At 28.6% G+C, this 65,974-nt stretch overlaps 3 protein-coding genes and 1 non-coding gene across 4 annotated transcripts; 2 read left to right on the top strand and 2 right to left on the bottom strand.

Annotated features, from left to right (window-relative positions):
* Positions 1-8,423: 8,423 nt before the first annotated feature.
* On the bottom strand, positions 8,424-10,357 carry LOC113851632. The gene is made up of 2 exons (XM_027482175.1): positions 10,222-10,357; positions 8,424-8,905 (listed from the first exon to the last, which is right to left on the bottom strand). The coding sequence occupies exons 1-2, from the start codon at positions 10,355-10,357 to the stop codon at positions 8,424-8,426; spliced, it is 618 nt and encodes a 205-aa protein (XP_027337976.1).
* Positions 10,358-16,950: 6,593 nt separating this feature from the next.
* LOC113850404 (probable pectate lyase P59) lies at positions 16,951-19,549 on the top strand. Its single transcript, XM_027480945.1, has 4 exons — positions 16,951-17,144; positions 17,823-18,498; positions 18,956-19,198; positions 19,334-19,549. Exons 1-4 carry the CDS (start codon positions 16,951-16,953, stop codon positions 19,547-19,549), a joined length of 1,329 nt encoding a protein of 442 aa, XP_027336746.1.
* Positions 19,550-53,117: 33,568 nt separating this feature from the next.
* Positions 53,118-59,196, top strand: LOC113851641 (probable WRKY transcription factor 61). The gene is made up of 5 exons (XM_027482186.1): positions 53,118-53,234; positions 54,514-54,588; positions 56,686-57,225; positions 57,514-57,627; positions 58,300-59,196. The coding sequence occupies exons 1-5, from the start codon at positions 53,118-53,120 to the stop codon at positions 59,194-59,196; spliced, it is 1,743 nt and encodes a 580-aa protein (XP_027337987.1).
* A 4,032-nt stretch (positions 59,197-63,228) lies between these two features.
* On the bottom strand, positions 63,229-63,335 carry LOC113853358. Its single transcript, XR_003502531.1, has one exon. It is a non-coding gene; the product is annotated as a small nucleolar RNA R71 (small nucleolar RNA).
* Between the last annotated feature and the right edge of the window lie 2,639 nt (positions 63,336-65,974).

Here is a 65,974-nt window from a genome sequence, read left to right on the forward strand (position 1 = left end):
GATTTACAATAACTAGAAAATAATTTTAAATTTCTGTAGAATCAATTCTGTGCTCACACAAATGGGCCTTATGTTTAATGAATACTTTCAAACTTAACATGGTACCATGCACCAACAATTTCAATTCATCAAGGGAAATATAATTTTGTGGTGTGGCGGTGGGTAAGCTCTGAAACGAGTGTTAGGGAATATAACCAACACACACTCACACACACAAGAAAAAAATGAGAGAGGAAACTAATTTTTCTATCCACAAATAGAAGAAAATTAATTTTATTTTCCACAATGATGTCCTGACAACTTATATACATACACATTTATACACATAATCAAGTTTCACATAACCTCGAAGATTTTACTTTCATTTTCATATATCTTTCAATAAAGTTTTTATTTTTATACCTTTCTAAAAAAAAATTTCACTGAGAATTATGTAGTTTTGATTTCCCATTGCATTATGAATACATAGAAGCAAGGATCAAAGCATGTTAGGCTTAATTATTTTAAAAGTATGTTTTCCCCACTATTTTAATAAATAAATAAAATAGCAACATTTAGAAATGAAATGAAACTTTTGCACAATTTAGGATAATCGTTTTTATAAGCGTCGTCATGTGCTAATACTTTCTCCACGTGTAATTGGACTTCTTAAATAGACAATTTTCAAAGTTGTATAGAGTTCTTAAAAAATTTGGGCGGCTACTCCTTCAATCTTAGTTTTCCTCTTGCTATTTTTTATTCACCATTTTTATTTTTTCTCATTGTGGCCCCAGTTGACTGTGATTTCAACCCAATTTTCGAAAGTAAGAAAATAATTTAAGTAGCTATGGTATGTGTCAATATGGGAAGCAAATTGAGTTGCCACTTTCTCAAGCAAGTTGAAGAGCTTCACGGAAAATGTAGTTGATTCACATAGACCTTGGACGACCTCAACTTGAATTATTTTTAAAAGAGAGTAGATATTATATTTCCTTTATTGATAATTTTACAAGAATGTGTTAGATTTATTTTTTGAAATTCAAGTTTGAAGTTGAATGAGTGTTATAGAGATTCCAGGCTTGAATTGAAAATCAATTTGATTGTGAAATTTATTTTCTAAGGGTTGATAATGAAAAAGAGTACACCCCAGAGCATTTAATACATTTTGTGAATAGGTTAAGATTGAGCACCAACTTATGACTCCTTACACTCCGTAGCAAAATAGAGTGAGTGAAAGGAAGAATAGAACAATAATGGAGATGAATATATGTATGATGCATTAGAAAAGACCTCAAAAAAATTTATAGGTTGAAGTTACAAATACAACAATGTTTCTATTAAACAAGTTTCCTACAAAAGTAGTGCAAAGAAAAACTCCTTATGAAGCATGGTATGTCTGTAAACCTTTTATTCAAAAATTCAAAGTTTTTGGATGTATTTGTTTTACTTATATGCCAAAAGTGAAAGGAGATAAGTTGGATAAAAAAAGAAAAACACAAATTTTCATTAGCTATAGCACAACTTTGAAAGCTCGTAGAATCTTCCAATCACAAACTAGTAAGATTCTAATAAGCTGAGATGTTCATTTTGTTGAAGATAAAGAATGGACCTAGGAGAAAGATGAATGAAAGTAGGTTCCTAATTTTTTTTTTAAAGTAGATGAAGATGAAAATGTTGATGATCCATTTGTTAGAGGAACCAAATTACTTTATGATATTTATGAAAAGTGTAATGTTATTGTGTTAGAACATGCAAATTTTCTTGAAGTAGAAAAATATCCAAAGTGGATTATTGCAATGCACGAAAAGCTTAACAAGATTAAGAAGAACCAGACATAGGTATCAGTTCTTTGACCCCAACACAAAAATGTTAATGGTGTTAAATGGGTATTTAGGACCAAACACAATGCAGATAGTTCCACTAATAAGCACAAGACCAAATATGTAGTGAATGAATATACTTAATTATTTGGATTTGATTTCTCTGAAACAATTTTTCTAGTTTCTCGGCTTGATACAATCAAATTTGTTATTGCTTTGGCAACACAAAAATGATGGAAGGTGTTTCAGCTGAATGCGAAATATACTTTTCTCAATTGTTATTTATAGGAGGAGATATATGTTAAGCAACCTAAAGGCTTTGCACTTAAAGAATAATAAGGAAATGTAAATTGATACCCACATATTTATACACATATCCAAGTGTCGCATTAACTTATGTACAAAGAGTTTGAACTATGTTAATTGATATCTAACTATAACTTTGAATTACACTGCAACGACGGGGTGATCGATTAAATTTACTATAAGGAAATGTAAAAAAATGGTTAACTAAGTGAAATTAACATTTTGACAAAAAATAAAAATTAAAAAATAGGTGGGATTAACATTTTTCAAATAACATTTTTTTCTCTATATTAATTTTCCACCAATTGTGTTAAATATTTCACAGCAGTTCAAAATTTTTTAGAACTAATACTTACTATAAAGTTAACATCAATAACAAAAATAGTTAATTTATTTTTATGTATCTTATTTAATTTCAATTCAAGAAATTATCCAAGTCAAGAATGTAAAACTGACAAAATTAAATACAAATTGTCCTCACAGTTATCGTAATAAATAAATATATATATACATAGAAAGAACCATACACTTAAATATAAACAATAGTTATTCTTAGAGGTCACCTTCAGTAATTTCACTTTGATTTGTTGCACCTTGTTCAGCCTCTTCAAGAAGCTTCAATATTTCTTCTTTCTTAGCCACCAATGCTTTTATCTTGGACTCCAATTTTTCAAGCTTTTGCTTTAGTTTTATAGGATCCTTTTTATCTTCTGGGTTTTTCTTTTTCTTCTCTTCTTCACCCTCTTCTGTATTTTCCTTCTCTTTGTCATTCTTATCTTTCTTCTTCTTCTTTTTCTCTTTGGATTCTTCTTCTTTTCCATCAACATCCTCGACCTCCTCTTTCTTATCCTCATTCTCAACTTCATCCTCATGTTTGTCGTTTTCTTTAGTTACTCCCATACTTAAATCAAAGACTAATTGCAATTGATTATGATTTTTTCCTCTGAAACCAATCAAAATAATTGTTAAAAATAATTATAATCTGTCCCAAATATTAGATATAATTAAATAATATATTTCAATTTTTAAATTATCAAATATTTATGTATTTAATTAATAAATACTTCTCAATCTATTGGTAACTTAAAATAAAAAAATAATTATGTTGACTATACCATTTATAATCTTACATGGTATAATTTTTAAGTCCATATTCCAGCTAAATAAGTTAGTCTCTATTGTGAAATTGAATCAAATCAGCTAAATAAGTTAGTCTCTATTGCTGCTTTTAAACATTTTACCCTCCAAAATAGGGTGTCAAACAATCATTTTCTTTTCAAATACACTGGTGTTTTTCAATTGGACCAAAATCTGACACAAAAAAAATACTTCTATTTTTTAAATAAAAAATAATGTGAAAATAAGAAAAAAGGGTGAGATCTGGTTGAATCAAACAAACGAAAGAACCTATCACCTGGAGGATGGAGTCTCAAACCCCTTGGGATGCTCTAAGGTCTTCACAGATTTGCAAACTCTAAATTGCGTAAGGAAGTATAAGGAAAGCCTCTATTTGTATGGCATTGGCAGAGACGAACAACCAAATTTTATTCCCTAATTGTCAAGGGAAGCACCACCATAGGCGCATAAACACCAACAATATCCACACATTTGAAATTCCATGCTTTTAAATATTACCATTATCTTCGCTTTCCATTCATAGCCTCAAGATCCTAGTTTTTTTTAGCTCAACTCAGGATTCTAGCTTTTTTACTTTATTTAACTTTGCTAACTCATAATTGGTTTAGTAATAATATACCGTTATGACGTTCACTCATATCCAAATATTAAGAGAAGAAAATGAATGCCCTCCTAGTCACCAAAATTACCTACCAACGTATTCCTATTATTCATTATTCTCTGTATCTATAAGTACTAATTTTTAAATAATACATTTTTTAAAATAAGAGCATTTTTAAGGAGTTAATTTTTCTTTTTAAATCATTTTAAATTAATTTTATTTTGTAAATTATATATTTATTACTTAGTTTACATCATTTGTGATAAATTCAGACATTTCATATTACGTCAATTTTCGTATGTTCTTAATCAGAATGTATATTCTCATTAAGGAAAATAATTTTATAAAATCTTACAAGAAATTGACACATTGTATTATATTATAGTCTTTTGGAAGAAATAAAAACTGTTAAAAAATGATAAATCTTACCTAATAATTTCTAGATTTATTTGGACAAACGTTGTAAAAATATTGTTCAAGCACTCCCTCTTTATCTTTCTTTTTTTCCAATTTTTCTTGGCACATGCACTACCTCTTTTTTACTTCTTGTTTAATTATTTCAAATTTTCATATTTGAATCACCTGATGACCGGTAACATGCTAATACTTAATTATTAGCATAAGTTTTGGAGGTGTATAACATTTTTGTATTCTCTTCCAACGAAGAGCATTAATGAGTAAATCATTTAATTTCTTTTTAAAAATCGTATTAAATGAATTTATCTAACTTTAATCTCTCCTTAACAGTTTTAGTCTCATCATTTACGGCATTTTTGTCATGAAACAAGAATAATTGTAATTTAATTTACTTTAAATAAACCTGAAAATGTAAACTAGTCTTAATAAGTAATCTGTTTCAATTGTATGGTTAATTTTAAATTTAAATAAAATTTATAAATTAATTAAAAAAATAATTTTTTTTGTTATTCTTAATATTTTTTGTGAATAAAGAATTAATAAAATTTTAATTTTAAATATAAAGAAGAATCTGTGTAATAAACTTTAGAAAACGATACACTTATTTATCCGTATGCTATGTCAAAACTTAAAAATTTGCATTCAAAATAGAATTGATTTAGAGTACAATAAAATTAAAATTCAGTTCATCTAAAAGAATGTATTTAATTTCACAGTGTATGAAGATTTAAATTTTAAATCAATTTAAAATCAAGAAATTATATTAAAAGAGAATTATAAATAAAATTAAATATTTAGTTAGTGGAAGAAAAATTACATGACCTAATAAAAATGAAAATAGGTTAAATTTTTTATTAAAAAAACAATTACTCCAAAATTAAGAAAAAGATGTTAGCACATATGTTATATAAGTAATACGACTCTAAATTAATTTCCAAATTATATAAAATTATTACTCCAATACTTATTTAAGTTATAACCAATAAAAAAGTTGAACAAAAATAATTTTGAAGAAAAAAATAGCTTAAGATTATATAATTATTTTTATTTTATCTTTTTATTATTATCTCTCATATCAATTAAATGGTTAACCTCATTGGTATATCATTTCTCATTTTATTCTATTTCTTTATTTCTCTTCAAAAGAGTAGGTGTTGTTATAGTTTTTTTTTTTTTTTGCCAAACTAATTCAAAATATAAGACATCCCTCTTTATAATAGGTCCTTCTCAATTGTCATCCTAATTTCATGGTGAGTAAAAGTTGAATTAAAGTATTTTTCAACATATTATCACAAATAAATACACACCAGCATAAATATATATTAACATAACTTATCCATAAAAGCATTATATCCATATTTCCTGAATAGTTATTATAAACCACATAAGTATTTCTTAAATTATTTAAATATTATACATAATAAAAGAAAGTAGCTAGAGAAAATATCAACACATTAATAGATAAGCAAACAAGGCTTCTCCTCTCCATATGATTCTTTCCTCAATCATTCAATCTATTTAGAGGAGGATCATCATCAAGTCCTAAATAAACAACTGCAAAGTAAAGAGAAAAAGACACCTTCACTTTAGCTTCTCTTTGTATAAGCACTAGGTTGATATAGAGGTTATTAATAACAATTATAGCTAAAATAATAAAACCTATAAATATGATGGTTTCGCCGGAGTTATGAGAACTTCATTTTCTCACTCCCATACTAAAGGTCAAGGTTTGCGTAGGATGTTTGGTGCATCTCCATTCATTATGCATCCATAGACATATATTGAACATATCACAAAAACAGAAAAGGGTGGGCATGAACATTCATAAACAATTATACTAGGCAATACTTATCCTTGAATAAAACAAATCAAAATCAAATAATCTCAAAAATCAATCAATCAATTCAAGGTTTTTGTTGTAAATTATCCATCGAGTTGAGATTAGGAGTTCTGTGTCTATAATTCGGCTAGTGTCATAGGTACATCTTTTTTCTTTATTGAAGATAGAACAAAAGTGCACAGTTTTATTTTATGATCACTAATACAGTAGCCCACACTCAAACCAATCTTGATATACTCTAGTGTTTGTCAAGATAAACAAACAAAGTTTCTACTGTTTATGACACAAGTTAGGCATGCTTGGTTCTCTGTAAGTCTTGAGTATTCTCTTATCCCCTATGGTCAAATCATGGCGTATTCAACCTTTTTCACATTCACAAATCACAAATATAACAAAATCATAGTCGTCATTTGTCCAACAAGTATATTATCACATTCCTATGTCAAGAGAACAATCAATCACATAGACATGACTAAAATTAGAGTTTTCCAAATTTCATGTACTAACTTGTAAAATTCATAACTAAATTAATACAAGTCTAAAAATTATGAAATCACTAGAGTTTTCTTTCTTTAAGTGTCTAATATAATAAAAAGATACAAACAAAATTCAAACACTTCTAGAGAGTTACAATAAGTCTTAGTTTCTCTTTTCTATTCACAAATTATCTTGCTTAACATCCAACATATTGAAAATAACAAATTCATTTCTGATCCAAAATACATGAAACCAGTGAAATTATTCTCCTTAGTGTGTCTATTTTCAAATAAAAATGCTTTCAAACTACAAATACTCACACAAATCATTTTGAGATTTATGTTTTAACTATATGTCATAGACTATCACGTTTCAGTAACAACATAATGGGAAAATCATACATCATGCAATTAAATATCAAAATTCATGACATCAGTGGCATTATTTCTCTTCAAACATCTAGTTCCACAATAAACCCCACACAACACAAATAAAATTATATACCCAACATATGGAGAGAATAAATTTCAAAAATAAAAACATACCTTATAGCCTTGATATATATTTAATTTTACTTCAAATTTCTAAACTTTTGCCAAACAAACCGTTTATAGTATGAAACTTTTTACTTTATAAATAGATTTTTTGCTTTCAATATCTCAAATTCCCTCCAAAACATAGTCATGGTTTCTCTCTCTTAAATGTGTTTCAAGTAATTACTATCTTCACGTGTGACAATGACTTTCAATTCAAGTCTTCTATTTTTAGAGTCCATGTAGGATTAATAAATGATGTTAAGGTCATTTCAGTGTCACATAGGACATCTATGTTAAGTTATGTAACAGAGCTAACGAAAAGGATTAACATAAGAAAAAAAAACTTCAAAGATGACATTGAACCAAAAAAAAGTTAAAGAACTAGAACGAATTTTACTCTTAAGTTAAGGGATGAAAAAACTAATTTTACCTATATAATATAAATTTATTAAATAAATATTTATTTATAAAATTTACTTAAATAAATAAATTTTTTGGAAATCAATTTGTAAAAGTATTTGCACAAAGTATTTAGTTGTAAATTTACTTACATTTTTTTTCCTGCGAAACATCTGCAAACAGGCTAACTAGAGATTTACGTATGGTTTTATTTTATTTTATTTTCTTGCCTATTTTCCATAAGAACATTACCTGCAGATTTTCCCCATCAAAATTCGTAGGGAAGTTTTAATTAAAAAAATTTGCTGCCAAAAGAACAAGTATTTTGTTGCAAAATAAATTGCAAAAATAATTTCCTACGAATTAAAATTTTTGCAGCAAAAGTTATTCATGAAGCTTTTTCCTTCAACACGAATTCCTTAGAAAATCTATCGGAAATGTGTTTTCGTGCTGATTTTTTTTTTCAGTTTTTTGTAGAAAATCCTGCAGGTAATAAATAAAATTCTAGTAGAAGATTAAATATACTTTTAGTCCATTAAATTATAAAAATCATATGCTTTGAATTCCTAACGAGGAAAAAAATCATAACAACTATAAAATTACAGAATAAAAATATATTTAAACTTAATTTAGTATTAACAATTAGTGTTTACGTATTTTTAATGGCATAAATTAATTACCCATTTTCTGACGCCAAACTAAATGATATTTTATATAAATATTTTACGAATTAATAAAATAAAATAATCCTGGGAGATTATTGGAAATAAAAATGGATATATAAAGTACAGATTATTATATACAATATGAACATGGACGTTCACACATTATTACTTGTATTGTATATACATAGGCGGAGACCTAAAGGCAGGGTATATATTACAGTGATGGAAGCATGTGAAAGGACTTACTCATATATGGAACATTTGAGACATATAAATTCCTAAGGAAAATGCTAAAGCAGCCGTCATAACAACTCCCCTGTTTCTCCTCAAAATGTCCATTGCAGTGTTTGACGCGTCAGAATAATATTCTTGGTCCCAGTTCCTTGTTAATTCATTGCATAAACGCCCTATGTACTGTGCATTTTCATTTTCTGTTCCTCCATTCTCTCTATCCCTGTCGTGTTGACCACGAGGCCTCATCTCATTATCAGCATTCCCATTTGAAGCTTTCTCTATGTGATTTCCTTGTGAAATTCGCTTTGGGACATCCACGTAAAGGATTTGGTTATCAAACTTTCCGGTTATCTTGTCCACATCTGAATCTGTTGGCACTGCAAAGGTTTCCTCGAACTGAACACGCTTTTGTTCATTTAATTGCCTTTCTCCTCGTACCTTTATACGGCCAGCGGAGCCATCAACCTGAAGCTTCACGTCTTCCTTCTTGAACTCTTAAGTAAGATGACAAAGAGCTCCATCAGTTATTCTTGTTTTCTTGCCTCTTTCAATTTTTTGTTAGAATAATATGTATAACAAGTCTTTGGGACATAGTTCTGAGCTAGGTATATAAATGGAGCATTCATAAATTGCTTCAATTAGACGATAAAGGATAACTAAACAAAAAAGAAATGCTTTTTTGGTATTCACATTTTTTTTTCTTTTCATTTTAGTGTTCACAAGTTGTTCAGGTGCATGATTTTATATAATTTTGCTAATTTCAATTTTTAAATTGAATTTAAACCTATAATTTTAGAAATTATTACTTTCAAATACTTAAATTCAATATTAAAAGTTAAAAATAATTTAATTATTTTTAAATTGTAGTGCATAACCATAATTGTGGATATTATTACTCTTTTTGATATATATACAAGACTATTAACGTATTTAGATTCATGTTTAAAATTATGTAAACTTTTCCTTTAGTAGCGATTGGTTCAGAAACAGAGATACTTGGACAGAGACATGAAGGCACGAACTTGCATTGTTAGCTTGGAAGGCACGTTGATTCATCATTATGATTTAACATCTCTAATTCAAAGCCAAATGTGAAACTTTTGTTTCATTCGGCTCCTTTATGGAAGAAATTAAGAGGTGAAAGACATGAAAAAAAAAATTAACCCAAATAATGTTTGGCTAGTGTACCTTTTAGAAGAAGAGACACGAAGGACACAAATTTATTAAAGAGATAGAGACATGAAAAGACACGAAGGACACAAATTCGAAAGACATTAGTGTACCTCCTAGAAGAAGAGACACTAGTGTCCTAGGACACGAAGTTATACATTTGAAAATCAAAATACTCTTGATAATCATACAAAATTACATACCCTATTCTTAACTCTCATTTTTTGTATTGTCTCTTACATTTAAACATAATACAAGACGCAATACCATAATATTCTATTCTTGCTTCCAAACACAATACATAGATATAAACATTAGTGTTTCTGTCCTTCATTTCTTTAAACCAAATGCTATCATAATCTTAAATGTAACTTTATGTTTATTTGGACGAGAGGAAAGGAAATAGAGAAAACAAAATGAACGATAATGTATATTTTTTTTATTTAGTTGAAAAGAAAATAAACTAACTTTTAAATCTATAATCCAAAATTTTCTTTCCTCCAATTTTTTCCATGTTTCAATTTTTTTGTCTCTCATTTTCTTTCCTAAACGACAGAGTGCATGCAATTTCTGTAATCAGTATTAGCTATAACCTTGATCATAACGACTATTTAAAACCATAAGGTGTTTGATGCAATACCTGGAAGATCTATAAGAAGACAGTGCCTTACGGTGTCCTCAATCCATCCAGAATTAGGTACCATATGTTCAACCATTGGTGCTGGTGATAAACTTGTTAACGGTTTTGTTCCAACCCATCTTTTACTAGTGGCCATTGAAAATGAATTGAATTAGCAAGTAACAAATAATATATATCTCCAAAGTCCAAACAAGTTTGTTCGTATATATGGATTAGCCTTATTTATGAGCTATTATATATACAATTGCAAGCTCTGATTTCCATATTCCCTTATATGATGAATTTGGATGGTTTGCTTTCCATGCTTCAACATTCTTATTCCATACTTGTACAACAAGACCGTGTAAGTTTGGATGGTGGAGGGACCAAACGAAGTAGGTAGTTTTCTAACATATGGAAAAGTAATTCCTTGCTTTGCTTATTTCTAGGCCCTCGAACTCTTTGGTTGCACTTTGCTGAATATTGGGTTATTCTTAACCAAAGGGTTGCCTGCGTAAAATTTGATTTAATTTGTAAATAAAATACCCTCTAAGAGTGGATGTTTTCGTTTAAGCTAAACCTTTTGCAAGGATAATTATGCAATATTAAATTTAAACATAAGTAAACATTATTAAATCTTATGTGACTTTCTTTTTGGTGAAATCTCACATGACTGTTTTATATTTCTTTATGTATTTACACAATTGTTTATATATATATATATATATATATATATAAACACCTCTCGTACTTTTTTTTCTTCCTTCTTTTTCTCATAAAATTAAAAAAGATGAAGTGGGTGATGTAAAGTGAATATAAAACATAAAACACGACACTAAACAAAATAACAGTGATGAAATTTTACAAAACATACTCAACACGACACTAAAAGCACATCATTCCTTCCTTAGGCATCTTCAATTGGAGATGCTTAAATAATTTTTTTCACATAAACAACTGCAAATTATTTAAATTTATCTCTAAAACGATGTGACTGTCATTTTAAATAAAGAATCGTTTCTTATTTAAGTAATAGTTGTTTAAATAAAGAATCGTTTCTATACCTACCAGAATGTGTCCTAATGTTCGCATTATTAATCAAGACCCAAATTTTTGTGTGCTAAGTATAACAATTTTGACAAGTAATGTTGTTCTCTTATTAGAGTACTTCTGGTACTCTTCAAACAAAGCTCTTTTGTTTTGTATGATGATAAAATAATAATAATAAAAGAAACTAACGAATACGTGAATCTAAATATTTGATTTATCAAATATCTTCTCTAATAACAGTTGGTAAATTTGGAATGTGGAAGCAACCACCATTTGTGCCATCCAGTGATTTTAACAAGAGAAATATGGTGTGACTTACACTCTTTTAGGGTTACACTCCATTTATATCCAGTAAACAATTTGTATTTTCAAGTTCAACTTAAGTTTTGGAGTTACAGTTCTTTTGTCTTTTTGTCTACTTTTCAAATTTTTTTCATCACATCTCTTATATATTTATAATTTATCTTCCTTCTTATTTACTGTTCTTATTTGAAGTGTAAATACTCAAAATATGTCATAATAATGAAATAAAGAAATAAAGAAATTAATAGACTAACTTCTAAGTGACAAACAATTTGATATTACTTAAATAAAGTCTCAATTTAAGTTTTTATATATAAAAAAAAATATTAATAATAAATTTTATGTGCGTGACCTAGATCGAATCTAGATTAAATCAAATAAAAAAAAATACAATACCATTAAAAAAGCTACTTACACCGTTTAGACAATACTAATATATAAGTAACTAATGCTCTCACGTTTTAAAGGAGTACTGTTACAGCCACTACCAATCTGTATTGGAAGCAGTGGATGGAGAGAAACTCAAGACTTAGGAGGAACGCTTAACAATTATTGGTTCCCCTCCGATCACACCATAACCTTCTATGAGCTATCGTCATCACATATATAAATAGAAAAAACTCTGGAAAGAATTCAAGTCATATATAATCCAATCCTAATAGAAAAAAGTAAGTGACACATAATTCTAAAATTCTTAAACAGATTTAAATCTTATTACCACCATCATAAGAATTATAATTACTTTCATCTTCAGTTTTCATGATTAAATTATTTTTTAAACATAAGATGTAATTCCAATGCTCCGCACGGAAAACAAAACCAAAAACGATCTAATTCCAATGCAAATAATAATAATAATAATTATAATTTATACACACAAACAAATAAAAAATGGAGAATTATGAATGACAGGAACAAAATACAGCAAACATCAATGCCGGAGACAGGGTTTATTATATATAAATTAATGTAAAATATTACGTGTATGAATGTATGGCTCGCATGGATGTTGTAAAGGTAAATCAATACGCGGGATGGAGAATTTGGTATGTGATGAAGGATATGCAGAAAAGCTATTAAAACTATTATTTTAATAAACCCTAAACCCTAATGCGAAGCAAGGTGGGATTCAGATCCTCTCATGTTGTGGCGGGAACATGACTCTCATATTCAAATTCGCTTAAGCGAATTTTGAATGGCTTAACGAATTCAAAATAGCTTAAGCGAATTCAAAATGGTTTAAGCGAATTATGTAAAAAAAAGATAAATTATGTAGAAACTAACAATATGTTATTAAAGGATAAAATTTATACAAAATTTATTATCAAAGTTAATTCTACTCATCCAGAAACATTTAACTGTAACAGCAAAACATGAATAAAAGTTTCATTTTATTTCATTTCATTAATGGTACACAATTATTCACAATGAAATTTACAAAAAAAAAAAATTCATTAATACATAGACAAGTCAAAAATAAAAGAAGCCGAGGCATTTTATTTCATTTCATTCATATCAAATATCATCCGAGAATAAATGAGAGAGAATGAAAATAACGAAGAAGTTGAGACATTCTATTCCTCTCTCATTTATTCCCAGATGATATTTGATATGAATGGAATAGAATAGAATGCCTCAACTTTTTTTATTTTTTACTTGTCTATGTATTGATGAATTTTTTTTGATAAATTTCATTGTGAATAATTGTGTACCATTAATGGAATGGAATAAAATGAAGTTTTTATTCATGTTTTGCTGTTACAATTAAATGTTTCTAGATGAGTAAAATTAATTTTGATAATAAATTTTGTAAAATTTTATCCTTCGATAATATGCTATTAGTTTCTACATATTTTTTTTTTTTGCATAATTCGCTTAAGCCATTTTAAATTCACTTAAACTATTTTAAATTTACTTAAGCCATTTAAAATTCGCTTAAGTGAATTTGAACATGAGGGTCATGTTCCAGCCACAACATGAGAGGATCCGAATCTCAAATATTCTAGTTTGACTTCTACTAGCAAGTGGATCTTTCATTGACAAGTTATAAAAACAGTAAATCATTGTTATGATTTGTTGCATATTCCGATCTTAAAATAAGGCAATTACATCAACCCTTTTCCTTTTTTATTTGAAAAAGAAAATGCAATTGACGACTTCTGCTTTTGATTAATAAGAAATGCATGTTATCTATACTTTTGTGTCTTGTCTTACTACTTTTGATTAATTGCTGAGATACCCTGCTCGTAAACTATTACTATTGTATCTATTATGTATTTAATTCTAAAATTTACTTATTATTATTATTATTATTATTATTATTATTATTATTATTATATATTTATAATTATTAAAATTTAAAATATTACTCATATATAATATTTTGTGACGTGAACAACGCAATATATATATAAAATAATAAACATGAGCTCATATTAAAAATAGAAATAATAAATTGACTATAAAATTATATTTAATAAAACTTTATTGAAATTAATTATTATATTCTATATAATTTACAAATTTAAATCATATCACTACTAATTAAATTGGGAAGGGAGAAGGAGAGAACGAAGATAATGGAGAAGGAAAGATGGTTTGATTAAAAATGAAGTTTTTAAGAAGAAAGTTTTATAAATATCTCTCAAACTCGTGACTTTCTCGCTATAACGAAAAACCTAGACATAATTTTACATTTATTGTCTGTCATTCTAGCTACAATGAGAGATTCTCGCTACAACGAAAAATTCTAACTACAACGAGAATGTTGTTGAGTTATTCTTATCCACTTCCAGCGAATATAACGAAATATCATGCACAAACAACTACAGGGATAAAAATTCTAACTACAATGAGATATCATGCAGTTCACATCAATTAAACATTGTTAATTTCAAATAACATGCACAAATAACTAAAATAAATTGCAATAATAATAAATAATAAAATGAGGGTGTTACAAATATAACGAAAGTGCATCATAAAACTTTGGTATTTGTGTGATGTGTGTTAAAACCAAAATAGGAAGAGGATGATAGATGAAGTTTAATTCCCATTTTTATCCTAGTACTTTAATTTTACATTTTATTATCTTGCCTTTTAATTTCAATGAGCTCATATATCAAAAAACCCAAATTTCATTTAATTGTACAATTGTGAATATTTAGGAATTTTTTAATTTTAAATTGGGTAGTTGAAATTGTTTAAATGTTCCCATTTCTTATGGATATAATAACCATTTATATTACATCAAAAGTTTGGACACTTATCAAATCCTTAAGAAATAGTTGTAAGACATTTTAAATATATATTAAAACATAGTTAATTAATAGTGATATGATACTTATTGATGAAAAGGTATTAATATTTTTATTTTTTTTATTAAATTTTATTATTTTAACAAATCCTAGTTATATTGTCTTTTAAATGTTATGATATACTAATTAACGTCTAATTGGTTTATTTTTAAATTTTTAATTATTTTTTTATTTTTAAAGAAATTATATATGTTTTTAATAGGAAAGAGTATTGCTCGTTAGTTTAAAGTATATTAAAGGAAAAAAAATATAGACTATAAAAAATATTTCAATGTCAAATAATAAAGATAAATTTGGTATGATTAAAAAATAATCCTTTAATATTATAATTTTATGTTATAGTTATTATGAAGGAACTAGGCAATGATAATAATATGATTTCTTATTATATTTTTTAGATTGTACACTTTGAACATTTGAAAAATTCTTGTAAAAATAATGTTTTAATGTTCATAGGTAAGTGTATATGTTAAAAAGTAATAAAAATGATTCTCAAATTGAATTTTTAGAATATTGTTCTATAAAGATTATTTTCAATTATTAAAACTATTATGATTTAATTATTTAAACCTAAATAGTATGTAAGAGAAATTTATAAAAATGTAAACCAAGAAGAATAATTAAATGAAAAGAAAACATCACAACTTTTAATATGAAACTATTCTGTAATGAAATTAGGCCTTGTGATTTATCTTTACACTTCTTTATGTTTATTTTTTTTAATTCTAATTTTAATTTTTCTATGATTGCCAACCACTCATACTAATACTACTAACACCATTGGTCATGCAATTTTAGCAATTTTTTTTCTAAGTTATTATTCTTCAATAGTCATGTAAGACAAAAAGATAAGGAAAACATAGAGATGAAACGTGGTTGAAAGAGATAAAAAAATGGAGAAATCATAATAAAGTGTAAAATTATTTTTTAAACGTTACTTTCTATGTCGATATAAATTATAGTTGTCAAAATCTATATTTAATCATGTTGAATTGTATTATTGTATTGTTTAAAGTAACATCAATAAAAAAAATATTATTCATGAGGAGAATGAAAAATATATAGAATATAAAAAATATTCTATATAAAAAAATATTTTATAATCCTTTTTAATGCAATTATATTTGATATTATTTAATATAAGAAAAAATTATTATCATTATTTTTTTATATTTAAATTGTAATTTTTTTTATTTTAAAATAAAATAATTTAATAAATAAATAAATAAACCCGTGCGATGCATATTTACTAGTATAATAAGTATGTTAAGCAACATTCTGTACATATACATAAATAACGTAAAATTTAATTTCCTAGACAAATAATTAAGTGCTTTTCACAAGTGCTGAGTGTGTTTGGATTAGTTAAAAAAATACACTATTTTAACAATTAATCATTATCTATAATCTTTCAATATAACAATGATTATATAACATAAGTTTTGTGATCGAATATATTAGATGAAAATTGATTTTAAAACAATCTATTATGTAGAAGTTAGTTTTGTATTTAAAATAATTAATTATTAAAAATAAAGTGAACTAAACGATAAGATAACAATTTTTAGTCAAAAACACTAAAATTTTGCTTATCTGAATTAAGTTATTTCCTTCGTAAAAAAATTAAAGATTATACACTATATTTTGTACATTTATTAAACAAGAATGAATAATATTTTTTTTAAAACATTTTTCTCATAATCATCAATAATAATATCTTTCAAACACACCAAAATATTCCAAAGTTGGAGAAAGAAACACATCAATAATAATACCTTTTTTTCTATAGGATTTGAAGTTTTAAATATTCCTACGGTATTGTCTAAGAGGCTTCAAATTAATCACAAGCGAATATATAGCGGATAGCGAAATCAACGCAGATTCGCTTGGCAATTGGTATGTTCATGCAAACAAAGATATAGCAACGAGAGAATCTCAGTACCATATACATTTGGCTTAGCACAAACTACGGGAGTGCTTAAAATGCTAACAAGCTAAATATATAGGTGAAAAAACACAATAAAAACGTAAGTTTATAGGCACTCAATTAAAGATCTTCAAAGAGAAAGAAACGACATTAATGGAAGCTAACAAGTTCAGTTTGCTCTTTTTTTATATATTTTATTTTGCCATATTCCCTACCCTTAAGGCCAACATAGGCCACTTCGACAAAGTGTGGTATAAGCGATCTCAGGAAGCGAAGAAGACCGCTCAACATGCTTTCAAGTCTAACCCTGAGAAAGTTACGGTTGATTTTAATATGCACGTCAGCAAGTATGTACTTTGTTTGATTCCTTCTTAATTGGTTGTAGAAATATAGTTTTAATCTACAAATACATAGTTTTTCTTTTCCTCGTGCATGAATTCAAGCTTGGTCTGTCTTTTGTATTGTTCTGCAAAGCCAATAATTTTCCTTTTGTATATTCATTGATGAGGACAGATTTAATCACCTCTTCCCTCTTGTCCAATAGAAAAATGACATATCATTGAAAAATAACATTCTCTCTCCTATTGTCATAATTTTGTTTGAGGCCAAGAAAGGAATTGAGATATGTGATTTGGAATTGATTGATGGAATAAATATGAAAAAATAAAATTTTGTTGAATAAGTGTTTCAATAACATTTTTTACATCAATGTTTTAAATTTGTGTTCCACACTTGCAATGTTAAGGTTTTATTCTTTTTTTTTTTAGTTTTCAGTAATTGCATCGCAAGTGTAATATAATTAATTGTTTGCTCCCAACTTTAAAGAGCATAATATAACTGCAATTGCAGGTATAATTAAAACAATGTACACAAAATTAAAGTTTTTCTCTATTATATTTCTCTGATAATCTGATCTTTCTGGCACTTCTCTTCTAATCTCGTTCCTTGAAGTAGAAATTATTGTGAAAAGAAAAATGTTGAAATAACGGTACTCATTTTTGTCATATTTAATTGTGACTGAATAGTGCTCTGAAAGGCACCAACAACACAAGAAGGGGCTTAGCGAAATACAATGGTCCATGCAAGGTCACAAACCCCATTGACGGATGCTGGAGATGCGATCCAAATTGGGCAAACAATCGCAAGAAGCTAGCAAGTTGCGCCATTGGGTTTGGCCACGGCACAACCGGAGGCAAAGATGGCAAATTCTATGTGGTTACGGACCCATCTGACAATGACCTCGTGAACCCAAAACGTGGGACCTTAAGACATGCTGCGATTCAAGAAGAGCCATTGTGGATCATTTTTGCACGAAGCATGAACATTAAACTCAACGGGGAACTTCTATTGACGGATAACAAGACCATAGATGCACGTGGTGCCAATGTTCACATTAGCAATGGTGCCCAAATCACATTGCAATTTGTGAAAAATATTATAATTCATGGGTTACACATCCATGACATTAAGAAAGGTGGTGGTGGCCTCATTAGAGACTCCGTGAAACACTTTGGATTACGCACCGTGAGTGACGGTGATGGGATTTCCTTGTTTGGAGCCACACATGTTTGGTTAGATCATCTTTCTATGACGCATTGTGATGATGGCCTAATTGACGTCATCATGGGATCAACAGCTATTACCATCTCCAATAGCCATTTTACCAATCACAACGATGTAATCGTTTCTACTTTCTACTTCTCACCTCTATACACATATCTTAATGGGTTTTATTAATGTCCATACAAAAATTATAACTTTTAATAACTTAAAATCAATTTTAAAAATTTGTGTATATGATGGATGGATACTTCTAATTACTATGATGTCATTATATCATGTCTAATATCTATCTGTGGTAGACATATAGTTTTAATTAAATTTTATAATTTTCTTACCTTTAAAATGTTTTTATACAAATATAAATTAAAATGTTATAATAATTAAAAATTTGTATTATATTAAATTTATAATGACGCAGACTCAGTTTTAATAATATGAATTCTGTTTTATGATTTAAAATTTTTATTGTGTTAATTTTATTTGTTGCATTATTACAACGTCACTTCCAATTATTCTTAAATTTTTGCTTACCCCCTTATCTTATGTGTTTCATGTTGTGGTATTATTAACACTAATCATTGATTTTGCCATCCAGGTTATGTTATTTGGTGCCAATGATGGCTTCTCGGGTGATAAAGTTATGCAAGTGACTCTAGCTTTCAACCATTTTGGGAAAGGGTTGGTTCAGAGGATGCCAAGGTGCAGATGGGGCTTCTTTCATATTGTTAATAATGACTACACTCATTGGCTCATGTATGCCATTGGTGGTAGCCAACAACCCACTATCATAAGCCAGGGAAACCGATTTGTTGCACCTCAAAACCCAGCAGCAAAAGAAGTATGCAGTGAAAAAAAAAATTGCTTCATTTAATTAGCCTATCAATGTCTAGAAAATAGGTTCTTGTACGCTTCTGGTTCAAATTGGAAATGAAGAAAAGCTAATAAACCTTGCATATTCTTATGTATTATGTAGGTGACAAAAAGGGACCGTGCACCTGAAAGTGTGTGGAAGACATGGAATTGGAGATCAGAGGGTGATTTAATGATGAATGGAGCCTTCTTTATTCAGTCTGGGAAAAAGGTTGCAAACCTTCCCAAGATAGGCATCCAAGCAAAGCCTGCTAAATTTGTATCCAGTCTCACTCGCTTTGCAGGTTCTCTAAAATGTGAAGTAAAGAAGCCATGTTAAACCAAGCACAGAGCTATGCACATTAAAATAGAAAGAGGTTGTAAAATAAGTCAAGTATGTATCAGACCCGAAGCAAATGCTTCTGTGGTTTTTAAATTTCTCTTTTCTGCCCTTTTCCCTTGGATTATAACTTGAGGGATTGGAGGCGTACAGAATAGAACTTAGATGTGCATAGAAAGTAAAACCAAGCAGTTTTTGGCAGGGCATGTGTGCCGTTAACAGTCCTATTGATTCATAGTAAATTGACCATTCCTCTTCTAAAGAGTTCCACTTTATAAATTGCGAGGCTAACTATCATATATGCTGATATAATCAATTAAGCTAATTATCAAGGTTCAAATCTTTGAAATTTAAGCTCTTCTCCTAATTCTTTTTAACTTGTTAACTTATTTCCTTGATCAAACTAGTAATTGATTTGTTATTTCATTTAGCCAAAGGTTGATCATTTAGAATGTGAGATCAAATCCGTCATTTTCAAGAAGTACTAGTTTATTTTCTTTTTCTTCTTTCTCCTATTCAATGAAGAAATATTGAAATCAAAATCACTAAAAACTAAATTTCTAATTATCTTCGTCAAAACTAATGTTAAAGACTCTTTGGAATATCATTTTCTGCACTCTTTTTCATTGAACCTTAAGTTTCAACCTACTACGATTTTTTGATGAGTCATGAAGTTAGTGTGAATGCCCAATAAAAATCTTTTTGTGCTCCTATGATTGGAGATTTTGCAAATTATGAGTTGTTACGACGAGAGAACTAGTAGGACCATATTTATGAGTTGTTACTTATGAGTTTTTAAATTTTTTTTTGTGCTTCTAACAAAATAAAAACAAGGAAACCACAAAAAAACTCTTTCATAAGAGCTTATTTGACAACTTGAAGCACTATAACTAATACAAAGTATGGAAGATAAGCTCTAGGGTTAAGGATTGATGTAGGACCATATTTCTTCCTTCTCTTCTATTTTATTATAATCACAAACCTTATTTTAATAGGATAAAATGCAACCAATAATGATTTGAAATGAATAAGAAAATAATCTTGCTTTGAAAACTCGAATGGTAGTAAACACAAATGAGCTAATTGATCATGTAAAGTTGATTACCTTCCTCTATTTTGATGGGACGCATCTAATTGACTATTAGCCCTCTTTGTTTTGCTTAGAAACACTTTATAGAGAGGATTTATCAATTTGGTTAAGGCTCTAATTAATTAAGTTCATTAAGTTTACCAAAATCCAAGTGATAAGTTTGTAATTAGACTCTCTTTTACTGTCCATATATTTATATTTGTCCTTTATTTTATTTGAATTTTACATTAATTTCTATATTAATTATGCAATTTAGTATAAAGAGACCACAAGTGGATTTTGGGTCCGTTTTTTACCCAAACTAATAGAAAATTAGGACTTCGCAGTAGTCAACAACATATGAGTGTAGTTTAGTATAAAGAGGCCACAAGTAAATTTTGAGTGCATTTTAGGCCCAAACTGATAGAAAATTAGGACTTCGTAGCAGTCAGCAAATACATGAGTGCTTCGAGCCCAATTAATAAAGAACTTTTAGGGTTTGAAAACCCTATTAAAGAGAGACTTCAGACACCAAGTTGAACATCTTGGCTTTTATTCTTTGATACATCTCTCGTTTCTCTTGCATGAGATTTTTGGCATATCTTGGTAGGACTTGGAGCTTCAAGCAATCACACTTGAAGACCGAGAACTCATCTCATTCTAGTTTGTTTTTCTCTATGACTTTGTTTACCAATTGTTTTAGTTCTTCTATTTAGCATGAGTAACTAAGTCCATAGCTAGAGCTATGAGAACTATTGTTCATGAATTTATAAAATTTTGAAGTTTAAATCTATATTTGGTTTCCATTTGTGATTAGCTTTTATCTTATTGCACATAATTATAATCTTAATTAATTATATCATTAGGAGATCTTACCTCAATTAGTTAATGGATCTATAGGATAAAACGAGACAAAGGAGGTAGACCAAACCAATCTTTCTCTTTCAGTCGTTATTAAATTAACAAGTTCATAAGTGTTTTATACTTTCTTTAATTGATGTCTTGCATGATCATTGAGGATATTAATTTAGAGAAAAGAATATTAGTATTGCATGATCATTAGGTATTAATAGTATTTGTATGAATGATTGGTAATCACAAAGAAATTAAATTTAGAGTTAAACGAAAAAATAACATAAAGAATTGAATGAAAAAACCCATACGTCCTAGATTTCTCTCCTATATGTTCAACCAACATGTGTGTTGTGTTATTTGCTTTTATGTATAATTAATTTTATAACTAAATTCTAGTTCTTACTTAATTTCATATCTCTTAGGCTCAAACAATTAAATTAAAAAATTCTTAGTAATTGGAAATCAATTATTATGGGATGATATTTCGAGAACTTATTTTAGAACCATTTATTACTTTTCGGCAGGTATACTTGCCCTTCAAACACCAAAATTTAAAAATATTTTATTATATTATAAAGCACTTCCTAATATTTTATATTAGATTTGTAATTAAAGGTGCCAAACCAAAATAAGCCTAATAAATTAGACGCATTCAGTTTATAGATAAGCACCAATTTTTTTTTGTTTTCCAAATACATCCATTTGCTAATAGAGTAGTGAGGTTCTGAAAAAATATATTTTCAAAAGCGTAAACATCTAATAGATGAGGCCAAGTACTTAGCAGATTGAGCGAGCTAATTTGTTTTTTGTTTTTCTCTTTTAAGTCCTTTTAAATTCAATAAATTATTTAGAACTATCAAAAAGTTCAACTTGTCAGCCCTAACTAACCCATGTGAGTGATGGTAAAAAAAACCTTATAGAACAAAAGCTTCAAGAAATCAAAAGCTCACAGGACTAAATAGTCCATAAGATTAAGGCCTTATGGACTAAATAATTTTGTCTATAAGTAAAATGATTAACCTAGAAGCCTCTACTCTACATTAGATGATTTCTACAAATTTTTAAAATATAACACAAAAAAAATATTCAAATAGAATCATGCTCACTTTCTTTACTAATCTAAACTCAATTTCAAGGGAAGATTTTCGCACCCAGAATTTGGTTCCCTAGGAACCGAATTCTGAGTTGCTATTTCTTTTTTTTTTTTTAATTTTATTTTTATTATATGTTTTAATATAATAAAATAAATATTATTATTTAAATTATATTTATATATTTATATTTTATTAAAATAAATATTTATAAATATTTTATTAGTTATATATAATAAAATAAGTTTTATTATTTGAATTATGTTTATATTTTTTATATTTAAAAATAAATAAAAATAAAAATAATATTAATTTTAAATATTTATTAAAATTTATTTGACATATTTAAGATAATAAATAATATTTTTGTTTTTATTATTATATTATTTAATATAATTTTGATTTTTTGAAAATGATATTAATATTATATTCTAAAATTATATTTTTAGTTATTTAATATTATATTTATAAAAAAATTAAAATTATAATAATAATTTATTTAATTTTATATATTTATAAATAATAACTAGTTTATTTATTTATTTTGAGATATTAATCTTTATTAAAATTTATACATAATTATTTATTTAAAAAATATGTTATTAATATTAATAAACATAATTAAATAGTATTATGTGGATATATTATATATATAATTATATATTTAACATAAATTACAAATACTAAATATTTAAAAGTTGCAATGACATTCATAAAATTTAAAATGACATTAAGAAAATTTTAAAATAATAACAACAACATAAATTAATGGCGGGAACTAGAAACTTAAGCGATGTTTGGACATGTCTTCCTTGTGTGACCAGGGGTATGACAATAAGAACAATTTTTTGCCCGACTTTGTTATTCTCTAATGTCCATCTCTGTTCTTATTCTACTGGACTTGAGTCGACCTTTTGAATTTCTTTTTAATTCTGGATTTGGAGACAAAGTTGGGCCCGTGTAAGTTGGCCAATAGTCTTCGTGTCTCAGTTCTCCAAACTGACCTTCATATACCTTAGAAACTTGTTGTAAGGTATATACAGGAGATATGTAGATGTCAAAGTTGTTGTGTGTGTGTAAGCATGAAGCAAGTACATGCGAGCATGGGATGTGAACTTTTTGAAACTTGTCACAATCACACCACATTTTATCTAACCGTACTGTAAATCTTCCTACGGGTCAAATTTCTGTCGGATGTTGCATTTCTTCGACTAAAAATCTAGTGCTTGTTCTGTTAAAGGTGATGACTCTATGAGTGTTCGCCTTTGACTGTGCATCTTGAATTGCTTTAGTTGCAACCTCTGAGTATATATGTCTAGCATTAATCATTGCATCTACTTCCTTGCTTCTGTCAATGAAGAACTTATTGTAACGGGTGTATGTTGCCATAACCATGGAACAAATTGGTAGGATTCTGGTTTTCTTCAAGACCTAATTGATTGATTCTGCTAGGTTTGTTGTCATATGTTCTCAACGTCGTCTGTTATCCTATGCCAATGTCTATTTTTCCCTTGGGATGTTGTTCAACCATTGTGCAACTTTAGGATTATTATCTTTTACTATGTTGTAATAGTAAAAGAATCTCGGTTTAGTCATCCCATATGCTGGAAACAAGATTACAAATTAAATTAATATAACTAGTTAAGCAATTGTATAAAATATTAATGATAATATAGAGTACTAAAAAAAATAAAATTACTCATATTGACGACATCTTTTTTCAGTGTAGCATTTTTGAATCGTCGCATGAAGTTTTGTGCAATGTGTCTAATGTAATAGACATGGACATAATTGTTTTCTGTCCAACCACTTTCACTTCTGGAGTATGCACTTTTTATGGTCTCGTAACGATCTGAAATGAGGCACAACCCCTCTTGCGGGGTTACGTACCTCCTTAAGTTTTTTTTAAAAAAAGAACCATGCATCGGTGATTTCACCTTCAACCACAGCAAAGGCAATGAGAATTATGTTGTTGCAGTCGTCTTGCGCAACTGCCACTAATAAAGTCCCTTTGTATTTGCCATTCAAAAATGTTTCATCCACTTGAACAATTAGTTCGCTGAAGGCAAAACCATCAATGCATAGCTTGAAGGTCCAAAACAACCTCTTGAATAACACATTCCCCTCATCAAGCAAGCCCTTGTATGCCGGTTGTGTACTCAATTTCCAGATAAAGCCTGGAAGATACAAATCAATGTTTGATCACATCCAAGCTAATCAGGTAACTCTTCATATTTATTTTCTTATCTTTTATACATCATCTTAAGTAACAAAGTTAAATATATTTGCAGTTTTTATGGGTGCCATATCAAGACTTGCAAACATCAATACCCATGGAAGCATATAGAGATGTCCAACTATGGACTTCATGTACCGCCATTCTTTGTTTTGCAATTGTTGAATGGCACCAAACTGATAGAGTCAAATTACAATTTCGTCTCTTCCAAGAAATCCCTTCTCCACCGAATAATTTGAATAACCTCCACAAAATTGACATGAAAGGAAGACAGGATGAAAATTGGGTTACAAGACATGCTCAATGGATCGAGATATGGAACAACAAACATGAGCTGACAATAACGGGTCATCTAATGCAAGGCCCATTGTATCACACACAAGAATACATGGAATGGTACATTGCCAATTCCATCTATTTCTTATCTGTGCCACCACTACTACAAGGTCCAAGGGGGAGCGACCAACAGCTAAGGACTACCAACACATTTGAAATCGGTACGACTTCCATACCGTCGTACCACGAGACTGTATCAATTCCTCTGAATATTACGCCAGAAGCAAACATAATTAACACAAGACATTCGTTTACAACAATATCGGAGAATTTTTTTTACAAACTTATTTGGAGTTGATTTTACAACTCTATTTTCAGCACAAACTTATATGCAGTCTCTTTACTAATTATATTTTGCTAATGAACCTGGTAATTCATCAAATGCATTCCAACAACTAGACCTTTATGATGATCCAAATTCTCCACAAGTTTATCCTAAAATCTTAGAGCAACAACCACAATGACAAAACCCACCACGTCACAGACGTCGCTATCGTTGTGGAACTGGCTACCATTACGGAGATAGTTAATTATTAATGTTGTTATAAATTTGTTATCATCTTTATTAATGAACTTTGTCTTCATCAATGTTACCTAATAACATGAAAACATTTTGTTCAAAATATTTATCTCAACTATATATAATTAACTTACAATTTAATATATTATTTACTTTTAAAAAAATATTTTTTATTCTCAAATAAAATTTATTCAAAATTATAATAGAAAATTTTTAGGGTTTAGGGTATTAAAAATTATAACATTAAATAATGTCATTTTTAAAAAACTAATTTAATTAAAATAAATTTTTCATTAAAAATATCATTTTATCATACTAATATTTAAAAATATTAAGTCAAAATTACATATTTAAATAAATAAATAAATAGAACAATATTTAATATATTTATTTAATTTAAAAAAATATATTTATTATTTTTTAAGTATAAATAATCTAACCATTAACATTATTATCTAAAATAATATACTTATTATTTAAATATTTTAATTAATTTTTCAAAATTATCTAAAATAATTTACTTATTAATTAATTATTTTAATTAGTTTTTAAAAATTTAATTATTAATAAGAGAAACAAAAATATTATTTATTATCTTAAATATGTCAAATAAATTTTAATAAAAATTTAAAATTAATATTATTTTTATTTTTATTCATTTTTAAATAATATAAAAATATAAACATAATTCAAATAATAAAACTTATGTTATTATATATAACTAATAAAATATTTAAAAAGGTTTATTTGAATAATATATAAATATAATTTAAATAATAATATTTATTTTATTATATTAAAACATAAAATAAAATTAAAAAAAAATAGCAGCTTAGAATTCGATTCTCTGGGAATCGAATTCTAGGTGCCAAATCTTCCACTCAGATTGGGTTTAAATTGGTAAATAAAGTGGGCATGATTCTATTTCAGTATTTTTATTTTTATTTTTTACAATATTCTTGTAAAAAACTTGATTAAGAATAGCTCTAAAAGCTAATACCATGCTATATTTTTTCTAATGTTTGTCAAAAAAAAAAAAATCATCCTCATAGACATTTCTTTTATCACCTCATCATCATTAACTAAGTTTTCATCTAACATACACTCAATCTTCCACACTTGCAAAAAATATAAATTGGAGATTGGGTAAAAAGATCCTAATATCATATTAGTTGTCTCATAAAATGGTTCTAGAAATTTATACATCTTTTCTCCCCTTCTCTATTTTTCTTCTGATAGACAATATTTATAATTTGTGTCAGTCACTCTAAGAATATCAAATGCTTTTTCGTATTTGATTGCACTTTCAAGTATTAAATATGTTAAATTCTACCTAGTAAGGACATCTAATTGTAAACCAACACTTATGTCAATACTAGATTCTTGCATTCAGTTTTTAAATTTAATTATCCTTCTATCTGATTCTCTCACATACTTAACATTCTCTCTAATTTTGTAAAGTGCTTCACCAACTACTTTCAAAACCTCTTGGACAATCAAGTTAAGTATATGAGCAGAACAACAAACATGAAAATATTCATCATCACACAATAAACTATTTTGTAACGAAGATGAACTTTCAAAGTATCTTGCATACTATCATTAGCAGAAGTATTGTCTAAAGTGATAGAAAAAAACTTTTTGTCTATTCCTAAATATTCCAAGTAATCAAATAAGATAACTTCAAATTTAGATATAATGTGTGGAAGTTTCATTCGACAAAAATTAAGAATTTTACTAACTAATTTCCATTTATCATCCACAAAGTGTGTTGTCAAACAAATATATCTCTCAGTGGTATAAGTTGTCCATACATCAAAATTTGCTTGCGCTTATCTCTCTGTAGTGTAAACCTTTTTAATACCTAACAAAACAATGTTCCTAGAATGCATCATAACACTTAGATTCAAATACTTTATCCATTTCCTAATACTTATATTCCACAAAATTAAAGAGAAGATCATACTGAATTATAGCTTTTGCAAGCAACTCAAGGTGGATCTTTTAATTAATTTGTGTAAAGTTAGACTTTGGGTTAGATAACATATCATCCACATTTAGATTCGAGTTTAAAATATTTTTACAAACAGAAATATAACAACTTGAATGTGAAGTCCTTTTATTTATTTTTGACTTGGGAATTTTACCCATTGCATAATCAACTTCACAAAAATTACACACGACCCTTTTCATACCATCCTTATCTTTACCAATTTTTGAAAAAAATTTCACACATTTAAAGTCTCTTTCTTTGCTACTTAGCATTTTAACAAAAAAGTGATTGGGATTTTACAAACAACTTTATCTTCCACATTCACATTTTGATTTGCAGACTCCATAATAAAATTCCATATTTTAAAAAATTAGTTTAATTAATATCTCATCCATTTTACATACAAAAAGACTTGTGTAAAAAAGACACATATTTAATGATGATATAATATGCACCTAGTCATATAAAAAACACATATACTTAAGTTTTTAAGATAAAATTAAATTTTGTAAATTACACTACTTCAAATACAATATAGAAAAGAATGTCTAGTCAAAATTGAATCCATAAAATTAAGAAATAAACAAAATTTGGAAAATTAACATAATTATACCCATGCATTGCACAAATAAATTTGTAATAATGATTATTTTTCAGCCAACATACAAAATACCCATAAATATACGTAATATATAGACATAATTATACCCTAAAAGAAAAAATACTATTCCAAGAAGGAAGTAGAAAAAAAAAACCTTATAAGAGAAAATACTATAGAAAACCTTTTAGGAAACCTGGTGATAACATACACCCAGTCCACCGGTTAGCATGATATTGTCCGCTTTGGGGGTTAACCCTCACGATTTTGTTTCTCTCAGATATGACACACTAGGAAAAGGTCTCATGCTAGAAGGAAGGACGCCACAGCTATTTAAAGACTGATAAGTCACTCCCCCCAACCGATGTGGGACTCATCATCCCCTCCCTCTTCAAGAGAGTCCGCCACGGACGCACCGATAAGGCACTTAAGCCGCCACGGATACGCCGATAAGGTCCATCGGCTCCGGCCCAGGCTCTGATACCAATTGATAACATACACCCAGTCCACCGGTTAGCATGATATTATCCGCTTTGAGGGTTAACCCTCAAAGCGGATAATATCATGCTAACCGGTGGACTGGGTGTATGTCATCAATTGGTATCAAGAGCTTTGGTTAGAATTGGATTGAAAAGTACTATTCATCGCACGTTGCTCATTGAAAAAAAAAAAAGAAAAAAAATATACTACAAAAAAAAAAATTGCAACATACAAAAGTGTGTTTTTGATATATTTCTTCCAATCTTTCACTTATTTTGCTTGATTCCATACAAAAAAAAAAAATAGTAGTTGTTTAACGTTATATAATCCTCTTTAAATTCTTCAATTTTGTCTTATTTGCAATCTATTTTTGAGTGTGCTTATTTCTTATTTAGTTTTTTTTTTTCTATTGTCTTGTTGGCTTCCTTAGTTTTGTCTTAGAGTTTTCTTTTGTTGGCTTCACTTGAGTCTCGTTGATTGATTGTCTCTTGGTTTTGGTTAATTATGTGGATTGGATGTTGACTTCCTTAAGAACTCTTAAGAGTATTTGAGGGGAAAAAGGCAAGAGAGAAATCCTTACACAAAAGCTAATTTAGAGTGAAACACGAGTGAATATCTACTGAGTGAAAATACTTAGTGAGTGGAGAGAACCTTTTCTTTTTGCATTAACTTTTATTGTTTTGTAGAATGTCTCAAGAAGGAGGATCAAGTAGAGAGAGCACTCCTGCCTCGCAAATTGAAAGACTTGCTCAAAGATTTGAAAACATGTTTGAAAGGCAAAATGAAGCAATAAGGAATGTTCAAGAGACGTTGGCAAATAATCCAAGAAGGCGGTCACGTGATCGTTCTCCACATGCCCATAGAGACTCTAGTAATTCTTCAAGAGAAAGAAGAAGAAATAGGAGAGATGATGAAGAAAGGAGGTATGATAGGTGGAGAGATAATAGAGAGAGGAAGAATCAAAGAAGAAGAAGAGAAGATGTAAGAATAAGAGAAAATGAGAGAATTGGTGGAGTTAAAATAAAAATTCCCAGTTTTCATGGAAGGAATGATGTTGAAGCATACTTAGAGTGGGAATTGAAGATAGAGCAAGTATTCTCATGCCATGATTATAGTGAAGAAAAGAAAGTAAAGGTGGCCTCCCTAGAGTTTTACGACTACGAGTTGGTGTGGTGGGATCAAATTCAAAGGGACCGAAGGAGATATGATGAGGAGCCTGTAGATACATGGACTGAAATGAAGAACCTAATGCGTAGGAGATTTGTTCCTACATACTACAATAGAGAGCTTCATACAAAGCTTCAAGGTTTGAGGCAAGGTGGCAAAAGTGTTGATGACTATTATAAAGAAATGGAAGTTGTCATGATACGAGCTAATGTATTTGAAGAAAGAGAAGCAACAATGGCTCGTTTCTTAAATGGGTTGAACCATGACATCCGTGACATAGTGGAACTTCATCCCTATGTGGAACTTGAAGATTTGGTTCACCAAGCTATTAAAGTAGAAGCACAACTAAAGAGAAAGGGTACTTTGAGGAAGAATGTCTCTTCTTACAACTCAAAAGGGTGGAAGGAAGAAGTAAAGAAGGAGGAAATATCAATTAAGGATACAATTGTGCAAAGTTGTAAACCTTCCTCTAAAACTTCTTTTAATTCTACTAATACTTCTACTTCTCCTACTTCTCAGCATAGAGCAATCAAATGCTTCAAATGTCTTGGAAAGGGTCATATTGCATCCCAATGTTGATGAGAATCAAGGAAGGCCCATTGAAGACAAAGACTTGAAGACATTGGAAGAGCTTCAAGGACCAATGACAAGGGCAAGGGCAAAAAGAATAAATGAAAACTTAGAAAAGATTGTTGCTGTCTTATTTGAAAGGGAGCTCAATTTAGAGTTAGAAAAGTCCAAGATAATCAATTACATATGCTTAGAGGATTTGAACTATAACGAGTTTTATTAGGATTTAATTATTATGTTTAGTTTATTTATTTTAATATTAGTCATTACTTATTTTGAGTTTTTATTTAGGATAAAATCTTGTTATTGGTCCTTGAAGCTCTTCCAATGTCTTAAGTCTTTGTCTTCAATGAGCCTTCCTTGATTCTCATCAAATGTCCAAACAAGAAAACCATGATTTTGAGAGAGAATGATGAGATCTCAAGTGATAGTTCATCTCAATCATCACACGCTTCAAGTGAAGAGGATAGTGAGTTTGAAGCTTTATGCCACGAGGGAGATTTGCTTATGGTAAGACGTCTCTTGGGTAGTTTAGCTAAGGAGGATGATACCACACAACGAGAAAATATTTTTCATTCAAGATGTTTGGTACTTGGAAAGGTTTGTTCTCTTATTGTTGATGGTGGTAGTTGTACCAATGTGGCTAGTATTCGACTTATTGAGAAATTGAATCTTACTACTACTCCTCACCCCAAGCCTTATAAGCTACAATGGTTGAGTGATGAAGGGGAGTTGGTTGTTAATAGGCAAGTTTTAATTACTTTTTCTATTGGCAAGTATAAAGATGAAGTCTTGTGTGATGTAGTGCCTATGGAAGCAAGTCATATACTCTTAGGGAGACCTTGGCAGTTTGACAAGAAAGCTATTCATGATGGTCATTCCAACAAGTTCACATTTATACATAAAGGGAGCACAATCACTCTAGTGCCCATGACTCCTAGTCAAGTGTGTGATGATCAAATAGTCATGAGGTTGAGAAGAGAGCAAGAGAGAAAAGATGAAAAGAAAAAGAGTGAGTTTGAGGGGAACCTTAAAAAGAAAGGAGAAAAAGTGAAGACACTTACAAGTGAGGAATATGAGAGTGAAGAGAAAGGTGAAACACTTACAAGTGAGAAATATAAGAGTAAAAAGAAAGGTGAAGAAAAAATCAATATGAAAGGAGAGAAAATTTGTTTGTGAGAGAAAAAGAAGTAAAGAAAGTTTTGTTGGCCTCTCGGCCTATGTGCTTACCTCTGTATAAAGAAAGTCCTCATAATAAATTTATGGATTCCTTTGCTAACGATATTTTGCCTAGTAGTGTTTTCTCTCTTCTACGGGATTTTGAAGATGTCTTCCCTAAAGAAGTATCTTACTGCCTACCTCCAATTAGAAAAATAAAACATCAAATTGAAAAGAAAGTGGGGCAACAAGCAAAGTATATCAATAAGGGAAGGAAGAAAGTAGAATTTGAACCTGGAGATTGGGTTTGGATACATATGTGCAGAAAACAGTTTTCCATGCAAGGCTTCAAACAAGAGGGGATGAATTATTTCAAATCTTAAAGAGGATTAGAGATAATACATACAAAGTGGACTTATTAGGTAAGTATGGTGTTAATGCTACTTTTAATGTATTTGATTTATCTCTCGTTGATGTAGGTAATAAAGAGTCAAATTTGAGGACAAATTTTCTTGAAGAAAGAGGGATTGATGAGAATCAAGGAATGCCCATTGAAGACAAAGACTTGAAGACATTGGAAGAGCTTCAAGGACCAATGACAAGGGCAAGGGCAAAAAGAATAAATGAAAACTTAGAAAAGATTGTTGCTGTCTTATTTGAAAGGGAGCTCAATTTAGAGTTAGAAAAGTCCAAGATAATCAATTACATATGCTTAGAGGATTTGAACTCTAACGAGTTTTATTAGGATTTAATTATTATGTTTAGTTTATTTATTTTAATATTAGTCATTACTTATTTTGAGTTTTTATTTAGGATAAAATCTTGTTATTTTATTTAGTCTATTTGAATTTAGGCTTGTTGGTACAAGAAGCCCATTAGGGTTTGCGTTAGTATTAGTTTACAAGCATTAGGCATATATAAGCTCTTGTAAACACACTTTTAATTAGTTTTTCAAATATAATTTGAGATTGAACACTCTTGTGAGAGCGTGTGACTCTAGGTTCTTGAGTGAGCCAATTTTCTTTGATCTTATCAAGAGGCCAAAACTCTTGTGGCAATCGTTCCTTGGCTTATCAATCTTGCGATTGTGGCGCCATTTTCCATCTCTACTCTATTTTTACTTCTTATTAATTTTCTTCTTATTTCAATTCTTATTTGTGCCGTAATAATTTCGTTTTTATTGTGTGAAATCTAACTCAAGATCGTTTAATTCGGCGACACGGTTTGTGGATGTTATCAATTGGTATCAGAGCCTGGGCCGGAGCCGATGGACCTTATCGGCGTATCCGTGGCGGCTTAAGTGCCTTATCGGTGTGTCCGTGGCGGACTCTCTTGAAGAGGGAGGGGATGATGAGTCCCACATCGGTTGGGGGGAGTGACTTATCAGTCTTTAAATAGCTGTGGCGTCCTTCCTTCTAGCATGAGGCCTTTTCCTAGTGTGTCATATCTGGGAGAAACAAAACCGTGAGGGTTAACCCCCAAAGCGGACAATATCATGCTAACCGGTGGACTGGGTGTATGTTATCACCTGGTGAGGATACTATCCCAAAAATATTCTTAGAAAACCCAGGACATGATTAACCTGTTACAATTGCAAAAAGTCTGGTCATCAATAAATACTGTAGGCTTAGGAAAAAGATTAGTAATCTCAACCTTGATCCTTCTATTGAAGAGGAGATCAACAATCTCCTCATAGAGTCCTCTGAAGAATATTAGTCCTCTGAAGAATATTATGCTAAAGAGTCTAGTGAGGATATTAATCAAATCCAACAAGATGATCAAATTTCTTCTTCTGATAGTGATAAAACTCCAAAAATCAATGTTTTAACAAAAAAAAACAAGATCTTCTTTTTGAAGTCATCAACTTTATTCCTGACATCTTGGAAACAAAAAAGAAACTAGAAGAACTTTTTACAACAAACAAGTTTAATGTAAATAGCATTTTTAAAATATTAGAAAATAGTTATTGCACAAAGCCAACCATTATTCAGGATCTTCAAATTGAAATTAACAATCTCAAAAAAGAGATTCGTGAAATCAAAGAACAAAAACAAATTCATTAAGTTATTCTTTTCCAACTTGAAGATGATGATGAATCTGACGTTGCGAAAGAATAATTTTCTGAGAAAAATTATTCTAAAAATCCAGAATAAATTTTTATGAATTTGATCAACAATGTCAAAATTCATAAATTTTACATTAATATCAAAATCACTATTGATGATTTTGTTCTTGATACTTTGACACTCTTTGCTACTGGTACTGATTCAAATTGTATTTCAGAAGGATTAATTTCTACTTAATATTTTGAGAAAACTTCTAAAAATCCAGTACTGCGAGTGGCTCTAATATTAAGATTAATTATAAATTATCTAAAGCTATTATTGAAATCAAGATTTTAAGATAGAAAGAAGTTTTCTTCTTATAAAAAAATTGAAAAATGAAGTTCTTTTGGAAACACCGTTTATAAAAACTCTTTTCCCGCTTCAAACCTCAAAAGAAGGAATTTTGACTTGTCACCTAGGCAAACAAATAACTTTTAAATTTTCCAGTAAACCTTTTACTAGAAATATTAAATTTATTCAAAATAAGAATCAAATCAATTTTCTAAAAGAAGAAGTTTCTTTTGCTAACATTAATAAACAGCTGAAGAATCCATCACTTTAGAAAAAGATTCAAAATCTTTTAGATTCCATTCAAGTTTCTATCTGTTCTAATCTTCCACATGCATCTTGGAACAGAAAGAAACATATTGTAAATCTCTCTTATGATAAGGATTTTAAAGAAAGCCAAATCCTTACAAAAGCAAGACTCATTCAAATGAATGAGGAACTTCTTCAATATTGTCAAAAAGATATCAGAGATCCCTTAGACAAGAAGCTAATTACAAAGAGTAAGAGTCATTGGTCATGTTTTGCTTTACGTGTCAATAAGCAAGCGAAATTAGAAAGAGGTACTCCCAGATTAGTCATCAACTACAAACCTCTCAACCAGGCTCTTCAATGGATTATTTATCCTATCCTTAATAAAAAAGATCTTCTTAATAGACTCAATTCTACTAAGATCTTTTTCAAATTCAATATAAATATAAAACCACCTTTACTGTTCCTTGTGGGCAATACAAATGGAATGTAATGTCATTTGACCTGAAAAATGCTCCTTCTGAAGTTTAGAAGATTATGAATGATATTTTCAATCTCTACTCCAAGTTTGCCATTGTTTATAATGTTGATGTTTTAATCTTTTCCCAATCCATTGATCAACATTTTAATCATATAAATGTTTTTATTAATGTTGTCAAGAAAAATGGTTTAGCTGTGTCTAAATAAAAAATCAACCTTTTCTAAACAAATATCAGATTCCTTGGTCATAATATTCATCAAGGAACCATTATTCCAATTAGTAGATCTATTGAATTTGCTAATAAATTTCCAGATAAAATCTTGACAAAACCAGTTATAGAGGTTTTTGAGATGTCTTAATTATGTAGGAGAATTCATTCCTCACCTTAACAATGTTATTAAGCCTTTACATAATAGCCTTAAGAAAAATCCTCTAGCTTTGACTAATGTTCATACCAACATTGTCAAAGAAATCAAAACCAAAGCCACAAAAATAAAAATATCTATATCTCCCTATACCTCAAGCCTTTAAAATTGTCAAAACAAATGCTTCTGATATAGGATATGGTGGTATTCTCAAACAGAAAATCGATTCCCATGAACATATCATTGCATATACATCAAAACACTGGAATTTTGTACAACAAAATTATTCAACTGTCAAAAAAAAGTTTTGGCAATTGTTTTATGTGTTTCAAAATTTCAATCCAATTTATTTAATAAAAAATTCCTTATCAGAGTTGACTACAAATCTGCCAAAGAATATTTACGAAAAGATGTTAAAAATCTTGTCTCTAAATAAATTTCTGCAAGATGGCAAGCAATATTAAGTATTTTTTATTTTAAAATTGAATATCTCAAAGGCACCTCAAACTCTCTTCCTGATTATCTTACTCGTAAATATTTACAGGATAAGAAAGATGTATAGGAAGGCAACAACCTCTTCCAAAGGAGGAGCTGTGACACCCTTACTACTGATTACGCCATGAATATAAATATAATATTAAAATAATCCAAGTAATAAGAAAGCGACATGTATGAGTTTACGTCTATTCACATAAATAGAAACTAAATACACCATCTGCACCAGTTATTCAAATACATATATACATATCATCTGTCATAATATATAGTCATCCAATCATATAAACATATGAACATAACTGAATTACATACAAAATAAAGTGGAGTCACGATATCAGAGACAATAACAAAAAAAAATGACCTCATAGGCTTTTCCCCTAGACCTATGATCATAAAAAATACCATTTCCTCCAAAAGTTAACAACAGTTAAGGATTTCCATTTACCCATTCTCTCAGTCACTAGAAATTATACCTACATATATGTACAAGTTACACTTTACTCGGCCCTAGCCTACCCTCCTTTCCCACTAGGTTCCTGCTCAGAGGAGTCAAAACTAGGAGGAAGTTTGGCATGAGAAGCAGTCCTTTTCCTTCCAGTAGCAGTAGGGGTGTTTAAACAGTGAGAGGAATCCACAAAGTTAGAAGAACTAGAGGAAGTCGAATTAAAAGTGGATGAGATGGAGATATGTCTGGGTAGAGATATGTTCGTTATATTGGGTCGTACAACAGGTGGTACATAAGGCCCTAAAGATCTAAGAAAATTCGGGAGTAATGTTGGGGGCGAAAATACAGGGACAGGGGATGGCACATGGGGTCTCAAACTGTACTCTAGGAGGAAATGGAAAAGTAAGTCTCATGGGTACCCTAATGGGGATGGGGTATGCCTATCGGTCTGGCCTGTTTCTATCTAACAAACAGGTAATAGCGCCAGTACGGTGAACTGTTGTTGCTCTCAATCGTGCACCCATCTTTCTTCAGGATCATATCTGACTGTGACGCTGAACTGATACGGTGGTCGAGCCATTTGTGTCCTCACCTACTGAAACATATTCACATATAACACACATAGCAACTAAAAGGGTGAGACAAACCCATTTCAACCAAAGTACAGTAGAAAACACATCAAGATCTTTACAATCATCATAGCAAATAGCAAACAACTCAATATACAATGTACATGCCATGTATGATTCTGTGCATCACCTAGTTAATTGCTATAGTAACATATGCATGTGGGTCTAAACCATTTCTTTCTTTCTGGGAAAGATCAGGAGTTCACTGCCACCAACCATTCTTGGTCATAACCATCTCATCAGATAGTTTCAAAGGTATAGCTCAATTGATTCTGAGAATCCATCGAGTTTTATCAGCATAGTTCGGTTTTGCAGTGAGAACCGACAACATAGGGTTGCGAGCCTTGGCCTTTGCCCGGCTCAATCACACCTGACTATCCCCAAGACTAACCTGGAGTCTCCCCTAGATTTTGTATACTTCCCATCCAACACCACCATCATCACATGCTTATGATGCATAAACCTAATTTCAGTCTTTTAATTAAGTATTAAATATTTCTTTTCAATCAACAACGACATATGTTTCAAAATTCCATCGACAATCCGGCATAGTTTCCTCTATAATTCAGATATTTCCAAACTTTCTTCTCTCTGCAAAACAGACAGAAAATTTCAATACACTTCTAATTTTAAACAGAGACTCACCAACTCCACATTTCACAACTTTCCAGCCATTTCAATGGCTCTCAAATACTTTTTTCCAATTATTACCACATTTCAAAATGCTCATTTAAAATAATACTTTAAAATGAATTAAAATCCTTTAAATTATTTAAATATGTATATAGGTATACTTTAAATATATAAAAACTATTAAATAAATTTTGATCAAACCACTTGAAATTAAAGAAGATTTTTAAAAAATATTTCTTAAGAAGAAAATTAACCACAATTCCATTTCTCAATTTCTAAAACACTTTTCAAAACCTATCAAATTTTATGTCAAATCTTCCCTTTTTTAAACATCTTTATTTCACAAGTCTCCAATTCTTTTCAATTTTCAACATACCTTCTATATGCTTACTCCACATGAATGATAGTTCATTCCTCAAGTATTTTAGGCAATCAATTATTTATACTGAATTCAACAAAACAATTATCATAGAAGCATTATCACACGTAAAATCAATCTCAAAAAGGAATATCAAACAATTGTATACTAAGTATAGAAATAATTATAAATTCCTTCAAATAATTTATACATACATAGCAAGGATAAAACACCCCATCTCCCAATGTTTTTCTACTATACCCTTGAAAATAGATATGTCCCCTCTTACCTTGAAGTGTATACTGATTTTTCTCACCAATGTCTTCTTTTCACCACTTCTCAAATCACGATCTTAACCAAATAATCACACATAATTATGATCAATGTTAAGAGGCATTAATCATCCCTCTACTAGTGAGTTGAAACTATCATTTTCTAATCTTCACAAAAATGGATCTTACAATTGTTTTCTATGATATAAATGGAATACTATAATCCTAATGGTGATTAAAAATAATTATTTTCCCCTCATAATACTCTTAGGACAGCACCTTTAGACCAAGGGTTTTAAACCCCAAATGCATTTTTAACAAAACAAAAAGCACCAAAATTATTTATTATAAAACATAGAAGGATTAAGCTAACTAAAACATAATTTAGAAATAAAAATTTTGGACAAAATCTCACCCTCATGCCACTGTTCCAGCATCCAAAAAGAGGGAGAAAATAAAAATTTTAATTAGTTCAAAGTGTTCAGAATGATGAAAATAGGCAGGATATTAAAAAAATTTAATGAACTTACTTGAAAATTTAAGGGATTAAGACCAAATATGATCAAAAATCCTTGGGAGAAAGAAAATGGGGCTTACGGAAGTGAAGGGAGGAAGTGGGAAGCTTAAGAGACTAATTCTTATCTTAAATAGTAAAAATAATAATATAATATTAAAATTTTCACTAATTTTTTTGTAATTAATTGAAATAATTAGATAAAAATTATAAAATTTAAAAATAATCATGAAATATATTAAACATAATTATAAAATAATTTTTGACACTATTGACCATTTAGTTGGTGTGCAAAATTTTTACATGCAATTTTTACTTGAGCATATAACTAATTTACATAAAATTAATCAAAAAATTCAAAAATGCTCAAAAATTACAAAAAAATTATATTTATATTTCAAATAATATTTATAAATAAAATATAATTTTTTTATATTTTGTTATTATTATTATTATTATTAAAATAAAATGTTACTTTTAACTTTATGTAGCAATATTAACGAGTAAAAATGGTCACTTTTTGTAACTTAAAAATTTTTAAATTAAAAATTATCAAAAATTTCTTAAAAATATACCTAACAATTTTATCTAAAGCATCTCATGTTAATTCTATTCCAATTTTCCCAAAAAAAAAAATAAGAACTATACTTTAACTTAGAATTATGTTAATAAATTAATTGTTTAGCAAAAATAAGGATGTTACAGGAGCCACCAACAGAGGAAGAGTCAGACTTGCTCTGACTTTGAATAAATCAAAATCAAAATCTGTCTTGACAGATTCAAATTCAACCTCTTCGGAGTTATCCACTCCGACTGGGTCATCAACCCAGAAAACTATTCAGATCGTTGAGTCATCTACTCAGCAATTCAGAATTTCTAAAAAAGATTCATCCAACAAAGCTAATTCTTCTTCAACCCAATCCAAAACAGCTAAATAGACCCAAGATGACTATGCTTTACCCGTTATCACCCTCCTGGCTCTCTAACAAAGAAGTTTGAACATTTTACCTAAGAAATTCTAGGGAGATATTGCTTCAGAAGATGAAATAGAATTAGACTAAACCAGCACAAAACTAGTTAGAGAGAGAAAGGAAGAAAGTTGAAGGATGATAGTCCGAACAGAACTAGCTCAAGAGGAAGAAGAGAGAAAAATATAGAAAATATTAAAACTTTTATTAAAAATTTGAAAGAAAAAAAAAGCTTACAAGACTATCTTAGGGCTTCTCTTATATATATATATATATATATATATAAGAAACAGAACATCATTAAATAGACTTGTGTGACCTTTTTTTTTATAAGTTCCTCAACCTTCCTAATCACTTAAACCACGCCTTAAAATTTGGGAAGGTATTTATATATCATGTGAACAAAACAATAAGAGAATTAAATGTATTTTTATAGTTGATTATCAATTAATTGAGTATATCTTGTAAAAGGCTAAAATAATAAATTTTAATAAATAGTTTAATGTTTCTTTATCTAATTCATAAAAATCCTAGATAGATAGTGATGCTTGTTGTGTCACACCATATTACGAATCAAATTTATTAACTTATAATATGACAAATCAAAGTGAATCTGTAACAGTGAAAATTGTAATCAAGCTATACCACCACTTCATATGGTTGCAATTGAACATGAAAACATTATTTAATATATATACTTTTCTAGCCAACCAATTAGAAAGTTGCAATCGAACAACAAAATTCATAATCGGCATGGTGGATAAAAACTAAATGATGTGGTTCATGACCGAGTCAAAATTACATAAAATGTAATAAAAGAATAATTATAGAATAATTGAAGAAAAGTATAGAGGCTAAAAATTAAGAACTATTTTGCACTTGCACTAATACCTGTAGTGCTCAGCTCTATAGAGATCTAGGTGTAAATGGAAGAGAATGCAAAAGCTGTGTGAGTGCTTAAAGTAAAAACCAAAATCATATAAGTTTAGTCATTCTCTATTAAAAAAACATTGATCTGAAATGAAAAGAAAGAAAATCAAAAGAAATATGAAAACATAAATCAGCTAAAGAAACATAGAAAAACAAAGAGTGAGAAAATGAGAATCAACGAAGTACTCACCAAAAATTCCAACAAAACTATTGGAGAGTTATTGTACAGAAGAGTTACAAGAGAGTTCTTATGAAGGAAAGAAGATGTCTATCAATTGGAATAGTAGCAAGACTGAGAGCTTTAACCCTAACAAAGGCATAAGGCAAAGGAATCCTATTTCCCCATACATATTTTTTATATGCATTGAAAGACTTGACCATTTGATCTAGGATAAGGTTAATAATAGTGATTGGACTCCTTTTTCTTTTTATTCTCTTGGACCTAAAATTTTCCATCTATTTTTTGTGGATGATATAATTTTAGTTGCCAAAGCTGATTGCTATAATGCTAAGGTTATAAAGTATGTTTTGACTGAGTTTGGTTCTACTTCTAGTCTCTTGGTAAATAAGAACAAATCCTGTGTTTATTTCTCCAAGAATTGTGACTCTACTGTTAGTTAGAATATAAGTTCCATCTTAGGATTTAGGAAGTCTAATCAATTTAGTAAATATTTAGGTTTCCCTATTAGTCATATCAATCCTTTTAGGTAAGAATATACTTTTATAATTGACAAGATTAGAAAGAAACTCTCAACTCAGAAAATGAATTCCATCTCCTTTGCAAGTAGAATTACCCTTGCTCAGTCTTGCATCATGAATATCTCCATCTATTTCATGCGAACAATGATTATTTCTAAAATTATTTGTAAAGAAATTAACAATATCTGTTAAAAAGTTTGTTTAGGGATCCTTAAATAATTGGAAATGTCAATATATTGGTTGGGGAAAGATTTGTAAGCTCAAAAGTGAGGGAAGTTTAGGATTCAGAGATCTTAATCTTATCAACCAAACCTACATAATGAAACTATGTTGGAGGTTAATCAACTCTCTAAATGATTTATCGACCAAGGTCCTGTGCAGTAAATACAAATTCTCCCTAGGAAAAAAACTCAACTATTAGTAACAACCAACAATCTTCCCCTTAGTGAAAAAACATGGCCTTAGTTTGAAATTATTTTTATAAAGGCCTTGGTTGGTATATTGGTGATGGAATGTTAGTTAGATTTTGGGAAGACAGTTGGATCCTTAACAAGCAAGATTTATCTAGTTTTTCTACTCAGCCTATCCTTGAGAGTGAGCTACATGATCCTATAGCTCTTTCTACCCATCAAGGAAACTAGGACTTTAGTAAAATTAGGAATTTGCTCCTTGAACCTATTTGTGATTTAATTAGTCACACTAATCCCCCTACTTTGCCAACCAGTGTCTAGGATCAAGTTTTTTAGAATTTATCCAACAATAGGACTTTCTCTATGAAAACTGCTTATAATTTATTGTTGGATCAAGATCACAATCTCTCTAATTATGTGAATAGTAATAATTTTAAGATGGTCTGGGATTGTAAGGGTTTCCTTAGAATTTCTATTTTTTATGGAAAATTGCTTATGGTAAACTCTTAACTAATGAGGAAAGGTTTAACCAAAATATGACTAACTCTCCTTTGTGCTCTAGGTGTATGGATGCCCCTGAGTCTGTTATAAATGTTCTCAGGGACTGTTGGACTGCTAACTTGATTTGGAAACAAATTCTTCCCCCTGATAATTGGTCATCTTTTTTCAGTCTTGGCTTGTCCAGTTGGCTCAGTTTTAATTTGTCTAGTTTGAATTTTCCTTTGTACCCTTATTGGAATTTTTTATTTGGAGTTGTTACTTGGAATCTTTGAAAGAATAGAAATTGTGTTACTTTCCAGAATAATCCTCTAAATAATGAAGCTCTGTTGCATAAAAAAGGAGTTGCAAGAAGCACCAAAGATCTGTTTCTAAAACCTAGGGTGTTCAAAGGCCGGTGAAATGGAAGCCCCCTCTTGACAAGCAGCTAAAGCTTAACATAGATGGTTCCGCTTCTCAAACTTTGGGACTTGCTAGCTGTAGAGGCCTAATTCGTGATAGTCTTGGAAGATTCATAGCCGATTTTTATAGATCCTTGGATCCTTACTCCCCAATAGCCACTGAACTTTAAGAAATCTATTGGGGTCTCCAACTGGTTTATCCAGCTCATATGGATAAAAAATGATTCTAAAGAAATTATTTTCTTAGTTATTAATGTTTATAATTGTATTCATCCTCTTTTCTTTGCATTTAATGAAATTAGGATCTTACTTAGATTCATTAAGTTTGTTAGGTTTAACCATATTCTTAGAGAGACTAATAAGAGTGTTGATTGGATAGTTAAGATTAAGTTTGAAGTTGGATTGCCTTTTTCGAGTTCGATAAGACTCCCTCTTCTTTAGAGCCTTTCTTAATGCTCGATGCTCTAGGAACTTTGTAACCTAGCCATTTACCTAGTTTTTGTTCGATTAGACTTTTAGTCTCGTTTACTAGAAAAAAAAAGTTTCAATAGTTTAACTGCAAAAAAATTTACTTTGAATTCTTTTCCATCTATTTCCTAGTAAAATATCATTTAACATTTGTAAAATCTTTGTATTTTGATTTTTTTTTCTTTAAATACATTTTTATTACTTATAAGTAATGTTCAAATTGGTTTTAGCCTTTGTAAAAATAAATTATTAGTTTAACTAGTCAAAAAATTATAACTATTAATCTTAACTAGCAACTGTTAATTAATTGTGTAAATAGACTTAATCAATGTAATCATACTTTACCTATATCTTGTATCTTTGTGTAATTTGTATTGAAATTATCTGATGAATAAAATTAAATGTTTACAAAATATTTTAATATTATTCATCTTAGTATTTTGTCGATTCAAATTAATTTACTTGACTGCTAAATATTGACCCTTAGTAATGTATATTGATAAGTCTGTTATTATGCCCTCTTTTACAGCTCATATATTAATATTTGACATTTATTTTATTTGGATTTTACACTAATTTATATATTAATTGTGCAGTTTGGTATAAAGAGGCTGCAAGTGAATTTTGGGTGCTCTGAGCCCAAATTGATAAAAGATTAGAATTTCACAGCAGTCAGCACGCCCAGACCCATTCAATAAGCACCGGTGCTTCAAACCCATACACGGTCGTGTTTAAGGCCTTGCACGGCCGTGCTCATCTGCGAGAAGCCTATTTATGAAGAGTTTGTAGAGTTTTCAAATCCTATAAAAGGGAAGATCTCAGGTATCGTAAAAAGAAATTATTATGAAAGGTAAATAAGTTACACGATATATAACCATCCTATATAGCTTCGTTATACATTACATAAAGTTACATGGTAACCCTTCCTATAAAACATAAGTTTCTCTTACACAATTAATAAAAATTATTAATTAACAGAAAGATTAGGATCAACATTTATAATATTTTGAGTGATTAAATCGTTACAAAAATCACGAATACTAAACCGATAATATTATTTAAGAAGATTAAAAGCATTATTTAAAACACAAAAGGATTGAAATAAAACATAATATTCTAAAGGGTTAAACTATCAACATTTTTGTGTAAGTACTAAATTAATTTAAGTATTCTTTATAACGACCAAACATTTGTTTGAATTAATCTATAATAAGTGGAAACGCAGAGTAGATATATGAGAGATATTTGATGAAGGAACGCTGACCTAGTTAAATATATATAATAGGGAACTCAAGAATCTAACAGAAAAGGAACAATGTTACGAAACTTCAAGTCCAACGAATTAATGCCGTACAAATTCAATATATTTTTTATTTAGGTAGAGGATTCAATATACTATTATTTAATCACTCATTATGCAAATTCTTTATTACTGTACTAGTTTAAGAAGCCTTGTGTAACAAGTGGGGAAACAAAGTCTACACCCAAAAATAATAAAGATATTTCGAGCGTCCCCTTTTATAGTATGGTAGTTAGTAGCTAATTATTTTCTCTCTTGCTCATTGTAGAAACTTATTCTAATTCATTTAACTATAAGTACAACGATTAAAATGTAAATAAGTACGTAATTTGTTAAAGGAAATCTCTTATTTTAAATCAGTAAATCTTATAAATAAAATTATTCAATAATAATCCTTTTGTTAAAATAATTACGTTGACTAATAAATTTTTGCTTGTGGTTATTATTAGACTATTCCGAAGTTGAACTACAAATCTTTCGATTGACAAGTATGAACTATATGTGTGCACACGTTACTAATTATTCTTGATCAAATAGCGTTTACTTTGCTTGATACGCAATGGATGTGCAGTTTCGTCCTTTTCTTCTCATAAGTAAGTCTCAGATTAATTCCTTAAATTATTAACGTTAATCGGTTTTGTTATTAAAGTTATTAAATGACAGTTTTTCAGTCTTTGACATTATTAACAAAATCATTTTAATTTTTAAAAAATACAAAATAAAGACTAAAATGATAGCTTTATAATTTTATACAGGGACTAAATTGTTTAATAATTTAAATTTCAAGAACTAAAATAATTTTACTCCATAAAAAATCATGTATGGATTGGTAAAAATACTTTTTTCTATAACTTTTGATTTTATTTTCCTTCTATTTTAGGTGAGTTTTATATGTCTAAGATAATTAAATATAAATTATAATCATCGATACTTTATTAAATTGAGAATAGCTATTTTTATTATCTTGTATTATCTTGTTTTTTATCAAATATTTTATCTAACCTATTACTTGGTACCTTTTACGTGATTTACTTTGTAAAAATGATTTATATATGTAATCTTGTTTAAAATTAATTTTCAGGTAATATTTTAGATTATTAGGAGTGTATATTTCAGTCCCAAGTACCATTAAAAGAACTCATGCTATCGGCTTATCTGCTCACACACCCACCAATAAAATAAGATAATTTTATCATTTAGGGAAACTTAAAGAGTTTATAATTACAGACTAACAGTTAATTTTATTTAAATTAATAAAACCATCTGAACGGAGATTATTCAATGCTAAATTATTAGTGAATGAATGATAATTGTTTTTTGTAATGTCTCTTTTCAAATTGCATTTAAAATTTGGAACGAAATAATAGGTTAATGAAAAAAATTCAACCTCCAAAAAGTCAATACAAGGTTTCAATGGTCTCCATTAAATTTAGACTTTCAATGTAAATTTCACTATTTTTTTAAAGCAAATAGCGGTGAACTTATCAAGTTGAAATTATTTAATTTCGTCGATTCAAAAGTATTAGGCTTACTAATTAATTCTAATCAAATTCAAACACAGCTCTGTTAATTATTTTTCTGGTAAAAAAAATCAGGTTCTTTACTACTGATGTTATATCCAAAGACTTTGTGAATTAGAAGACAATTCTATATATAACTTAATAAACTTGTGACTATAAATTCTTAAACAATAGTTTTTATTTAATTTTTTTCTAAAACGGATTACTTTTAAAAATTTGTTCACTTTCTCATCAGGATTTCTTTTTATAAATTAGTTCTTCTTTTAATTTAATATAATTAAATTTTTTATTTTATTTTTTAAATTTAAAATTTATCTATATGTTAAATTATATTTAATATACTCACCTAAAAACACTAGGCACTTAAAAAAATTATTTTCAAATAATAAATTTTATTATTAATATTTATAATATTTAATGTTTCTTAAATTTTAAAAAAGTATATAATATATGTAATTAATTGTTTGAATTTTTATTATAATTTAATAATACTCATATAGAGCACGGAACTACACTAATATCTCATATGTTAATCGTTTGTATATCGGTAATATTCGATTAAGAAAATCGCATATGTTATGCAGTTAACTATAGATATAAATAAAATGAGTAAAATAAAATTTAAAAAAAAAATTAAAATATGAAAAAAATATGCATTGAAACTTCAAATTTTAAAAGCTCTGAAATTTTTCTATAAATAATCAGTTTTTTTTAACGATAAATTGTAAATATTTCATTATTTACGGTTTTCATTAAATAAATTTAATTATTGACCAAAATAATTAAAAAATAAAAATATCTTTTGATCGGATAAATAAATATATAATTAAAACTTTAATTTAAAAAAATGAAAGATGTCTTAAGTCTTGAAAAGAATAATATATATATATATATAAAGTTTATACAAATTTAAAACAAAATGAAAATTTATATTTATATTATATAAATAAATCAATAAAAAATATTTTATAGTTAAGTTTCAAGTTTGTATCATTTCATAAATTAGTGAGTTCTTTATATTGTGAACGGGTATTATTAAATTATTTTTTAATAGTTATATATTGCGAGAATTTTTTAAAATTTAATAAATTTGAAAAATAATTTTTTATTATTAATTAAAACTATCATCTTAAATATGAATTAATTAAAGATATAATTTTTTTAAAAAAAATAAATATGAAATATTCAAATTTTAAATTAAAACTAAATAAAAAAGAATAAATATTGAATACATGAGAAGCAACATTTTTCATTTGAAAATTTTGCAGGAATATTTTTAATTCAATAAGGAAGGTTTTTAAAAAGAATATTTTGAACAATTTAAAATTTTTAATCGAATGCAAACAAGTTTCCCTTTTTTTTTTAACGTAACGAATTGAAGGTTGGATATCTCCCTAACAATAGGTTATTATTATTATTATTATTATTATTATTATTATTATTTTACACTCAACAAAGTTATACACTTCAATACTTTCATGTCTCTTTGGTAAGAATAAAAATATATCATGTTGTCCAATAGAATTTAACGTCTAACCTATTTAAAGTTTAATGTGTCTTGTTATATTTAAGTAATAGATTTAATTTAAGATTTTTTAAAAATTTAATTAATTGAATAAACTAAATTTAAGGTTAAGAAAAAGTTCATTAAGTTTAATAAAATATTTTATTTAAGATTTATAAAATTTATAATAATATATTAAATAATTTAATATAAAATTTTTAATATAATATTATATTAAATAAATTAAATGTTAAAATAAATAAAATCTTAAAGTAAATTTTTTTTTATTAGAGTTGAAGTGTAACCTTGCCACATCTTATATGAGTAAGAGAAAGTGTTGCATTTGTTAAAGTATTTTGTGTTACTATTACTTGATATATCTTTTTTATCAATATCTTTATATATACTTTAAAACAATATTTTTATTTGTGTATTTTATATTTTTATTTGTTACATTATTCTTTTGTCTAAAACTGATTTACTTATATTGTATTTATTAATTTAAAATGTAAAACTTTATACTACTAGATTTGTTTAATAATTTATGTTTATTCAATCATATTTGTTGTATGTTTAATGATTTATTTGTTTAAACTAAATATGTAATTTAAAAGTGATAAATAAAAATATATAATTTTATTACAAATATTTAAAATGTTGAATCATATTTTTTTATGAATTATTTAAATATAAGCCTTATGAACTTTATAATAATATATTTATTTAAATAGTTTAATAACTTATAAAAAATTTAATAGTTTATCAAATATCTCAATATAAAATAAGTCAAATCAATATAAAATAGATTAAATTAAATTTTTAAAAAAGTCATAATAAAATTAATAAAAAGTTTATAACAAATAATAGGTTAAATTTAAGTTTTAAAATTATTAAATAAGATAGACTTATTTATATAAAACTTAGCCCAACTTATTTTTATTTTTAATTTTTACGTGTCAGTAACTCTTATAAGTAAGATCATGCTTTACATGTAAATAATCATATTATTTCAAGTTTCTTCAAATTGAAATATTTTATACTAATCATTTTTTCTTTTCTTTTTCCTTTTCAATTTTTACCTTTCAAACACTTTTCCTCTCCCCTTTTCCAAACTTTCAAAAGCGGATAAAAAGATGTCAAAGTATCAATCAAATTTGTATTAATTAATCTTATACAAAGTATATGAAGGAAATTATTAGACGTCAACGGAGTTGATCCTTATATTGTCTTTATTTAAATTTACCGAAAAAGAAACGGTCTCTTTACATATACAGTGCTAATATAAAGTCCTAAGCTTACAAGTGGCCAAGTTGTATATACTGAGACGGGATAAGTTTGAACACTTTCAAACCCATACAATGCCATTTTCATTCTCTATCTGCACCGTATGACGCTATACCACTGATCTGTCATTGAATAAATATCTGACACATGATATAATATTTAATTTAATAAGTAATAAAACGAATAGATTAACTATGCATTGATCCATTTGGATGTATTTAACTTCTATGTTTATGTTTATGTTTATGTTTATGTATATGATGGCTGATAATATATATTTTTTATTAGAGAAATGTATTAAACAAAATATAAGAGGTATCCTAACCTTTAATATAATATATTTAATTAAAATGTACTGATTTTATATTATTGTTTAATTATAATTATTATATAATTAAAAAATCATCAATTTTAACAATTATTACTTCAAAAGTCATTCTTAAAATAATTTTTGTCTTATTATCAATATAAATTTTTTTACATCAATATAATGTTTCTTAATGTAGTTATTCTTATAAATTAAAAATTGTTTAATGTAATCAATCTAAATAATATATTGTTTAAAAAAAGAGTACAGTCTTTTCAATCAAGATTAAATTTTATGTTAATTAGGTCCACCAAATGTAAACAATATCAAACGGATTATTCCTAAAAGATCCCATTGTAGAGAAGCCATAAAGACTACATATAAGCAAAATGCTTTGGCCTTTTATTTCCTCTAATCAGACCACATTGGAACATTGTTGATGATAATGATTATACGAACCATCTCAAAACGTGATTCGTGTCTAACAAAGCCTAATAACCTTCTACTAGTCAAACGCTAAAGCAAGATGCTAACAATAACACATTAATTATAAATCTTGTATTTCAAAAACTTGCTGAAATTTGACAAAAGTTCTACCTAAATTATAAATATATATTTGGAAGATATTTTAGATCTTCCAAAGATGTTCCTAAAACTCTCAGTCTTTCTCTCTCTGTCTCTCTCTTTCTATAATATACTTAATTATTTAAATAGTATCTCTTACTTAACCGTTTTTGTTGAAATGCTCTAAATTTGCCTGCTGCCTAATTTTTTTACTCAATTTAATATATGTGGAGTTTGAAATTTGAAAGAGAAATATTAGAGGTACGTGGAGTATGGATTGACCTGATTTTTATTATTACATCTTAAAATTTTCTTGTTATTATTTTGTGTATTATATGGAGAAGTTAAGGTCTATTACAGTGAGTTATGATAAGCTATTATATATCTGTATTTTAGAAAGTTGAAAAGATTTTTTTTTTCTAATATCTTATATTCAACATATTACATTAATAGAAATATCTCTGCTTATCGTACTTATTCTTGTTCTTTATTTTTCATTCTTGTTACTACTGTTTTATATAGTGATTTTTGTGGAAAATTTTAATATATAACTTCGGTCTAATTTTATACTGTATGTATGAAAGCTCTAATAGCTTTGGTCTTATTCTCTATGTTTTGATTGCTCTGGTGTTTTTCTAATGTATGTGTAGATGCAATACATTTTCTACTGAAAGTTGAACAATCACTTCGACATGCTTATTTTATATCTTGAAGTCTAATACGCGCTTACATGCTGTGAGATCGATACAACTGGTTGGCTTCTAAATTGTCTAACTTATGAGCATCATCGCATAACTCTACATTTTAAATTAATGATTGTAGCAATAGTATAATTTGTCGTGCTCTGATCCTAAAACTTAGTTAAGAAACAAATACTAACCTTAAAGTTAATCATAAAAAAATTGACGTAGTTAGCATATGTTCGGGGCTTTATTAAACCTTAGTAGTTCACTAAATCATATATATTATCTCAACATGTTGACAACCTAAATTTTAAGGGTGACAAATAGAAGTACTTAAGTTCTGAGTTAAATACTTGAAACTGGTCAAACTAATATTTTACCACCGTCACTTTACTCAAATTCATTATAAAAAATAAAGTCTACGGTGATCAACATTGATCATAGCCACAAACTTTACTTCAGCCACAAGCTTCTTATCCACTTCAAGTGAATCACCATATAAGTTTATCTCGGATTTCGTTATATTCCTAATGAGTTTAACATATTCTTAATCATTAACCATTGCACAATCGGCTTTAACATAAACCTTGTGAAAGTTATTAATGAGTTTATTAAGTATACAGAAAGTCAGTTTATTAAATCAGATAAGAAGAATACAAGAAATCAACGAAAAGAAAATTGTCTGATGAAACTAGATGATATATATTGAAAAAGTGTGCAGTTGGGGTTTGACAATGAAACGTCTAACCGACGAAAGATAAAACGTCTTCTCAAGCACTGCTGCCTAACGTATAAAAGGAAAGAATAAAAAGAGAAAAAAAACTCATTTTTATTGTTAGTTCTATAAGTGAAAATCGGTACAAAGGTAGTTAAACCCACTACGTTGCTGCTGCAATACCAAATTATTACTACTTTTCGCACATGGAGACAAAGAAAATGATATGAGCATTAAGTGAAGTCTTAATATACAAATTTTCTTTCAAGGATATTGAAATAAGTGTCACCAATGTTTGTCAACTCGAAGAACTATAAATGGAACCTATATACGTGTGAAGAGAAGCAAATGCAGCCGTACTTTTGAATCATAATTATAAATTAAAATGATCAAAAAATTATGTTTTGTATATTCTTTATTTTTATAATTTTAAACCCATCTAACTCAAATTCTATTATATTGAAATTGATTAGAACTAGGTTCATTATCTTCGTAATATTAAATTTATTAAGCTCAAATTTAATTATATATTTAAAGATTTTGCTAACCTCACCTCTGAAATTTAAATATTCATAGACTTTAATACTCATATTCGTTGTACACTTTTTTAAGCTTCTTAATTCTTATACATGTTATTTCCTTTTGTTTCATATAATAACTTCAAAAATAATAATGAAAAATGAAAGACACATGTTACTTTGTCAACGTTCCTTAAAAAATTTGTATTATATTATATTTTTAAAAACATAAAACTATTTTTAAAAAAGAAATTAAACATGTTCTAATGTATATTCATTTTGTTATTTCATTCATTATTCTTTCGTTTACTATTCAACAGTTGATAGATTATTGATATTATTTCTGATCAATTGATTTCCTTATACTCTCTAATTAAACTTGAGGCATAATTTCTAGTTCATTAAATTATAAAAATATATAACCTTAGTGAGAAAAGTTTAAAAAGCTTCAATAAAAATATAATTGAGAGAGAGAGGGAGGGAGGATATTTTAAAATTAATATATTGTTTTAAACGCATATGCAGGTACTTAAAACCCTAGGTATCTGCATAGATCATTGCATGAACCAATCAAGAAGCATTATTTTCGGAAGCCCTACTTTGACCCATCTTAATTCCCTTTATATGTATGACTAGGTGTGTGTGTTGTGTTGCATTCTTTGCCAAGACAAACTAAAACAAAGGGAACACATATAAAAAGGAAAACAGTAAAAGGGGGAAATTGATCATTTTTTTAATATATGTGTAAAGATATTCATTAAAATAATAATAATAATAAAATTTTATTAAAAATTATAACATTTAATATCATTATGTGATTTCTAATACACTAAAATCCTATAATTTTTGTATTGCATGTTAAAGGACACGTTAAAAGAAATTAATTTTTATCGTAGTAAAAGATTTGTGAGACTGGATAATTAATTTTAAAGTCAGCACATATAACGAGTCTCACGGAAGATTTATTTTATATATTGACGCATCTCTCTTCGGCAGATAATTAATAACAAGCCAAGCCAAGACAATGCAGCCCTCACAACGTTAAAATTACTCAACTCTTAGACAAGGCTAAGAGGAAAATATTTGTAACGTGTTTTTTTAAACACGTTATTTGTAGATGTTTATTATAAAATAAATTTCATATAAACCTCGTCGAATAAAAATTAAAATAGGTTCAAGTTATTTGATGAATAAAGTTACACAAATTCATCCTAATTACTCATCTAAAAATGAAAGATAGAAATTAAAACAACAGATTTTTTAATACATTCAACATCATTTAGCAATTTTTCAAAAAAACTATATACTTAATGTTCTTCTTAAAAGAAATTGGCAACTAATTTGATGGTAATAGTTACGGAGGCTAAGAAATATTGATTGAAAGAGAAATGAAGGCTAAGGTACGTCATGAGTGAGTGGTGGCATGAAGTTTGACCGTGAAATTAACCCAGCTTGGCTCCATGTGACTTTTGCAACGGTGGAAACTTCAACGATGGCACTTTGTAGTAGGCGGTGTATCCGACCATTGCGGCTTCAACCTCTCTTTCACTTTCTCTGACATCTTGTCTCCAACGTTGAAGTTGAATTCTTCCACTTATTATATCTATTCTCTACACTCAAACATTACTTTACTCTTACAATGTCTTTCTTTGAGTGCAACTGGTTTGGTCTCTCTTTGACATTTTATAAGTGTGTATCCGTGTTCCGCTGCCTCCAGCGCTAATTAATACTTATCTTATTTTTTTACACTTCATTTTTTTTTATTATATATTTTCAAGAGTCAAATACTTCATGCAGGTCCTCTCTATATTAACATAGAAAGAGAGGCTTTATTTGCTGACCCATCAAAGAAACAAGAGAGAAATAAAATCAAGCTATCTTTTTTGAATATGAAGTTTGGTTCCCAAAAATCTGCTCTTGAAGTTGAAGGAGTCAAGCACGAGAAGAGAAGTGAATCTAGTGTTGGTGATGAAGATGATCTTCGTGAACCAAAGATCGTTGTCCAGGTGAAAATTAATTCTATGCCAACATATCTAATTAAGTACGGTGAACTTTTTAAGTTTAAATGTCAAAACACTCCCTTTTTGTATATTGACTTGAATCAAAGCCTCATGCATATGGTGTTTATGATTTGGCACCAAAAGAATTAGAGAAAATTAATTGATCAAACTGTTCTGATCCAACTCTAAACCTGTTTTGTTTTTCTACATCTGCAACCCGTATTGTTTCCAATTAGTTTCAAGATAAGAAACTATCATCTTCTCGTCTTGTTTGAACATCTCAAACATTTTATAGTTGAAGGAAATTCAATCACATGTATCCAGGAGAATGTGTTTTCATATTCTATAAGATTTACAAATAAAAACTAGCTAATTGATGAAATTATTGAAATATAATATGATTGTAGCTACTTGCGCATAGCCCAAGTAAATTGAGAAAAATTGAGATTTTGGTAGAGATCGTAAACTAATGTTGTGATAACTGCTTAGTATACTCAACAAAGATAGCATCACAATTTTTTTTTCTTTTTAATTTGGTTAGATGATTAATTGTAATATGGATATATGATATTTTTCATTTTTTTTTCTCTTTTTAACTTCTTTTTTCTCTAATAGCAGAGATCTAATGATCTTTCTATAGTAAAAAATAGATTGAGTTTACGGTATATCTTCTCTGTGGTTTTTACATGATTTGCTCTATTTGTCTTTTCATGCTCTACTGATTCCAGGAAATTGCTTATCCATAGCATACTGATATTTAATAATTGTTTGGTTTAAGGAAAATCCAAAAGTTTGTTGAAAATACTTCATTATATACACTATATATTACCATTTTATTTGCTTACATAGCTTCAAACGAACTTTTATAATTAATCTGGGCCTTTGATAAGAGTTGACTCATCCATGTGCCGCGAAAGCTAGCAATGGAGCTTATATCTAGCATATGACAAATCAATTCATTGCACATGCTAAAACAAAAGATTCTCAGGTTTTCCTAAAATAAAAGAAAGGGAAACGTCTCAATTTAATTTATCACATAGTTCATCATTATCGCATACATTTGCTCATTATTTCACTCCGCCAGTTTGATTCTCTTTTTCCATATTTGTTCCAGCATTAAAAAACAGTAGTCCCAAATTTGTATTACAATAGAAAGAAAAGGGAATTATCAGCCCTTGTGCAGAACGCTAGTTACATACTTGCATCCGAAGAGGCAAAGTAACAAGAAATTTTAGTTGGGTATGCATATTTTAACTTTAATACCCTTTTGGAATGTTATACACAGGTGCCAGACATGACTACCCTCGAAAAATCCGCCGTGGCAGCCAGGCCAAAGGCATCCCCAACCGGAAAGGAAGAGGTTAGATTTGTTAATACTAACTATATTTTATATCTATGCAATGTACGAATTTATAAAATGTATCATATTTTATTTTTATATTATCAATCATTTACAATGTATTATTAATAATATTAAGTAATTATATATATATATATATATATATATATATATTTCAATGAATAAATTGTTATTAATTTTTCAACAAAGAAATACTATAATATTTTTTAATTATTTGAAAATTTAATTTGTAATTAATTTGAATATTATAGAATTGTGATGTCAAAAAAGGTCCTTAAATGATATCAAAATGACTATTCTATTAAGTTACTAGTATTTTTAGCTCTTTAACTTATAAATTGATTTCAAGCATTTCAAAGGTGCAAGTTATTATTATTATTATTATTATTATTATTATTATTATTATTATTATTATTATTATATAATTTAAAATATAAAATTGAAATATTATTAGTTATTTAAATTTAATTTTAAAGGTTGACATTAAAAAAATTATGCTAGCAACATAATTTTAATATATTTCATGTAGTTGGTCAATCTTTTAAAAGTCAACAATACTTTTAAAAAAGTGTTTAATGTACAAAATAATTATTTTAATTTATTTAAAAATTAATCAATAACAAAAAGTATATTAAAAACTGTATTTAAAAGAGTGTTAAAGAATGTGCGAATTGTTGGTATTTTTCTAACCTATATATAAATCGAATAAACTTTTTTTAATATATATCTTTTATAATTTGAAAGACTTAACAATATTAAGAAGAGTAAATTAATTTATAGTATGAATCTTTAAAGGTCTTAAAAACTTTAAAATATTAAAATCAAATTTATAAACTCATATATAAATTCGTTATAAGCTTATATTAAATTTAGTTAAAAAGATTATCAAATCTAATAAGCATTTTTATGATTGTAATGTCAAATAAATAAAACTAAAATAATTTGAACAAAATATTTTTTAGTTTACTCTCTTTGATTCATAAATTTTAAAATTTTAGTTAAAATAAAAATTTATTTATTTATAATTTTTAATTCATTGATTACTATCATAAAAAATTTACTTTTATATAATTAATTGGATTGTTAAAAAAAATCATATTTCTTATTTGTTTTTGAAAATTTAAAATAACTATAAAATATATATTTAGAATATTAGAATATATAAAAGACAAAGAAATATATAAATAAAATGAATGAAATAAAAATTTTTTTGAATAATTGTTTTAGTGAAAGAACTTTAACGTGTATAAAAATTATGTAGTATTATTGTTTAGACTTAATTTTCTCTGTTTAGATATAATCAAACGCAACTAAGTATAATGATTTATATTTTTTATAACATTTCTTTTATAATAGTTTTTATGATACACTTTTATTATTTTTATTCCATTATCTTCTAAAATGTTTATTTTAAAAATGTATAAACGTAATACATTGCTCAATTATAATTATTATTCTCGTATGTGATGTCTCATAAAAGCAATTCGCATCTTTAAGTATATATGATTGGAAAACCTTAAGAGAAGACGATCCTTCCATTTCATTATGAAACACGAGTAGTGTTCCATAATTATGATGTAACTTACAATGAAAAAGGAAGACATGGAAATACATAAAAAGGGTTGATTTGGTTATAAAAACATGGATGTGAATCCTACGGACTCCAATTTTCAACCCAAAGTTTTGTTTTAACAAGGAAAGAAAATAAAGTAAAAAATATAAATAATATATATTTTTATTTATTTAAAGAAAAGATAAACAAAAAAGTTTATTTACAAAATTTTAAGAATTTCTTTTTTTTTAACAGTTCAAACTATAATTTTTTCCTCTTTATTTTCGTTTCTTGCAATTAGAGGTAAGGTATTCACGGATTGCATATATTCATATTCATCCCAATTCCCTTTATGGGTAATTATACAGATAATTATTTTGATTGTTTTCATATCATATTTTTTTTTTATAATTTCTTGAAAAATTAAAGAGTTTACTTTGTATTTTTTTTTTCTTTCAAATCACTCAATATAATGTCACCGTGTGTGTGTTTGTATGAAGTGAATTATAACATGATTTATCTGATCTATGCATGAATGGTTGCAGGTTGATGAACTTGAAAATGCGAAAGCCGAAATGGGTGAAGTCATAGAGGAAAATCAACGGTTAAAGATGAGTTTGAGCCGAATACTAAATGATTACCGTACACTGCAAATGCAATTCGATTACATAGTTGAACAAGAGACAAAAGATTCTTCTGATAAACAGAAGAATAAACATCATGAAAAAATAGAGGAATCAGAGTTAGTTTCCCTCAGTCTTGGAATGCTTCCAAGTAATCAAAGAAACAACGAAAAAGCTAAAGTCTGTGAACCATTGAAAGAGGAATTAGAAGACAAAGAAGGCTTAGCTCTTGGACTGGAGTGCAAATTTGAAACATCAAAATCTGGAAGCACAACTGAAAATTTACCAAATTCAAGTCCTGCCAATAGTGGTGAAGTACCAAAGGAAGAAGCAGCTGGGGAGAGTTGGCCAGCCAGTAAGGGACACAAGACAACTAGAGATGCTATAGAAGATGAAGTTTCCCAACAAAATTCTGCAAAGAAAGCAAGAGTTTGTGTGAGAGCAAGATGTGACACCCCAACTGTAAGTATCTCTTATCAATGCTTTCTATTTAATTTTTGCAATATAATATTTTAATAATAAATTTTTATACCAAATTTTTATTACATCAATTCTCTCTCTCTCATATCTTATCCCTTATCTTTTTATTATTTTCCTATTTCTCTAATTTATAACAAAAATTATACAAATACTATTTCTCCTAATTTTTTCACACGTATACGTAGATAAATATCCATGCTGTTGGGTTAGGTCCGTTATTTAATATAAAAAGCTAATTTTTGACATGCATACGCTGATTTCTTAAAACAGTTGAACGATGGATGTCAATGGAGGAAATATGGACAAAAGATTTCAAAGGGTAATCCTTGCCCTCGAGCTTACTACCGTTGCACAGTTGCACCATCATGCCCCGTAAGAAAGCAGGTATCCGCTACATTACAACACTCTTTGGGTTCAATGTGATATTTTCATACTCCTTCTTTACTCTCATTTTAATCTTTATTTATTTCTATCTCTCTCTTTATTTCATGAGTCAAAATTAGTATATTTGCTTTCTAACTTTAAATTCAATTTAAATTTTTTCTTCTAATTTCTTATTTTGTTTATTTTAATTCTTTAACTTATATAATATTTTAATTAAGTTATTTTTCATTAAAAATACTGATTTTATGCAAAGTTTTTATCTTATTCTATTATGAGTACTATATGCGTATTATTTATTATTTTTTTAAAATTTTATTTTTTTCCTCCCTTCCATCTTCCTCTTCTTGTCCCATTTCTTCTTTCTTCTAGTCTTTAACACTGACACAACCAAATCAAATTAACAATGTCACTGTCCCTACTCAATTTCTTCCTCATACTAGACATCTCCTGACACCTCTTCCTCGTACCAAATCAAATTATCAATGCCATGCTACGAGTGGGGATAGTGTAAAAATTGAGTGCCTAAAAAATATATATACTTTTAGTTCAAAATACTAAGGGTATAAATAACTTAAGTGTAACTCAGAAGAGTGCGTAGCTTTTTTTCTATTCATTTGTCGTAACATAGAATAATTAATATTCTGGATTAACCCTACGTATGCAACACTTCAGGTGCAAAGATGTGCTCAAGACATGTCCATATTAATAACAACCTATGAAGGGACTCACAACCACCCTCTTCCACTTTCAGCCACTGCCATGGCTTCCACCACTTCTGCAGCTGCTTCCATGCTACTGTCTGGATCATCAACCTCACATTCTGGATCAATCCCATCAACAAGCATGACAACCACTACTGCGAATCTTCATGGAATGAACTTTTACCTATCAGATAACTCCAAATCAAAGCAATTCTACCTATCCCACCCTACACTCTCATCTTCATCACCTTCACACCCAACCATCACTCTAGATCTCACTTCCAACCCTCCCTCTTCCTCAACACCTTTTGGAAGATCATTGAACTACAACTCCCAAAGGTACCCTTCTTCCACAAGTCTAAACTTCAGTTCCTCAGAATCCAATGCAACATCTTGGAGCCTCAGCTACAACAATCAACCTTACAACAACAGGAACATCCTTAGTAACTTAAACCTTGCAAGACAACCAATGGAAAACATCTACAATTCCTACATGCAAAGGAACAACAATCCAATCCCTGCCCAACATTCTCTACCAGATACCATAGCTGCAGCAACAAAAGTAATCACATCAGATCCCACGTTTCAATCAGCTTTGGCAGCAGCTCTTACTTCAATTATTGGCAATGGAAGCACTCAAGGAAACCATAGTGTTGGAGAAATTTTGAGTCAGAAAATGAAATGGGGTGATCAATTGTTTCCATCTTCTGCTTTACCTTCATCTTCTAAAGTCAATAGCTGTGCATCAGGTTTCTTGAGCAAAGCACCTTCTAATGCACAAACAGGAAGTTTGATGTTTCTTCAACCATTTTCCGACCCCAAAAGTGCATCTGGGTCTCCTGGTGATAACAGAGACGACAACAATTAATTTGTGAATGGAACTTCTCATGTATATGTTAGGTCATGTTTAAATCTTGCATTAATTTATTTAATTTCTATGGAATGAAAGAGAGACACATGATTTTAGCATGACCTTATCATGTTAAAATTTTAGTATTAGATAGCAATTTGGCCTGCAATTGTGTAATTAGGATGGAAGAATAATATTGAGAATGTACACATAATTAAAAAAAAGAGTTTTCCTATGTCTTGCTGTCATTTTTTTTATTGATCTTTGTTATTTAATAAAGTAAATATTGTATAAAAAGTGCATATATTTATTATCTCGAAAGTAAAAAAATATTTAATATATTATTTTAGTAATTAAAATTTCTAAAAATATAAAAGATATGATAATTTAGAACTATTCAAAAAAATGCTACATCTAAAATTGCTTTATTTAGTGATGACATCATCCTGTGGGTGGTAAGCTGAAGATAAGAAAAATGATTCTATACCGGTCTTTTACCTTATAACCTAAGCTTTTGAGTTGATTTAGATAGTTGCCTCTAGTTTTATAAATTAATTAATATTTAAATAAAATAAATATTCATGATGTCCACCCTTTCAAGCTCAAAATTTATTGTATGAAATAAGTCGAACAAACTTCTAGTAATGTCTCTTCGCAAAAGTAAGCTATTGAATAAAATCGGAGTTATTTTTCTTTTGAATAACTCATATAGCGCCTGCATATATTCTTCATAAAATCCGTGTATTTTTTTCCCTTCATAACACTTATATACCGATTTTACCCTATATTGACATAATACTATTCTAAAATACATTCTGTTTGATTGATTATACCGAATTCATGTATTATATACTCTATATACGACAGAGAAAAAAAAATTTGTGTTTCTGTTGGTGATATCTAAACAAAAAGTATATCCTGTTATACAAATACTACAATGAAAGTAATAACACTGTTTCTAGAGATTTATGTTGAAGCACCACTTATGCTATTTAATTAGTTAAACTAAATCTTTAAATCAAAAGAAGTAATATTTTTAAAATTAGATCATCAATTGAACTAGTAAATTTATTATTTTAAAATTTACTTATTTAAAACGTTCACTTTGAATAGAGGGATTAAATGATAAATAAGGCTCCAAAATGTGTTCCTGCTCATTATATAGTAATATGTTTTTTCATGAACATCTTTCTTGCAATGACAATAATATATTACAATTATTTAAACAAACTAATAAACATACAAAGTTAACAATCACTTACAAGCAATGCAACTTGCTCATCTATTATCTAGTATAAGTTATGTACAATTACATGTATTTTTAGTTTGAAGTCAACAAATTAAATTGCAGGTCATTATTCATCACCCAATCTAGTCTCTTGTCTCAAAGCTTCATTATGCCCATGAACCTAGTGGACCAATTTTCACTAGTCTTCCCTATAAGAATAATGTCATGTAGCTGGTTCGGTTGGGTTGAAATAGAGTACAAGGAATATGTTGTGCATCCCAAATTTCTGCATCACATGGTCAGACTAATCTCACTTACAAATTAATTTGAAAATATAGGAGTGGCACAATTGATCTTTAAATATTCATACCTGCAGCGCATATAATAGGCAATAAATTCATCAACTCCATACTATACGGTTGTCACATAATCTTCATTTTCAAATTCATAAAATATAGTTAATCATAAATGAATATTTAAATTTTAATAATTGATCAATGTAAGAAATACCTTTATCACATTTCAAATGATCAAATTTATATCTAAAGTAAGAAAGATCATTCCTCATCCTTTTTATAACTATGATGTATTAACCACATATAAAGACAAATATAAACAAACATCAAGGTCGCACAAACAATGCACAATAAAGGATATGTGAGAGTAGTTCCGTTTTAACTTAGAGAGCGTTTAGAACTACTTTAAAATCTTGTACTCTCTTATGTGTTGCATTTAAGAGAGCATTTAAATAATCGCTCTCAAATATTGATATTGGAGAGCGATTCCTCGTGGAACTGCTCTTAGAAGCTTTAGCACAGAGAGTCGTTCAAACTTTAACCACTCTCTAATCTTGAAACATCAATTTAAACAAAGTCCTTCAGCATATTTATAAGCTAATTAAAGTTTACATATAATACTAGTTAGGTATTTTGGTATTTGTTTTTGGAGAGCAGTTCCATGTTAAACCGCTCTCCAATCTCACACTTCTAAGAGTGGTTCCATGTTAACCACTCTCCATCTCTACTTTTAAGAGCTGTTATTTATAAACCGCTCTCTAAAATCAGCTATTGAGAACAGTTATTTATGAACCACTTTCTAAAGTCAACTTCTCAGATCAATTTTTTGTGAACTGCTCTCTTAAGTTTAGGTAAATTTTGTCTAACTTTTAATAAATTTGACATTATTTCAAATTTTAGCATATCTAATGAACTATATATTATTAAAAAATAGTGCAAACAGATATAGTATCTCAAATATAGAGCTTGATATTCCAAAATTTTAAAGCAAATACATATTATATTTATCAATTAATTATTAAATCAAATTGAGAATAATTGAATATCTCAAAGTAACAACATAATACACAGAAAAGGAACTTAAAAGATTACAATTACATTGAACCATGGTAAAAAATGAAAAACAATCTATACACTTTTGTCTTACGTATATACATTTAATGACTAGCTCTTGTAAAAAAGCATTAAGATCTATTATGGTTAATGTGTCCTTTAAATATCTATAGTATATATATGCATACTACTCTTTTTGCGCTTGATGAATTCTATTGTAAGAAAAGGTTAGGATATGAAAATCTAGAAAATACTAGAGACAAAACAACAAAATACAAAACTAATTTAAGTTAAATATAAACAAAATGGACAGACACCTAACTAGAAAAAATAGAAATGATTAAGTATTTTTGGATATAAAATCCTCTTACATTAACTATGATGATAGTTTGTCCATAGTGCAAAGCATCTCCAAAGAGACAAATAATATCCACAGTCATCGTTGTTTGTTTATTTAAGATACTTTGTGGAAGAAAAAAAATATAAAAACCAGAATTAATGCAGAATATATACACTGTAATAAGTTACAAGTGAAAAGGGTTTTTGGATTATATATATATATATATATATATATATATATTATATATATATATATATATATATTTGAGGATGAACATCAAATACAAAACAAGTGCAGCTAAAAGCTTTAGGAGGCAAAGAAAAAAGAGATTGTGATGGGAAAGTATAGAGTGGAGAATCTCACCATGTAACATAGATGATAACATGTGATTAATTAAATATGCAGCAGTAAGAATAGATCAACCCAAAAAGGTTTAGAACTTTCATTTTAAACATTAGATGACGGGCTACCTCTATAAGATGACGATTTTTACGTTCAGTTACTCAATTTTGTTGTGGGGTAACAATACAAGAGGACTGATGAATTATGCCATGTTTATTCATAAAATTAGTGAAGGATGTAGAAAAATATTCTTTAGCATTATCACTTCTAAGAATGCGCACACAAGTATTAAATTGAGTTTTAATTTCAGCACATAAATTACAAAATATAGAAAAGACTTCATATCTAGATTTTATAAAAAATAACCGTGGTACACGAGAATAATCATTCATAAAGGTAATAAAATATTTAAAACTAAATTTAGAAGTAATTGGACAAGGGCCCAAACATTAGAATGAACAATTTCAAAGGAAGCATAAGCCTTTTTATTTAGGAAAGAATGTTACTACCTCTACCAATAATCCTCTGTGTCACCAAATTCTGAAAAACACAAGAATTAGGAAAGAATGTTACTAAACAATTTAATGATGAAGTGATTTGGCTAATGGACAACAAATTTAAAAGGAATTGAGGTAAATATAAAATAGAGGATAAAGATAAGATTGAAACTAGGGTGGTACACCCACTGCCTTAATATGTGGCTGCAATCTCAACCACAAGGAAACATAACCACTTGGACAGACCTTGTCAATAAACTCCTTACCAAGTATTTTCCACCATCTAAAACTGCCAAATTAAGAGGAGATATTACATCATTTGTGCAGCAAGAAGGAGAATCTTTATATGAAGCTTGAGAAAGATATAAAGAGTTATTAAGGAAGTGTCCACACTATTGCATACCAGAATGGATGTAGCTGAAAACTTTCTATAATAGAATGAGTCTAGCCACTAGAACTATGATTGATACAGTTGCAGGAGGATCATTGATTACAAAATCATTGGAGGAAGCTCAACAAATTATAAAGATGATGGCTTCATCTATGTACCAAAATTCTAATTCTAGGCACTCTACAAGGAGCAGAGGATATAAAGCTAAAATAGTTGAGACCTTCCTTACGCAAAACCAGTTGCAAAACTAAGTGTTCTCGGAGCAAATTGCTGCATTAACTCAACAAATAAGCAATTTACAAGCTGCTTCAATTCAGAACATACAACTTAGTTGTGATTTTTGTTGAGGAAATCATGTTAATGGTGCATGTGATGCACCTACAAATGAACCTCAAGAGCAAATTAATTGTACAAGAAATTTTCAGAGACAACAACCTTCATTTTCACCTGGTTTTCAGTACTCTAATAGCAGAAACTAATAGTATTATAATTGGAATTCTAAAAATTCTGCTGCAAAGAATTCTAATTATGCTTTACCTTTTTCTGGTGCAGGTCCAGCAGCACAACAATCCTATTTTTAAGGAAATCTAGCCACTCAACCTCAAAGAAATCAAAATTCTCCAAGCCTATGACTGAAAGGTTGAATGAGATGGAGGAAACCATGCTGTAATTTATGAAAGTGACCCAAACAAGCTTCAAGAATCAATAATCTTCCATGTAAAAGCTTAAAACTCAAATTAGACAGCTGACTGAACAATTGACCAATAGAGAAGAGGGGAGATTTCCTAGCAATGCAGTTGTTAATCCAAAAGAACAATGTCAAGTTGTAATAACTAGGAGTGGAGCTGTTATGAGGAGTCCCAAACCTGCCAAAAAGAGAGAAAATAATTCTGCTTTAGAGGAGAAGTTAAAGTCTGACTTGGATGAAGGAAAATTTACCTTGTTGAAAAGAGAAAATTCAGAAAAAGAAATTTCTCTAAGGGCTGTGAGAAAGACAAAGAGGCAAATACTTGAGGAAGCAAATCAGCCTATTGATAAGGAGAAATTCAAGAGACTTCCTTACCCTCAAAGACCCAATCCAAAACAAGAAAAGTAATTTGAGAGGTTTCTAGATGTCTTCAAGAAACTTCAAATAAATATTCCTTTTGCTGAAGCACTTGAGCAAATGCCTTCCATGCTAAATTCATGAAGGATCTGTTATCTAAGAAGAGAAAGCTTGAGAATTGTAAATAGTCCCTTTGACTGAAGAATGCAGTGCTATTTTGCAAAGGAAGCTCCGTAAAAAATTAAATAATCCAAGTTGTTTTATCATTCCATGTTCCATTGGAAATTGTATCGTGGGAAAAGCTTTATGTGATCTTAGAGCCAGCATTAATCTCATGCCTCTTGCTATCATGAAGAGACTTGAAATAGAGGAAGTCAAGCCTACTAGCATAACTTTACAACTTACGAACAGATCTTACACATATCCTTATGGTGTTGTAGAGGATTTGCTAGTTAAGATTGACAAATTTATTTTCCTGCAGATTTTGTAATTTTGGACATGAAAGTGGATGTTGTCATTCCTTTAATTTTGGGCAGACTATTGTTAGCCACGGGGAGATGGATTGGGATTTCCAAGACTGATTACTCTACTTTGTGAAGATGCAAGAGTAAATCTTGGGGAATACTATGAGAAAATTAAAGCCACTCCTCCCATTACAGCAGGTATGATCAAGGAAATATATGTCACCACACCAGTCACTACTACCTCATCTATCCCTACAAAATTTAAGAAGGATACTCCTCTCAAACTTAAGGCCCAATTGTAGAAAATTTTGGACAGACAAGATTCCTTGGCTAAGAGGTAGAATGCCTTATATGAAAGTAACAAGGCTGGAGTTCTCTTGCTGAAAAATATAATGCTGAACATTGGTAAAAAGATGGCATGGCAAAAGAGCAACTCTATGAGTCAGAAGTAGAAAATGCCTAATGCCTTAGAGCCACCGCATTCAACAACCTACCTCTCTTCAACACTTCCCCAAGAGCTGAAATAGAAGAAAGTACTAAGAGTGAAGAAGAAGAGGAGGGTTCAGATGAAGAGGATGTAGAAGAATAGTTTAGGAATTTAGTTTTTAATATTTTTCTTTTAATTTTCAGATTGTGTACTTTTTATTGTTTAGGAACTTTAATCTCTGCAAGTTTAGTTAGATAATTTTCAGCTGTTCAGAACATATTTTAATACTTTTTCAGTAGTAATGAAGTATAATTTCCATTTAGTTTATTTCTGTATTTTAATTACTCTATTTTTCTGCATTATTGATGGGAATTTCGATGTTTTGTGCAGAATATGCCACTATCACACAGCACCCAAACACTTGGAATTGACACTTGCACAAGTTGCCGTAAAAAGGGTGAATTTTGTACATCTTATTCATGAGTTTAGCTTCACATACACTGAAAAATTTCTAGAAAAACACAAATATATGTTTAGATTTTGAACTGTATATAAACGAAAATTCTGTGAATTCTGATTTATTTTTTTTAAGCTATTTTTCCTATTCTCGCATGATTGTCACACTTGTAATTTTCAAAATGAGGTAGTCTTGCCACTTTGTGCATATAGTTATGAAAAAGTGAATTGTGAGCCTGATTGTTGACATGTTCACT

The sequence above is a fragment of the Abrus precatorius genome, unplaced genomic scaffold (assembly GCF_003935025.1).
Source record: "Abrus precatorius isolate BTA unplaced genomic scaffold, Abrus_2018 Scaffold10, whole genome shotgun sequence".
NCBI classification, from domain to species: Eukaryota; Viridiplantae; Streptophyta; class Magnoliopsida; order Fabales; family Fabaceae; genus Abrus; species Abrus precatorius.

Excerpts from the sequence above, each read along its gene's own strand:
- LOC113851632 (XM_027482175.1), bottom strand. The coding sequence starts at position 10,357 with ATGGCCACTAGTAAAAGATGGGTTGGAACAAAACCGTTAACAAGTTTA. Across the intron at positions 8,906-10,221 it reads TCTTCTTATAGATCTTCCAG|AGTTCAAGAAGGAAGACGTG; the intron begins GTATTGCATCAA and ends ATCTTACTTAAG.
- LOC113851641 (XM_027482186.1), top strand. The coding sequence starts at position 53,118 with ATGAAGTTTGGTTCCCAAAAATCTGCTCTTGAAGTTGAAGGAGTCAAG. Across the intron at positions 53,235-54,513 it reads AACCAAAGATCGTTGTCCAG|GTGCCAGACATGACTACCCT; the intron begins GTGAAAATTAAT and ends TGTTATACACAG. Across the intron at positions 57,628-58,299 it reads CATGCCCCGTAAGAAAGCAG|GTGCAAAGATGTGCTCAAGA; the intron begins GTATCCGCTACA and ends GCAACACTTCAG.
- LOC113850404 (XM_027480945.1), top strand. The coding sequence starts at position 16,951 with ATGGAAGCTAACAAGTTCAGTTTGCTCTTTTTTTATATATTTTATTTT. Across the intron at positions 17,145-17,822 it reads TTTAATATGCACGTCAGCAA|TGCTCTGAAAGGCACCAACA; the intron begins GTATGTACTTTG and ends GTGACTGAATAG. Across the intron at positions 18,499-18,955 it reads TCGTTTCTACTTTCTACTTC|GTTATGTTATTTGGTGCCAA; the intron begins TCACCTCTATAC and ends TTTGCCATCCAG.